The 72,089-nt window shown below is 46.5% G+C and overlaps 2 protein-coding genes across 7 annotated transcripts; both read right to left on the reverse strand.

The window, feature by feature from the left end:
- Positions 1 to 1,848: 1,848 nt before the first annotated feature.
- On the reverse strand, positions 1,849 to 28,569 carry LOC310693404 (5-formyltetrahydrofolate cyclo-ligase-like). 6 transcript variants are annotated; one of them, XM_083475383.1, is made up of 5 exons: positions 28,276 to 28,569; positions 20,798 to 21,062; positions 19,963 to 20,014; positions 8,045 to 8,197; positions 3,274 to 3,391 (listed from the first exon to the last, which is right to left on the reverse strand). In XM_083475383.1, the coding sequence occupies exons 1-4, from the start codon at positions 28,426 to 28,428 to the stop codon at positions 8,086 to 8,088; spliced, it is 582 nt and encodes a 193-aa protein (XP_083331509.1). In that variant the 5' UTR covers positions 28,429 to 28,569; the 3' UTR covers positions 3,274 to 3,391; positions 8,045 to 8,085. The 6 variants fall into 6 exon arrangements, with proteins under 6 accessions (XP_083331507.1, XP_083331512.1, XP_083331509.1 ...); XM_083475384.1 differs by having other exon boundaries at positions 3,282 to 3,391; positions 8,058 to 8,194; XM_083475382.1 differs by having other exon boundaries at positions 3,282 to 3,391; positions 8,058 to 8,197.
- A 9,312-nt stretch (positions 28,570 to 37,881) lies between these two features.
- BCL2A1 (BCL2 related protein A1) lies at positions 37,882 to 41,830 on the reverse strand. The gene is given in 3 exon segments (XM_083475390.1): positions 37,882 to 38,269; positions 40,199 to 40,682; positions 40,684 to 41,830. Coding segments are annotated over 3 exon segments (627 nt in total). The 5' UTR covers positions 40,719 to 41,830; the 3' UTR covers positions 37,882 to 38,161.
- Between the last annotated feature and the right edge of the window lie 30,259 nt (positions 41,831 to 72,089).

A 72,089-nucleotide genomic window follows, 5' to 3' on the forward strand; every position in this document is an offset into this window, starting at 1 on the left:
TTATCTATGAAGTTACCAAAGGGAGGGGAGGACTCTCCACGCCTGACACTCGGCATAAGGCAGCTTTCCATGTTCCCAGGAGCCTATTCATACTCATATTTCTCCACAGAGGTCAAGGCAGCCTCTATGGGGATTGTCCCATTTTATTTTCAAAGCTGACAAAGTGTTCTGCGATGCTGCCCAGCCACCCCCATCTTGTCCCTCGGCTTCTTTTTCGCTTATCTAGGGGTGCCACCAATAGCAAAGATGCTGGAGGGTTGGACTAAACCCCATCCTACAGTCAGGAACTGAGGATCACCGCCCCATGAGATTAAGCAACCTAGTGTCGGACGCTGTAAGCAGCTGCCTCATGTGGTGAATCACTAAACAGAAGGTATCAGAACCCTTCCAGACCTGGTAAAACCCACCCACCCAGGTGTGGGAATGTTGTGGATAGTAGGAGAGGATATATTGATTAAGTATTATCCTTCCTCACTCACGCTAGCGAGTCGTATATCAGAGCTCATTCCCCTTTACACAGCAGGAAGCTAGTTTGCAGATTCATTTGAATCTCTTTAGTTAAGCATTCCAATCTGGCATGCCCAAACTGGAGTTTATTCCCTTTAAGTTCCCTTTTGTTCCCTCTTTAAAAAGAAGTAAAGACACAACAGTCTTTCCTTAAAGAGTAACAGGAAGTTTACTTACATTCAGTTCACAGTATGATCGCTAAAGGCAGGCTTTAGATCAGACTTCCTCAACCTTGGCCCTCCAGAAGTTTTGAGACTACAATTCCCATCATCCCTGACCACTGGCCCTGCTAGCTAGGGCTCATGGGAGCTGTAGGCCAAAAACATCTGGAAGGCTGAGGTTGAGGAAGCCTGCTTTAGCTTATAGTTACAGAAGATGTGGATTCATCCCATGAGGATTTATCCCAGTGTAGTCCAAGAGAAGAAATGGCATCAAAAGAGGAAGATGACTGCGTGACTGGTCCCTTTGTAGGGTCTGCCAGGGTCACGCCCACCTACCTGGTCACATGCTCCAGACCAGGTGTAACAGGAAGTTCAACTGGGTGGAGTAACATCCCCCTGTCTGTGTCCACTCTAGGAAAACAAGGAATGTTGTATTTGACTGCTCTAATGGGTTACATCCCACTCCAAATTGGCCATTTGAGCATTCTGGGTAGAAAAAAGCTGAGCCTTCAGTTGTCTCTTGCTCTTCTGTCCCGACTCCATGTTTGTTCTCTGATTCTGCCTTCTAGCTATAGTCCTCTAATCCTGATTGCACTTTCTTCCTGAGGACCCGTCAGTCTCGAGTTGCAGTTCTTAGTTCCTGCCGTGTTCAGGAACGTTGCACAACACCCAGCCCTGACAACTCCATTGAAACAGGAAAGAGAATGTCCTAAAACCCAAATGTCCTGCACTATAGAACTCCTGGAGGTGCTTCAGTCAGTCACAACCCACTTCATCCTGACTCAGTCAGAGCAGCATTCTGCCATTCATTGCCATAGCATCTGTGTGCTAATCATATTATGGGGCATGTTCCCAAAAGGCGGATTATGAATCCTATAAACAAACAAACAAATAAATCCTGAGTTACTTCGTAACATTTTCTACTAGCATTTTTTAAATGGTTGCTCGTCAGACTTCTGAAACAATAAGAATGTAAACAGGAAAGAACAAGAACAAAAATTAATCTCCCTTACAAATGGCTTAAGCAGTCCCACTGACACGTTCCCCCAAACTTCTAATCACTTTGTGGAACACTTCTTTCCGAGTTAAAATTGGAATGAAAGGTTTACAAGAAGAAGGCGCACGGCCCCCAAAATGTCTATAGGCGAGTGAGAGACAAATCTTAATTCAACGCAAAGCCTTTCGGGTGAAACAAATAATCTTTTAATCACACTGAATTGTCAGATTATGAGACAGGTGTATATCCGATAAAACACAAATGTATCATGTTCTGTTATGTGTAAAAATGTGATCCGACTTTTAGGAGACACCTGAAGGCAGCGTTGTTTAGGAAAGTTTTTAATGTTCAAAGTTTTATTCTGTTTTTAATGTTCTGTTGAAAACCGCCCAGAGCGGCTGGGGAAACCCAGTCAGATGGGAGGAGTAGAAATACTAAATTATTGTTGTTGTTGTTGTCGTCATCACCATCACCATCACCATCTATATTGCACATTCTGTGGACTCCACTGGCTTTGCATGGAGAAAGAGCTCTTCCACTCAGATCCTGTCCATTGTAGGTAACTGGCTGGCCACTGTAAAGCCACTTCCGAGTTCGAGGGGAGGTGGGGTTGCGGGCTTCACGCCCTCCCCATGTGCGCGGGGGCTGGCTCCCAGCCTTCGCACCATTGAGGGAATTCTTGGCCGCATCATCTCCCTAGCCAGCTAATCGGCTGGCCTGGGGGAGGCGTGGTTTGTGCTATTTAGCACTGACGCGGCCAAGGATCTCCCTCTTTTGCCGCCGTAGCTCCTCTGGTTTCCCACCCACCCGCCCTTTAGGTTTCATAAGACCTTGCTATGGACTTCGGTTGGTCGCCGTCAAGGGGCCTGGTAGGAATTTTTCCACTTGGCAAATTGGCACCAGCCACTTGGTTTTTTCACCTACCTCGTAGCAAATCGTCACAGCTTCCTGGGATTGGTGGTTAGGCATTGGTAGGGGTATTGTTATGTAGAGGAAGGGGGGGAGGAAGCCCCATCACCTCCCCCAGATTGCGAAGGGTAGTCCAATAAAGGATTCCGGGGGGTGTGGCCCTGTCCGAAGCCTATGGGGGTGAGGGCCTAAGGCACACCCCCAAGCCGTGACCCTGGGGGAGTTCCTAGTTGATGTGCATCAGCAGGACTCCCCCTACTGGCAGTTAACCCTTCCCGGTCTTCAAGCAAACAGGCTGAAGCCGGATAGTCGGTAGGTCCAATGCTTAAGCCAATACCGCTCATCATCTGTAACCAATAAAGTTGTGGCCATTTTTAGCACATTAACCTAAATACTTGTGTCATGTGTCGTTATTTCCACCGGGGGGAGGCGGGAACTCGCTACGCAAGACCAGGATGCTAGACTAGATGAGCCTTTCACTCGATCTGTAATCTGGAGCAAGCCTTTCAGACATGTTACTGCAGCCAGCGGTGAATGTGCAGTTGTGGACCAGCTCTACAGCTCTTTAGGAATTCATAAAAACTGGTTCCAGGTCAGTTGTCTTCAAACAGGATTTCATCAACTTTCACATCATTTTCAGAGGCAGGGACCACGTCACATACTTGTTCTTTAAAAGCCAAGGCGATTGTGTAAGGTTTTCCTTTGGGATGCTGTCTGCACCTGTTCAGGTATGTATCATAGTACCCCTTTCCTCTTCCCAGTCTGTTGCCGGTTTGGTCAAAACCAAGTCCTGGCACGAGGATGAGATCCAGACCCCCTGTTGAAAAGAGAACATAGAAACACATATTTTGAGTGAAACAGTACTGACTTCACCAACTCATTTCCTTTTTATTTATTCAGGAAGGGTGGCATATATTGACGTGTTCACAGACCTCAAGATTTGCCTTATAGCTATGTTGTTTTAAATTCTCATCTGTTTCTGAGTCACTCTGTGGGCTCTCTGCTTCGATATGCAGTTCCGCTCCTGAGCCACGCTGTGTAAAATAAAAGCTCTGTGGTTCCCCATTCACTAGAATGGGGAAATCTAAAAGCAGCTATGACTTAAAAGTGGGGGAAATGAAAAGTTTGAGAGAAACCGAAATTGTACCACCCCCTCCCATGTACAGAAACCAACTTGAGTGGCAGTAGAAATTTACTCCCAATACTGGCGATGGATGGGACAATGTCCTCAAGTGCAGCTGAAGGCAGCAAGCTAGCTCTGCTCTCATGCTAGGGACTGATGGATTCTTCTGATCTGTGTCAATTACCCGTATTTTTTGCTCTATAAGACGCACCAGACCACAAGACGCACCTAGTTTTTGGAGGAGGAAAACAAGAAAAAAAATATTCTGAATCTCAGAAGCCAGAACAGCAAGAGGGATCGCTGCGCAGTGAAAGCAGCAATCCCTCTTGCTGTTCTGGCTTCTGGGATGGCTGCGCAGCCTGCATTCGCTCCATAAGACGCACACACATTCCCTCTTACTTTTTAGGAGGGAAAAAGTGAGTCTTATAGAGCAAAAAATATGGTATGTATGAGTTCACTCACAGGTCTATTCCATACAGATTTTTTTTGTTGTGGATTTTTTTTAATGCATAAAAATTGCACCAATTATCATTATTATTACAGTCATACCTTGGTTTTTGAACAGCTTAGTTCACGAACAACTTGGAACTCGAACGGCGCAAACCCGGAAGTAGGTGTTCCGGTTTGTGGACTTTGCCTCGGAAGCCGAACATCCGGCACAGCTTCTGATTGGCTGCAGGACACTCCTGCAGCCAATTGGAAGCCATGCCTTGGTTACTGAACCTTATGGAAGTTGAACGGACTTCCAGAATGCGTTGTGTTCGAAAACCAAGGTACAACTGTATTATTATTATTATTATTATTATTATTATTATTATTATTATTACTGGAATTTATATACCGCCCTATACCCAGAGGTCTCAGGGCGGTTCACAGAAGAAAATCAAAATATATAATCAAAATAAAAACAACAACCCAATAAAAATACCCTCGAACAAAACACCACCACATTTTAAAAAGGCATAGGATGTCAATCGAATCAATCAAAGGCCTGGTTTAAAAGGATCATTGTAGGCATTTTGTACGCATTCTTTCTCTAAATAACCCTTTTTAAAGTAAACTACACCATGAAATTCAGAGAGCAGAACAGGAGCACGGAAAGCTCACTTGTACAGAGTCAGACCATTGGAAGAAGAAGAAGAGTTTGGATTTGATATCCCGCCTTTCACTCCCTTTAAGGAGTCTCAAAGCGGCTAACATTCTCCTTTCCCTTCCTCCCCCACAACAAACACTCTGTGAGGTGAGTGGGGCTGAGAGACTTCAGAGAAGTGTGACTAGCCCAAGGTCACCCAGCAGCTGCATGTGGAGGAGCGGGGATGCGAACCCGGTTCACCAGATTACGAGTCTATTGCTCTTAACCACTGCACCACACTGGGGTACCTTTATGTTAACTACTGGTAGATGGGCCAGTGGTCTGATGTGGTATATAAAGTCTGCTCCTATGATGCCAGCTGTGCTGACATCATTTAAAAACAACAAAGTGTGAGTACACAAACACACACACAGTGCTATCATTCTCAATCATGCAGATTCATTTCAATCATTAACAACACTTACGCTTGGCTAGGATTTCTTTAACTGGTTTGAAATCCTAGATATATGCACCATAATTTACATTTCAATCACATAAAGGTTACAAGTGATTGGTAAACAATATGGATGTAGAAACAACTAAGCAATCTCTTAAGGATAATTTCCACATTCCTGGTACTTCTCTTTAATTCCACTTTTCTCTCTTGATATTAGTGAGTGCTGCTGGCCAGGGCACTTTTATGATTGTTTCTTCCACAGTTTGGTTTTAATTCATCCAAGCAGGCTCACATCCCTGACTCTTTCTTTTTTAAAAATTACAAACTAGGATTGCTTCGCTGCGGGCGCCTTCCCCCTCCTGCTCAAGCTTTTCACAGGTATAATTATTTTTGCAATTGATCTATTATGCAATCAATAAGATGAAAACTCGGCTTGTGCAGTTAATAATAATCAAGATTCTACCCCGGCTTTCTTTTTAATAGAAGAAAGGAAACATCTGGTAGTTCTACAACACTGCAGCATTTTAACTATAGGCTGGTTAATTTGGACTGTAGCATAATGGATAAAAGGAAAATAGGATTCATTATAGATTGGGGCCCTGGCTGGGACACTTCTCCAACCCAGAATATATGCCTGTCCATGTCGTCATGGGCTCACAGGATAAGAGCATACTGGATGAGGACCAATACTCTTTAAATTTACCCTTGCCTTAGAAAATTGATGTCTCTTGAAAAAAAAAAAAGGAGAGACATCACCTTGCCAACAAAGGTCCGTATAGTAAAAGCTATGGTTTTCCCAGTAGTGATGTATGGAAGTGAGAGCTGGAACACAAAGAAGGCTGATCGCTGAAGAATTGATGCTTTTGAATTATGGTGCTGGAGGAGACTCTTGAGAGTCCCATGGACTGCAAGAAGATCAAACCTATCCATTCTTAAGGAAATCTGCCGAGTGCTCACAGGAAGGACAGATCGTGAAGCTGAGGCTCCAATACTTTGGCCACCTCATGAGAAGAGAAGACTCCCTGGAAAAGACCCTGATGTTGGGAAAGATGGAGGGCACAAGGAGAAGGGGACGAAAGAGGACGAGATGGTTGGACAGTGTTCTTGAAGCTACCAACATGAGTTTGAACAAACTGCGGGAGGCAGTGGAAGACAGGAGTGCCTGGCGTGCTCTGGTCCACAGAGTCACGAAGAGTCGGACACGACTAAACAACTAAACAACAACAAGAAGAAAATTGAAGAACTGATTAGGATGTCCTCCCTGTAAAACAGTCGTATCTTGGTTCTTGAACTTAATCCGTTCCAGGAGTCCATTTGACTCCAGAAACAGTTCGAAAACCAAGGAACAGCTTCTGATTGGCTGCAGGAGCTTCCTGCACTCAATCGGAAGCCACGTCAGACATTCAGCTTCCAGAAAGCGTTCAAAAACCGAAACACTTACTTCTGGGTTTTCAGAGTTGGGGAACCAAAATGTCCGAGTACCAAGGCATTCAAGAACCAAGGTACGACTGTATATTGAATGGATTGTGATTTGGGGGCTATGGATGGAGTTCTTGTTTTTACAGGTTTTTATCATGCTCTGTATCATAGAATCGTACGATTGTAGACCTGGAAGGAACCACCTTTTACCCAGTGCTTTTTTTCTTCAAAAAAGATGTTTAGGGGTACTCTCATTTTGACTCAAGAAAATCACCATTTTATAGTTTAAATCGGGAAAAGTAAATACAGTAAATGGACAAAAGCATAAAAAAATAAAATGTTTAAGGGTATGCGTACCCCTGCGTACACCCAGAGAAAAAAGCACTGCTTTTACCCAAGGCGAGACTCAAACCCACAACACTCAGATTAAGAGCCAGTGTGGTGTAGTGGTTAAGAGCGGTGGACTCGTAATCTGGGGAACCAGGTTCGCTTCCCCGCTCTTCCACATGCAGCTGCTGGGTGACCTTGGGCTAGTCACACTTCTCTGAAGTCTCTCAGCCCCACTCACCTCACAGAGTGTTTGTTGTGGGGGAGGAAGGGAAAGGAGAATGTTAGCCGCTTTGAGACTCCTTCAGGTAGTGATAAAGCGGGATATCAAATCCAAACTCTTCTTCTTAAGAGTTTCAAGCTCTACTGACTTAGCTATTCAGTAGTAGAAGAAGAGGAGGAGGAGGAGTATGGACTCGATATCCCACCTTTCACTCCCCTCAAGGAGTCTCAAAGTGGCTAACATTCTCCTTTCCCTTCCTCCCCCACAACAAACACTCTGTGAGGTGAGTGGGGCTGAGAGACTTCAGAGAAGTGTGACTAGCCCAAGGTCACCCAGCAGCTGCATGTGGAAGAGCGGGGAAGCGAACCCAGTTCACCAGATTACGAGTCCACCGCTCTTAACCACTACACCACACTGGCTCTCAGTAACACTGTGGTGTCCATCTTCCCAACGCCACCATTTGCTTGTGTGTGTCTGTCCCATCTCCCACCCCCAACACAACTGTTGCTTTCTTGGTGCAAAATAGCATTTCAGGGGCTGGAAAGAATTCTCCGCAAAGAGGGAAACAATAGCAGGGAAAATGAGGAGTGAAGTCCGGGTGTTTTCTCGGCTTGAGTTGCATGTTTGCACTCAGGAGCTGAGGTTTTGCTGGCCATCGGGCTTTCAGACGTTGATTCATGCCTCTGCCAGGGAGAAGAAGGGAACCGGCTGCCGTCCTGAACCGCTGCCAAGCTTAAAGGCAACCATTGTGCCGATCTGCTATTTTTGTTCCGATATGGAGTGGGAATCGCCAAGGGGACATTTGAAACAAATGAGCCTGCGGCGGCTGTGCAACCCTTTGGAACGAACCTCATCATCTTACTTGTTAGTTTTTGCAGAGGAGGGAAACTTCAGGAACTTTTATTCGCTGGGGGGATGGATGTAGGAGCAAAAGCACTGTATTTCATTACGAAAAGAAGAGAGCCTGTTTCTGATAGTCTGTGTACGCTCTTGCTGAACCTGCTGTGTACAAGTAGAAAAGTGGGAAGGGAGTTGCTGGCTATTCCTGTCATTTGGTTAAGAGATACCCTGGGATATTCATGGCCTGTTAGTAAGCTTTAGGCTCACTTAGTTTTCTTTGATATGCTTTAAACGAATTCTTAATTAAGCGGTATATACATCTTGTTAATTAATTCTATCCTCTTGCTGATAACGCTTCAAACATCTGACAAAGTGGGCTTTTGTCCACATATGCTCATACCACAATAAATCTTGTTTGTCTTTAAGGTGCTGTGAAACTCTTGGCTGTATGTGTGTGTTTTCGCTCATTCAGATAGGTGCCAATGATGTGATACTGATAAAACCTCATTGATGTGGGCCTGTTGTATAGCGTCCTCTTTTGGGTGAAATATTATGGTTCATAATAACTTTGCTTTGGAAACAATCCTTGACATTTGTAGGTGCTCATACGCTTCTAAATTATATTCCTGCGATGTGGAGACTAACATGCACAGCAAACGTGGAAGCTGTTTCAAAGTTGGAAGGGTAATCTGAACATATTACTGTCCTTTCTACATTTGAATGTATCTGGTATATATTAGGTAAAGGTCAAGGGACCCCTGACCATTGGGTCCAGTCATGACCGACTCTGGGGTTGCGGCGCTCGTCTCGCTTTATTGGCTGAGGGAGTACGGCTTCTGGGTCATGTGGCCAGCATGACTAAGGCGCTTCTGGCAAACCAGAGCAGCGCATGGAAATGCCGTTTATCTTCCCGCCGGAGCGGTACCTATTTATCTACTTGCACTCTGACGTGCTTTCAAACTGCTAGGTTGGCAGGAGCAGGGACTGAGCAACGGAAGCTCACCCCGTCGCGGGGATTCGAACCGCCAACCTTCTGATTGGCAAGTCCTAGGCTCTGTGGTTTAACCCACAGCGCCACCCGCGTCCCTTCAGTATATATTAAGGTTGCCTAATTAGGGACGTGGGTGGCGCTGTGGTCTAAACCACTGAGCCTCTTGGGCTTGCTGACTGGAAGGTCGGCGGTTCGAATCCCTGCGAAAGAGTGAGCTCCTGTTGCTCTGTCCCAGCACAAGTAGATAAATAGGTTCCAATATGGTAGGAAGGTAAATGGCGTTTCCATGCGCTCTGGCTTCTGTCGCAGTGTCCCACTGCACCAGAAGCGGTTCGGTCCTGCTGGCCACATGACCCAGAAACCTGTCTGTGGACAAACGCCGGCTCCCTCGACCTGAAAGCGAGATAAGCGCCACAACCCATTCTTGCCTTTGACAGGACTTAACCGTCCAGGGGTCCTTTACCTTTATTTCAGTTACAAATCCGGACAGTGGTTGAGCTTTTCGGACAAAACTGCTTTTAAAAATGCCATTTCAGAGCTTTTTTTATGGAAATACAGCAAAAACGGCACTGCCAACATAAGCTGCCATACATCCGGATTTCCCCCGGACATTTGTAAGATTTCCGCCAGGGCACTGTTGCTGACTGCAGTATTCCGTATATATGTCTGGGAAAATCCGGACGTATGGCAATGGCCTAGTATATATTTTTGAAAATTCTTTGTTGCCTATGCATTTGGACACCTGTGAAGGAATCATAACCCAATTCTGTATAATAGTTCCTGAGATCAAGTGGAAGGATTTCATCTCTTTTGGAGACAATTGGATTAACACGATGGACCGAACCTTTCAAAACTACACATTTTGGGGGGTGTTTTTTTAGAATTCCTAAGCAACGCCAGGTATGAAGCTGTTAGTATTTATCTATGTTAGTATCTATCAGGGCATATGGTCTTCTGATATTAATATATGTTTAAACTGGAGTTGATAGATTATTTTTTACTGTCAGTATGGACTGATGTGGTATCTTCCTGTTATATTTGCAACAGAAATCTACCACGAGCTTCCCCGTCTCTGCTCTTCCCTCCCCAATCTTTTTGTTTAATGTCTCCAGTCTGGAGTAAATTGTTTCCTCTCACTTAATTATTTGAGGTGTCTGACTGGGAGATGCAATTTATTTGTATATTGGTATCAGTGGCGGTTGGATGGGTGTTGGATATGTAGTTACTGCCGGGCCCTCCTCACAGCTCCTGCCAAAGCTTCTTGTGCTTATCTGAATAGAAAATGCAGAAATAATAAAATAAACGTAAATGTGTTATTTTTCAAGTAAGAATGGAGCCCAGATCTGCAATATCCTTGAAAGGTATAAATATTTCAATATGTCTGGTGCTGATCTTGTGAGTTCAAAGTGGGGGAACACTCCAGACTGCAGGGCCATGTTCCCTCATAGGTAATCTTCCAGGGGCCATATGCCAATGGCAGACAGGGGTAGAGGCAACAAATAGTTGGAGCAATGGATGTGATGCTTATTACCATCTGTACTTTTCTACATTTAAAGCACATCCTTTCTCCCAAAGAATTATGGGAACGTTAGCTTTTCCCTCCCAAAGCAAAATATAAAACACTATAGCGTGCAGAATTCTTGACTAATATGTTTTTAAAACACTCTAACCAGCCAATGCAACCCTCTGCCTGTCTACTCAGAAGTAAGATCCGCTGAATGCAATGGTTTGTGCTTGAAATGCAGCAGCAAGGTGTCAAAGGCAAACATACAGTTAGCAGGGCAAGCGAGAAGTTGCAGGAATTCGTGACTGAATAAATGTGCAAATGTAGCCTTAAATAAATAGCGTTCTGAATAAATATTGAAACAATACTTCGGAGGATGGGGAGAGGGGGGGGAAGGCCCTCTAAGAAAATAAATCCTCAGAGTTTGCAAATGAGCAGCACATTTTCTACCTAAATTTGCTTCCTGCATATAGACCAGGAATTGTCAAACACTCAAAATCAAATATACACTATTGCTCCAGCCCTGCTTTAGAGATGGCATATTAAGTTTGAAACAGCCACCCAATGGAATGGCAGAGATTGATACATTGAGGTGCCATCTTTGCCAAGAGCTTGCCCCATCTAGTATAACAAAAAGCAAGTTAAATTTCTCTGCCATACTATCTCAAAAATAAAGTGGATTTCTTCTTTTGTCTTTCTATTGCAAAGCAACAATAATGGATCGGCAAAGAAAGCCCGTTTGCTGGGGACAGATTTAGCTAATTTTATATATATTCCATGTTAAGCTGTTTTTTGTACTTTTAATTTTTCCAAACAGACTTTTAGGAAGCTGCCCTTAGACCCAATCGGTATTCTCTGTTCCAGGGCTGGAGAACATCTCCAGATGTTGGACTCCATCAGTCCCAGGTAGCATAGTCAACCATCAGGAATTGGAGTCCAGCAATGCCTGGAGAGGACCACAAGTTCTCCATCTCTGGTCATCTCTCCCTGACACTCCAAAGGCTCGGGAATACTTTCCTTCCCCATCAGCTTTTAGCAGGAGATGTCGGGGATTGAATCTGGGACCTTCTGCATGCAAAGCTCTACAACTTACCTTCAACCTTTGACATACAAAGCAGGTACTCTGGCACGCAGCTGTGACCTCCTGCATGCAAGGCAAATGCCGTACCACTCAACTATCTCCTTCTACTTGAAGTTCAGGTGCAACACCAATAAGCTACAGTTCCTCCCATAGGTGACCTCCACATAGGTGACCGTTCCAGCAGAAACACTCAAGAACTCTCCCTCTGGAGTGTATCTGTGTCAGAGACGTGGCCGAATCGAATGCCTGAGAAGAGACTGACTGTGAAAATGAAGGAATGCCATTCCACAGGGAGCCAGTGTCTGACTCTGGAGAGAGGGAATGCCGGCAAAGCAGGGGTAGGATAGTTTGGGCCCCCTTCATCTAGAGCTCCCATACTCAGATAAAGCAGCAGACTCAGAAAGCTCACAGACAGAGGGGGAGGAGGAGATAGACGACATTGAGAGGGTTGCTATGCAACCAGGAGGGAGGCAGAGTTTAGAGGGCTCTTTGTTTGAGAGAGGAAGGGGAGTCCACCCCCCTTCTCCCTGAACCAGAAGAGCTGAAAGGGTCAAAATGCAACGGAAGTACAAGAGCGGAAGGACTGGACTTTGGCGCCTTTCATGCTGCAAAAGGGGCGGAGACTCAGAGTGACAAACTCGTAGCTAAGAGCGGCAGGCACAGAGCCGCTCTCTGGATGTGAATTGTAAATAAAGGTACCATAAAACGGCCAGAGACTCGTTAATTCTTGTCGGAGCTTGCTTGCCTGCCTGAGATCATTACAATCTGTAAGCGGTCTTCCCAGAAAATGAGGGCCGTCAGCAGAATCCGCAAGTAGGTTCCAGGTAACAGAGCCCTATCCCTCTCTTCTTCTGTGTCAGAGATCTGTGTCAGCATGAAGAATTTACCTTCCCGGCCCACATTTGCCCTCCTGAGCAAAAAAGCATGGCTCTCCCTTGGATGGATATAAGTCATAAAAGTTTAAGGCAAAGGAATACTGACAATTCATCACCTAACAGAAGCAAAGCAGAGGCATAAGCTAACAACTATTCTTCCTGCAGCTTCCACTCCATTCAGGTCTGTTGGGATTTGATAGCTCTTGTTCAATTCTCTCTCTCTCCTTCCTTCCTCTATTTCTGTTCCCCCAAAGCTTCACTTGCAACAATGTCCACTTTAAGGCAAAGGATGAAGGTGTGGAGGGGGGTGGTGATACATTTTGGAATGGATTTATATTAATTCTTGTATGCACTTTTGACCAATGGACATGTTTTCATAAGCAATTTCTCCTCACAGAATGCATTTTTTGCATGCCGTTTTCACCAATATATAAAATATATGCATAATATTTTTTAAACGCTGTTTAGTTGGGACAACTGCATAGCAAATTTCAGGTAAGTGCAGATTTCAAAGGATGGCTGCGCTTCAGTTTCCACAGTGTGATTTGGCTTTAAGTGAGAACTGAGCTAAATTCCATCCCTACCTATGAGGAAAGTTGTGTATGTTTAACCTGCAGACAAGATGATTAAGAGGCAACAAGTCAGCAGGGCTAGACAATATATTGATATATCATCCAAAACCGTTTTCAAGAAGAATGGCAGACGCAATTGATGGACTATATGGAACTGGCTGAAATGACTGGCAGAATCCGAGACTTGGGAGAAGAAACAATGGAAGAGGACTGGAAAAAGTTTAAGGACTATTTACAAAAACAGTACAAATTGTTTGAATGTTAAGAAAGTGCATGATTGGGGAAAATATGGTTCCAGTAACTCGTTTGAAAGATTTAGAAAATTAAGTGATATGCAAGAAAAGGTCGAAATCTAAACTAATATTATGTTTAATTTAAGTCATAACCAACTGTTAAAAACTATTTTAAGATCAGAGGTATAACATTTGAGAGGTATAAAATAAGAACTGAAACAAGGTGATAATTTGCTGAAATTTTTATTTATAGAGAATGCAGGGTAGGGAGATGTGAGGAAGTCCAGTTAGTTATACAAAAAGTTAAGAAGTAATGGTTTTTCTTTTTTCTCTTTTCTCTTTCTTCTTTCTGCTATATTGTTTGATGGTATGTTTTTTATGTGATCTTCTATTCTATGTTTAAAAAAACTGAATAAAAAATATTTATTTTTTTTAAAAAAAACCGTTTTCAAGTCCACATCATGGTATATTGGTTTCATATTTTTTGACCTGGCAATAGATTACGAATCATGGGGTGGGTGGGTGGGTGTGCTGTGTGCTATTGTCAGGGAACTGCCATCAGTGCCGGAGGGAGAGAGCAAGCTCCAGAGGGATCCCAGAGAGCGTCCCGGGATTGGGAGAGGCAGCCCATCTTCTGGGGAAGGGAATCAGCGTAGCTCCAGTGGAGAAGGGGGGCAGATGGGGGAATCAGAGAGGTGGTCACATGACTCCTTGCCAGGGACCAGCGGGGAGAATAGGGGTCTTCCGTTGCCCACGCCCTCCTTGCACAGAAGGCTTCCGCGCAGGGAGAGTAGGAGGAGACTGGGCGTCAAAGAACTTCTTTGCTGGAAGAAGTTTAAGAAACGCCCACTGACGGATTCTGCCAGCGATTGAGACAGCCACGGGTGAGTGGCTGTCCGGACAGGAAAGGTTCACTCAGGCAACCCAGCCAGGTGTTGGGACAGGCTTACGCACGAGCAACCCCTAGAACCATTACAGCTATGCAAAATGTGAGAGAAACCGTGAAGCCAGCCAATTCCTCTTCACAGCCCCCTCCTTATTTCAGACATTGTGATGAATTGGTATATTGTGATGTTTAGCTGGAGATATATTGTGATGATGAAAACCAGATATTGTCCAGCCTTACAGGGCAGCTAGCTTCAAAATAATTGGAAGGGCAGAAAGCAGATTGGGATCTGGCGGTAGTGCGTAGCAACAGGTAAAAAAATGTAAAGGGACTCCTGGATGGTTATGTCCAGCCAAAGGCGACTATGGGGTTGCGGCACACATCTCACTTTCAGGCCAAGGGAGCCGGCATTTGTCCACAGACAGCTTTCCGGGTCATGTGGCCAGTAAGACTAAACTGCTTCTGGCGCAACTGAGCACCATGACAGAAACCAGAGCACACAGAAACGCCGTTTACCTTCCCGCCGGAGCGGTACCTATTTATCTACTTGCACTGGCGTGCTTTCGAACTGCTAGGTTGGCAGGAGCTGGGACCGAGCAACGGGAGCTCACTATGTCGCGGGGATTCGAACCGCCAACCCTCTGATCGGCAAGCCCAAGAGGCTCAGTGGTTTAGACCACAGCGCCACCCACGTCCACAAGCGGAGAGAGCGTTGTGTTCCCACCGGAATCTGGATGGCCATTGTGAGAGCAGGATACTGAACTAGGTTGAGTGTTTGGTCTGATCTGGTCTTTTATTCCAGCCAGACCCCAATATCCCCCCCACTCTCTGCTTTTTGGGGGATTTATCCCCAACCAGCCATTGCCACTGAGCATGGCTGCTTTGCAGGGTGTGGAGATCCTGGTGGCAGAATCCCAGCTGCATTAATATCTCGGATGTCTCCAATGATCTCTATGGGCAACTCACTTCCAAACCAGAGGGCATTTAAGAATAGCTTCTCAGTGTGAACCAGGAAATTTTACCTATCCAGACAAGATGGCTCACATTCTACCACGTCTCTCCATTGTCCTTTTCCAGGATGTCCCATTCCCACTCCTTTGAGTTACAGCCCACCCCTCACTATAAAGGATTTTTCTTCAAACTTCTGGGTTGTGCCAATTCTGCTGTGTGTGGGTGGTGAAGCACAACCAGTCAAAGATTTGAAATATATTCACATGGATTAAACAAAAAACAAAAAACCCCAAGCATAAAATAACCACACGTCTTATCAGTTTACAATCAGCTGCACCAGTTCCACCTAGCAGCGCTGAGAAGCTGTGAACATGTTGAATCAAAGCAGAATAATACGCCTGTCTCTGAGTATTACTTTCTGCAATTTCATCTCGCTGGCAATTTAGCAACCTGCCTGACAATAAACTCGCAAGCGAATTACCTGCAAAACATACAGACTGCCAAAGACAAAAGCTATCCTTTCCTCCTCCTTTCAGTGTGGAAGTGCTCATTCCGGGGGGGAAATGAAGATGGAAAGGTTAGACGCACATGCATGCCAGGACTTAGAATCATAAAATTGTAAGAGTTGGAAGGATCATCTAGTCTGACCCGGGCGGATCTCAAGCCCAGGGGCCAAATTTGGCCATTCTAGCTGGCCCCGGTGCTGGAGGAGACTCTTGAGAGTCCCATGGATGGCAAGAAGATCAAACCTATCCATTCTGAAGGAAATCAGCCCTGAGTGCTCACTGGAAGGACAGATCCTGAAGCTGAGGCTCCAATACTCTGGCCACCTCATGAGAAGAGAAGACTCCCTGGAAAAGACCCTGATGTTGGGAAAGATGGAGGGCACAAGGAGAAGGGGACGGCAGAGGACGAGATGGTTGGACAGTGTTCTCGAAGCTACCAGCATGAGTTTGACCAAACTGTGGGAGGCAGTGGAAGACAGGAGGGCCTGGCTTGCTCTAGTCCATGGGGTCATGAAGAGTCGGACACGACTAAATGACTGAACAACAACTGCTGGCCCTTTGGACTCTCAAACCTACACCCCGCGCACACACACTTGCAACACCCTTTCCCAGCTCTGCTTTGTACCCTCCTTGAGTGCTTTTGCCTAGTTAGAATGTGTCATTGTATAAACTAACCTTCTTATACCAGGTAAAATTAATACTTGTTGCTCTGTCCACATCCAATCAATTTTGCCAAGTGGCTCTGAATTCTGGCGTTATGAGAGGGGGAAGAAAATCCCAGCAGAACATTCACTGTCTCCAGATATCTCAAGGACCGCCTCTGAACCGATCCAGACCCTGCATCTGAGGCCCTTTTTCATGTGCCTCCTCCACAAGATGTCCGGAGGGTGGCGACAAGAGAACAGGCCTTTTCTGTGGTGGCTCCCTGTTTGTGGAATGCTCTCTCTCCAGGGAGGCCCGCCTGGCACCGTCATTACATATCTTTCGGCATCAGGTGAAAACATTCCTATTTACCCCTATTTGGCTGATTAACAGAGAATCGTTTTAAATGTGTTTGTAAGAGGTGGAGGTTATTTGTTTGTTTTTGTTTTATTGTGTATTTTGCTTTCTCATGTTGCATTTTTATGTTGTGGACTGCCCTGTGATATTCAGATGAAGGGTGGTATAAAAATAATAAAATAAAATAAATAATAAAATAAATAATAAAATAAAATAAAATAATTTTAAAAAATGTATTGTCTCCAAAGTATTCATGATTTCATTGGCCCCTGTCACAGCCCCTACCCCACAAGTATTTTTCTTACACTCACATTTAAGAGAAATGACTGCACATCATGGCACAGCTGCCTTCAGACTTCCCCGGGGACACCTGATCTGTCTCCTATATGTGACTGCAATGCCTGAGCAAGAATTTAATTACATGGAGCGAAGGGGGGGGGGGGAGTGTCACTCAATCTCACTACTAAATCTACAGAATACTGACACCTGCTGGCTAAAGGAAGCGTTTTCGGGCCTCTAGTAGCCCTCGTTGCTCAAGTTCCAGAAAGAAAGTGAGCCGTTTTGCACACAGCTAATCTGGGTCAGCCATTTCCCACAGACTCGACAGATTTTGGTTTCCTGACCCAAATTCCCCCACCCACAGTTCTCTGAAAAAACAACCCCAAAACACCTTCCACTAGATCTAGCCCCGCTGTGGTTAGATTGTCGGTTTGGGACCTGTGAGATCAGAGTTCAAATTCCCACTAAGCCATGAAGCTCTCGGGGTGACCTTGGGCCAGTCGCTGCCTCTCGGCCTGACCTACCTCCCAGGGTTGCTGTGGGGGTTAAATGAGGAGGGGGACTTATGCCTTGTGGGGGGGGGGAGTGGGAAAGTCAGCGCAACAAATTGATAAAAATAAATACTCCGAGTAAGGCTAGCTTTGGATACAACGTGCAGTTTCATTTCCAGTTAGTGTGTGCCCCACAGCTTCCTGCTAAAACCCTGTAATATTTATACCACAAATGTCCCGGAGGGGGGATTGTCTTGCTTTTGTTGCACTATAGTGCCAGAGGAGCCCAATAATGAAGTAACACTGGGGTTAGGTAGGTAAGGTAAAGGACCCCTGGATGGTTAAGCCCAGTCAGAGGCGACTATGGGGTTGCGGCGCACATTTCACTTTCAGGCCGAGGGAGCCGGCGTTTGTCCACAGACAGCTTTCCAGGTCATGCGGCCAGCAGGACTAAACTGCTTCTGGCACAATGGGACACTGTGACAGAAGCCAGAGCACACGGAAACACCGTTTACCTTCCCGCCGCAACGGTGCCTATTTATCTACTTGCGCTGGTGTACTTTTGAATTGCTAGATTGGCAGGAGCTGGGACAGAGCAACGGGAGCTCACTCCGTCGCGGGGATTCGAACTGCTGACCTTCCAGTCAGCAAGCCCAAGAGGCTCAGTGGTTTAGACCACAGCGCCACCTGCATCCCTGCATTGCAGAGCAACTAATAAAGTGGAATGATGTGCAGGCAGCCCAGTATAAATCGTCCACTTATGCACTCTTATTGCCCCAGTGACATGTTGCAAAACACACCCACAAAAACACAACAAAAAGGGCTCTGAGAAATGCGTGTATCATTTTTCACCACTTGCATACCCAATGGATCGTTGACTTTGCAAGTGATGTTTTTCTGCAGATCCCACTGTATCAGTAACTCCATTCTACACAAAGTAAGAATCAGGCCTTTAGTGTGGCGAAATTCCCTCCCGTTGAACATTTAGATAGGCACAGTCTCAGTTGTCTTTTCAGCACCGACTGAAGACCTTCCTCTTTCAACAAGGCTTTTCAGTTCGGATCTTTCCTGGTCTGGATCCGAAATGGATTTTATTTTAATTTTTGAGATGTTTTTATTATTTTATTACCTGATGTTTCCAGCCCTTGGGCTCCTATGGAAGGAAGAGAAGGCTATAAATTTAATAAGGAAATTAACTCCGTGGAACTGAGTTCCGCCTGCAAAGGACGGTACCGTTCGATTCATCTCTGCCTTGAGAATCCCTGGCAGTTTAGAAGCACTACTAGGATCAGGAACTGCTCCAGCTCCCCCTTTTTCCCCAGAGGGGCTCTTTCACCAGCATACTAATGCCTTGCTAGACCCAAATCCCTTCTCCCGATACCCACCCACCCGACACAGAAGTGCCATGGCTCATTGTCTTTGAGCAGAAGTTCATTCCAAACTTCAAATCATTTCATTAAAAAATAAATTACATTAAGAGCTAAGCCTTGATTTTCAATTTTGTCTCATGCCATGGTCTTTTTTATGACCAGTGTAAAAAAAAAAAAGGCAGGAAAAAAATACTTTTTAAATTAATCTCTCGCTTGGATATATATTGTACTGTAAATTTTAATCAACCCTCCCTGAAGGGAAGAAAATCTAATAGTCCTGGCAATCACTTTACAATCCTGTTTGGACCATTTTCTGTTTTTCCCATTATGTAGTTATATTTAACATCGCCGCTTCCAACATATGCGCTCCATCTATCTGTCATTTTGCACACATCTTATTTAAATCCTTCAATGGGGCCGTCAAGACGTTATTTACTACACGGGTGGATTTTTTCCAGGGCTTCTTAAATGCAGGTATGCACCTAATGTCCATAGAATGTCAGTCTGAGAATGATTAAAATAGCTCACTCATTATACCTTCATGCAGACGTATGCGATTAATGAATTTTTTCTGCCCACAATTGAAATTGCTCTTCCCCCTTCTCTTAGCTTATGTACCAATTCTAAAGTCCTGTAGGAGAACGAAGTATTTTCAATTTTAAAAATTGGAGGGGGGCGGAGAGGGATGTTTGAAGGACTTTTCTGTGACCCTTCCCCTCTGTAGGGAGGTGGGACCAATTCAGATGGTCCGCCCCCACCACTTAATGGATCCAAATCAGGCTTCCTCAAACTCGGCCCTCCAGATGTTTTGAGACTACAGTTCCCATCATCCCTGACTACTGGTCTTGCTAGCTAGGGATCTTGGAGTTGTAGGCCAAAAACATCTGGAGGGCAGCGTTTGAGGAAGCCTGATCCAAATGGTTTCCAGAGAGTGGTAGGGGATGTTTTATCCCATGTTGATGGCCTTTCAGCTGATTCCCTGGTGGACCACTGGATTGTGGAGTTAACCAGGGCTATCGACTGTCTGGCTCCGAAGCGCCCTATCCGATTGCATGGAGCCCGGACAGCCCCGTGGTTTTCCCCGGAGCTGAGGGCGATGAAACAATCACTGAGACGGCTAGAGCGCCGGTGGTGGAAAACTCATTCTGAATCGGACCTGACAGATGTTAGAGCTCAACATCGAACCTACCAAGTGGTGATAGCGATGGCGAAGAGGACCTTCTTCACCACCTCTATTGCATCTGCAGAAAACAGCAGCAGGAAACTCTTTCAGGGCTTTCTGGCAGTTCCCTCCCTGTGAGAAGTGAGGTTATAGGGTACCAGGCAGAGGGTCTTCTTGGTGGTGGCACCTGCCCTGTGGAACGCCCTCCCATCAGATGTCAATTATCAACAATTATCTGACTTTTAGAAGACATCTTAAGGCAGCCCTGTTTAGGGAAGTTTTTAATGTCTGATGTTTTATCTTGTTTTTAATATTCTGTTGGGAGGTGCTCAGAGTGGCTAGGGAAACCCAGCCAGAAGGGTGGGGTATAAATAAACGATGGTGATGATGATGATTTGATTCAGACCATGTTTTTAGGCAACCCTGGTCCATACATCTTGTCAATTAAAAGAGAACTGATCTGATTCACAGACTAACATGCAGATATAGTCCCAGTCTGTTTCCAGAACAATTGCTCTCTCTCTCTCTCTCTCTCTGTGTGTGTGTGTGTGTGTGTGTACTGTATTGCATGTGTGTTTTTGCAGTGCAACAGAGCACAGATGTGGAAACTGGAGTCATCCAGATGTTTTTGACTACAAGCCCCATGATCCCTGACTGTTGGCCATGCTGCCTGAGGCTGATGGGGATTGGGAGACCAACATCTGGAAGGCGACAGAGTCCCCACTCCTGGTCTAATCACTGTACCACTTTGGATATTTTCCGTCAATGACCGTCCATGCCTTGATATGTCATAACATTACTCATCTCTCCCACAAGGATGTATTCTGGCACCAAATTACAGCCCTGTGCTCGCCAAGCTCACCTGCCGCTGACAAGGCTTCTTCCCTGATGTCATTTTCAGCTGGCTGATGGATGTTCCAGGAAGTCAAGGGGAGCAAAGCAATTTCTTCGTAGGAAGCTAGCCTCACCATGTCCATGTGGCTGCTCCGGGGCTTGTAATGCGGAATGAAGCACTCTTTGCCACGCTGGAAAATGTCCTTAATGATTTCTTCTGTCTGGACCTCATCTGACATGCTTAGGAAGACTGCAATTCTCTGAGAAGCTTGGTATTTAGGATGTTCCAGCACCTGCACTGGGAAAGAGAGGAGTTTGCAGTCAGAGAGATTGGAAAGTTCACGAGAAAAAACGGTGGGAGAACCCACCTTTTCTTAACCACATAATCCAAGTTTCCAACTGTAACCAGGGTTGTTGTTCTTTTAATAGTGTATCGAACCATACAGTTGGAAAGGACCTTAGCAATATAACTTTTTCTTTTAAAAACCCCAAAATCCCAAGCGAGTTGCCGAAATCCCAAGGGAGCAGAAAAGACTATTTATGTATATGACCATGGCTGCACGGATTTTATTGGCCCACAGATGGAAAGAAGATAAAGTCCTGAAATATACTCGGAGTTGAGAGTGGATTTCATGCTCTTTATTCAGCTCCTAGTGGTGAGGAGGAATGAAAGTTCCCCCAATGTATCTGCTTTATATACATTATTTACACAATGGGCTGCACGTGATTGGCTAATTCCAGAATTCTCCTGTAGGCCAATCAGGTTGTGGATTCACTTCCATCTGGAGCTGGATTGGGTGGCTCCTGCAGACCAATCATACTGCTGCATTGTTCTAGGACCAATCAGACTGCTGCATTCTGAATCCTATTGTTCTAGGACCAATCAGACTGCTGCATTTTGGATCCTATTCAGCTCAGTACATAACAGTCCTTACCAGAGAAAAAATGGCAGATCAAGTTGATGGATTGTGTCGAAATGTCTAAAACGACCGGCAGAATCAGAAATCAAGAAGACCAAAATTTTAATAAGGAGTGGGGGGAAATTGTAACTTATCTTAAAAACCATTGTAAACTGTTAAAATCATTAGTAGGATTGGGATAACACTTGTAGTTTAATGGTGAATTTTGGACACAATGGAGAGGTAACAGATTTGGATGATCATAAAAGATGCAGGAGGAAATGATTGACAATGGGACCCACAAAGGGGAGGAGGGAAGTCCAAGAGATTAATTGGAATCTTGCTTTTATGTTGCATGTTGGATATGTGACTGTAAAATTTTAATCTGAAAACCAAATAAATAAATTTATATAAATAAGGAGGGGAGGAAGGGACCTTAGTGGTCATATAGTCAAACGCCCCACACTAGGTGGACCTTTGGTCTGATCCAGCAGCCCTCTTCTTAACAGACCTTCTAGGGAGCTAGGCAGGTGTTTGGGTTCTCTTGGGCAACCAATTTCATATGCCCCCTAAAACCTACACACACACACATGCACTCTTGAATCCCCAAATTCCCCCAAGTGTTTAGCTTCTGACAGCTTCTCCGCAGGGAGCACCACCATCTGGTAAACAGGATTAAGAAACGGGATTATTTTCAGAGGGGCTGTGGAGTCTCCTTATCTCTGCAGCGGGACTCGATGTAGCCGTAATAGTTACAAGCATGAACTCAATCTGAAAACTGAGCTGGGAGTCCCTAAAGAGATCCCTGCTCCTCCTTGAGCTTCACTTGGATGACCTGAGGCAAGACACTCTCTGTAATGTGGGCATAATGCAAGCAGCCAACATTACAAAACTGTTATTAGGATCGTGCAAATAATGTAGATGAAATCCCTTGAGCACTCAGGAAAACACCATAGGCATACTAAGTATCAGCTAGTTCAGCCATAATTTTTGCCAATCTTTACACGGTTTCTGGTGAATTTGTGTTGCTGTTAGGCTTTGGAGCCCCCTTCCCTGAAGGCTTGAAGACGCCAAACTAAAACATGTTTTATTCCAACAGGTTTATGGGTCAACTGGCTCTTAAATCATCCTCTTACAAGCAAGTTTATTTGTTGTGTTTATTGGTCTGACGGTTGTATATACTGTATGATTCTTTTAATCTGAAATCTCATTAGCTGCCTCAAGTGGCTCTCAACTTACTGCAAGCTGGAAAGGCAGGATATAAATATATATTTTAAACTGATATATGTGAACATTACACCCATTTATTTACAAGGAGCTACTCAAGGCGGTTGTCAATACTGTGTTTTATTTCATTATTAATGTCTGCATCCTTCTGTTCTTTCAAGGAACCAAAAATTGGGGGTATGCTTTTTTCCTGGCAGGTTTCCCAAACAAGTACTGGGAAAAGGCAGATCTTCTTAGGCTCAGAGATGACACAACACTGGGCATGATCAGGCCGCTTTCCAGATTATATTTAAGGTCATCCAAGTTTGGAAGCCCACCACTTAGAACTATCTCCCTACAAACAACGGGTTCTACCCAATGCTGGTCCTATTCAGAGTGTTGAAAATAATGGGCATGACCAACTTTGATCCATTAATTTCAATGGGTCTACTCTAAGTAGAACTTTGATATGACCTGCAAATCAAGATCCGGTCTTGTGAAAACGTACTCCCTTCTCACCCCACCTCTTTGGAGAGAACGTTCCTCTTCCTGGTGCCGATCAGAGTTTTGAATCACATGCATGCCAATGAAAACCATGGTTTATACAAACAACATGGCAGGATCACCATAGTTTGCAGACCCACCTCAGACCAAGGGGTCCACGGTTTGCATTAAGCATGGTTTAAACTGGTGCAACGCAATATGGAGCTGTGATTGACACAAGGAAGGTGGGGGGGGGGAGAGAAATCACTCTAGAGCCAGCCATGGTTTGGATGCAGAGCTAACCTGTTAAGTTGTGGGTGAACATATCAGACAACACAGCGATTCTTCAAACAGCTCTTGTTTATTCACAGGCCAGAACACAACTGAACTGAACTGAAGGGTTCAGCCAGCCTGCTTATATAGAGCTCCACTAGAACGCAACAGTAACCATTTTCTGTAACTATCCACTGAACATCACTTTCAATCCCTTATTTGCATATGTGGACCTGAGTGAAAACTATCTACAGTATCCCTCTGCTGGACCAGGGTGAGAACTTCAGTACACCACATAACCGAAGACATTTTGCTGCCCAAGAGGGCAGAACAAATGATGTTCCCCCCAGAATATCAAAGGTGTATCAAGGTGTTCATGTTATGCTGGCACCTGAGGCTGAATGGCCCACAAGCACCTCTCCTCATCCCTGGAAGTGAAAATACAATGCAATATTAAATATGAAATTAAATAACCAACGCAATCAGTAGAGCATGAGTCTACTCAGAGTCGTGGGTTTGACCAGATGACTCCCGTGGTCCCTTCCAACTCTACAAATCTGTGATTCTGTGAAGAATTTCACAACACCCAAAATCAGTCACATTCCCCCTACCTAATGATAGGGCTGGACCAGTTTAGAAGAGTCCAGAATTACTTCTACCCTGGGCCATTGCCAGGTTTAAACTGGCCTAGAAACTTGAGCTCCTTTCCTGATACCAAACCTTTCCCTCCCAACCAAGCTTCAACATCAGGCAATAGGTTATTTTTAAAATTTGCAAATTTCCCACTATATTTGCATTTAAATTAAATGTACTTTGATGTGCACTGGCCTCGCTCCCACTACCCCTGGGAGATTCAGAGATCTTATTTAAAGGCAGAGAAGTCACCCACAGTGGAAACTTCCACAGCCACACAGCACTGTGAACAACACAGGAAACTATACAGCAGTTTACCAAAAGCAAGAAAGAAAAAAAGGAATCTGTTTGCTGTTCTGGATCAGGAAATGGCTATTATTGCCTAATCAGAGCATGCAAACCAGCAGGACTTCAGTCACAAAAGGAAACATTCAGCAAGCAAAGGCACCCAGTGACTAATTAAACGCCAGTGGTGAGGTCAACCCAGTGCAGCTACTCTCATTTCAAATTAAGACCTCTGTCAAATGAGTAATCATTCGAATAAATAAATTTTCTCTCCATCTCCTTTTCGTTTTCTGGCATTTCAGTGGTGGGCTTCTTTCATCTCTCTCCCCCCATCTGTTACTCAAATACATCTCGTTCAGGCCCTGACTGACAGCAACTTGTTACATTTCAGGGTACTGAAAAGCCAGATGAAGATGAAAGGCGAATTCTCATCGGATGGAGCAGGGCTCCTAACTTCACTCTGGTGTACAAGAAACAGAGATGCTTTAAAAACTGGTTTTAATTTACTGGGAGAGAAGTGTTGTGGGTGAACATATCAGACGACACAGCGATTCTTCAAACAGCTCTTGTTTAATCACAGGTCAGGCCAGAACTGAATTGAAGGGTTCAGCCAGCCTGCTTATATAGAGCTCCAGTACAACGCAACTGTAACAAACTTCTGTAACTATCCAATCACTGAACGTCACTTTCAATCCCTTATTTGCATATGTGGACCTGAGTGAAAACTATCTACAGTATCCCCCTGCTGGCCCAGGGTGAGAACTTCAGTACATAACAATAAGGATTCTCACATTATTATACAAGTGGGGGGGGGGCTGCAAGGAATTACACAGGAGACAAACTATTGAGCCATCCCTTATCACAAGAGCATTCAGCAGGTTTAGTGGGTCAGTGGATATACAACTTATATGCAACTTGCAACCCACGTCCCCAACCTCCCTTCCATAATACTTCCCCCCTTCTTATTATTTATTAAATTTGTATACTGCCCTATACCCGTAAATCTCAGGACGGTTCACAACATAACATCAAGAAGCTGCTTTGATTAAACGATTGTGATTTCTAACATTTCCATGCACCAGGGCAAGTTATAACAACCAGAAATACAATTACAAAAACAGGATAATAATGTAATAATGAAACAAAAGACCTGTTCAGAGCAAAACCATGATCACAATCGTTCACTTGTATGTCGCCTTTCCATAGTGAAAACCACGCTCAAGGCAGCTTACGGACACAGAAATATTTGCGCAGGTACGAAACTGTAACCAAAGTAGTCCTAAGTGATGCGTTTTAAGCATTTAACACCTCTGTCCCACACACGGCGGACAAAGTGATGGAGATGTGATAAATTAGGGAGAAAAAAACACTTCCCCTCTGATACTAATTAAGGCACACACAGCATATTGAGAAGGGGTCAGCAAACTTTTTCAGCAGGGGGCCGGTCCACTGCCCCTCAAACGTTGTGGGGGGCTGGACTATTTTTTTTGGGGGGGGGATGAATTCCTATGCCCCACAAATAACCCAGAGATGCGTTTTAAATAAAAGGACACATTCTACTCATGTAAAAACACGCTGATTCTCAGACCATCCACAGGCCAGATTTAGAAGGCAATTGGGCCAGATCCGGCCCCCAGGCCTTAGTTTGCCTACCCATGATCTTGAACCTCGTGCAAGGAGGAGGGGGAAAGGCTCAGAAGATATGCATCCCATGGTTCGTAACCCTCAGTCCCCAGATAGTGTAAGCATCAACACTGGCATCACATGCCATCAGTGTTACAGGAAAATAAGAAGGGAACTTATACAGAAGGGAACAGTGGAACATCTAGGGAGCACGTGGCGCTGTGGTCTAAACCACGGAGCCCCTTGGGCTTGCTGATTGGAAGGTTGGCGGTTTGAATTCGCGCGACGGGGTGAGCTCCCGTTGCTCTGTCCCAGCTCCTACCAACCTAGCAGTTCGAAAGCACGCCAGTGCAAGTAGATAAATAGGTACCACTGCGACAAGAAGGTAAATGGCGTTTCTGTGCGTTCTGGTTTCCGTCAGGGCGATCCATTGTGCCAGAAGCAGTTTAGTCATGCTGGCCACATGACCCGGAAAGCTCTCTGTGGACAAATGCTGGCTCCCTCGGCCTGAAGCAAGATGAGTGCTGCACCTCATCGTTGCCTTTGATTGGACTTAGCCATCCAGGGGTCCTTTACCTTTACTTTTACCTACACTGACTCCTAGCAGCTCTCCAAGATTTCAAGCAGGGGTCTCTCCCATGTGGGAAATTTGCCCTGCCTGAAATACTCAAGGCGCTTCGAGTTAAATGGACCATTTCTCTGACTCAGTACAGGGCAGCTTCCAATATCCTTATTTGATGCCATTCTCATGCTGGGTCCAGTCTAGGTCTAACACGTTCCATTCGTAGGACATTTTCACTCATCTCAAAATATTATGTAAGCAAAAGGAGGTTTCAGTCTCTGAGAATGGGGTGAAAAGGAAACAGAAGGTGGTTATGAATGATAGAAAAAAGTCATTTTTATGTTAAATGTATTGTGAGAACTATTTAATATAGTTGTTGTTTTTCTTCCTTTTTTCCTTTTCAATTGCTAGGAGGTGATGGATATTTGTTTACTTCTATATTTCTTTTTTGTGTGTGATGTATTAAAATGAAATAAATATATATATATATAAAAGAATGATGAATGGCATGACAGAATTGATGGATACTGCACAAAAGTGAAGCATCTTACTTTGCATCGGCAGTGCTCAAAGCTTTGCTTTTTATGTATTATGTTCCGCCCTATGAATTCATGATGTGTGAATAAAGTAGAGGCTGCCTCTGAGCATACACAAAATGCATCTCTCTCAACTGCTGAATTCTACCCCATGTCACCACATGTGGGAAGGAAAAAGGTTGCCAGGCCAGAGTATGAGAGCCTCCAGAAAAGTTTCAGCCCTCAGCCCCGCTCCCTCTTTTAAAGCGTAAGGCTTGCAGTCCCTAAACCCCTTTAATTCTGCATTTATTTCCAACATTAATTTGTTTCACCATCGATGGTCACAAAGCGGCTTGCACAACATCCCCTCAAAGCAATACACAAACAAACGCAATAGGTTTTTAAACAAAAACAAAAACCAGTTCCATAAACACACGCAATCCATTTTTGGGTTGAAAGCAGCCGCAATGAACTCAACGGGACATCTCACTTCCGAGGGGGCCTGCGTATCCGCAGGGGCTCCCCACGCACACGTTTCCGGGGGATGACGCATTACCGACCTCACTTCCGAATAAAACACACTTCCCACCCTCTCCAGGGGCATATCCGCGTCCGCCCCTTTCCACGTGCGGGCCGTTCCCTTGCGTCACCTTAGGCGCCCTCATTCAACTCAAGGAGGGGTTTTTCTCTGGGCGGGAGGGAATCCCCCCCAGACGGAACTTCACACTCTCACTTTCTCTCGGTCTCTATCTTAAACACCCGCGCGGGGGGGTGGGGGGACGAGGGCGCACGCGCTGCGCTTCCCGGGCAGCCGCGCGCGCCGTTCCGTGGAGAAAGTGGCTTCCCCCGCTCCCCGCTTTGTTTTTCTAATTGCACGTGAACCAGCGTCGCGTGGGAAGAGGGCAAAAGAGCCTTGAGGGACACGGGTTGGCCGGCCTCTGGGGGAAACGCCTAGCCGGGGCCGGGGGGAGAAAAAAACCCACAGAAAAGACTTTTCCCCGAGACAGGCTTGCTGGCCCTCACCCACCTTGCCGCGCACGAGGCGCGACTGGCGCAGCTTCTCGGCGGCGCTCAGGGCTCCCAGGCGGCGCTTCAGCTCCGCTCGCAGCGCTCCCTTGGCGGCGTGCAGGGCGGCCATGTCGCCGGCGGAGGCGGCTGCGCCCTCCCCTCGGCTCTCCATAGGCAGCGCAGCCTCCGCCGCCTCCCCGAGGAGGCGCCTCGACGACACCGGCTCAGTTCAGGAAAAGGAGTGCAGGGAGCGCGCAGAATTGGGCTCCGCGGGGGCTGTCGGTTGCGCTTAAATGGCCTCAGCGCGGAGGGAAAGGCGAACAAGCTGGACTCCCTCGCTGGGAGAGGCGCTCACCTTTGTCCTGGCAAAATACCGGCTGGGGGAAGATTTTCCCTTTCATCTGGTGCCAAAGTGACTTCAAAGCAATCTATTGCAGCCTAACCGGGTGACCTCTCTGGAATTTGTCACACACGCACGCACAAATCCACATAAATGTGTGCATCCCCCCCCCCCAAAAAAAACCCCAGTCCTTTCTGCTAGGGATAATTCAAACTGAAATTTCCAGGTGTCAAAAAAGGTTATTTATGTATGCCACTACTCCGGCCCATGTTTTCAGCGAGGTCCCAACTAAAGAATAGCAACTGAAGCTGACGGAATATGTGCAGCTTGCAGATCTGACATACAGAATTAGAATAAGAAGAAAAGACTGGAAAATGTTTATTGAATATATGGGGGGGATTGTGTACACTTGAAAATGCTGGCAGCATTAAGATAAATTAAACAGTGTAAATAAGTTTTGATGGATGTAATAATGGAATTCTGAATGGTTCAGTTTATGTAAAATATGCAGGGTTTTAAGATATGCAAAATGAACCGTGGAAAGGGAAGAAGGGAAGTCGCTGATATTTTAAGGATGTTTAAATGCATATTCTAAAATGTAAAACAGAAAATGTTTTATATATATATATATATATATATATATATATATATATATACACACACACACACACACACACACACACACACACATATTGGAAATCTGTCTGTCCTTGGCTACCTGGAACTTAAATACATGACCATTCACACACCCTTTCAAACATGCATTTGGAGAGGATCCCTAAATTGGTGCAGAGAGAAGACCTGAAATACAGGACAAAACTCTTACCAATTCAGAACATAGCATTATTCATTGAAATATGGGACCCTCCTGTACTATATACAGGACAGGTGGCAACCCTAAACATGATTCTGCCCACTCAGGACAATCTTACTGATTTCATTTTCCAATTTTAGAGTTGCTTTTCATTATAAATCTAAAGCGCTTCTTTTCCATGACACCCCTCAGTACAACTGCCGAGGGAACTGGATGCTGGGGTGTGCAGGACAGACTAAAGAAAGGGTGTTACTTTTCCCATGGAGCGTAAACAATGAAGTTTGCTCCTACAAGAGGCAGCGGGGACTGCCACCTTTAGACAAATTCATCATGGAGGGTGGGGTTGTCTGGCTAGTAACCATGACACAGCCTTCTACCTCCATTGTGGAAAGTGGTGTGCTTCTCAATAATAGCCATTTCTGGGAAGTGCAGGGAAAGATGCAGTTACTGCTTGTGGGCTTCCCATGAGAGGCGTCGTGCTGAGAGCAGGATGCTGAACTCAATAGGCCATTGGCCTGATCCAGCCCTGCTCTCTTTATGTTCCTCAGGTGATGCCAGCAAATCTCTGAACCTGAAGTAGGGCCAGCTCCACGAAGGCTTCTATCAGATGAGCCTGTGAGGACAGTGGGCCCGAACCCACCCCAATCCAAAGTTGTGGTACTGCTGTCCTAGACTCAGGATTCATCTGTAGATGACCTATAAGGCAGCGGTAGGCAACCTAAGGCCTGTGGGCTGGATCGCCTTCTCAATCCGGCCCACAGACGGTCCAGGAATCATCGTGTTTTTACATGAGTAGAATGTGTGTCCTTTAATGTAAAATGCACCTCTGGGTTATTTGTGGGGCCTGCCTGGTGTTTTTACATGAGTAGAATGTGTCCTTTTATTTAAAATGCACCTCTGGGTTATTTGTGGGGCATAGGAATTCGTTCATTTTTTCTTCTTCAAAATATAGTCCGGCCCACCACATGGCTGAAAAAGGTTGCTGCCCCTGCTATAAGGGCTTTATTTTAGCTTGCTAGAGCATTGCATGAGCCTAGGGTCCAGCCTGAATTTCATCCCACCTTGCCTTGTGTCAAGCCTGAACCTTGTCTTGTCTTCTCACCGTTGTCGGGTCCTGCCCTGCCTCACCACACTGCAAAGTGGAGCAGTTCAGATCTAGAGTTGCCCAGCAGAAGTCTGATGCGTCATTGTTGAGGATGCCCCGGATTCATGTTAGCAAAAATTGCGACAGTATGTGTGTGTGACATCACAGGCATGTGACGCTGCCCCCCCAAAAAAAATCTTGGATCCAAGCCGGCATCTCTGCCTTTTACTCAGATTTATCTGTCTGCAGTGCACGTACGACAAAGCTACAGAGCAATAACAGTTAGGCAAAAGTGGAGTGGTGTGAGATAACAGCTTGGGGAAAGGAACTGGCAGCCACGAAGGAGCCCTGCGCAAAATGAACTCTTGTGACAGTTTCCTGTGACAGCACAGCTTCGATGGGGAAATGAACATCCTTCACTGAAAAATTTCCACATTTTGGCAAGGTGAAGTGGTGGTGCTGCTGACACGGGCGGTATTTATGTCCTGTTCTAAACATGGATTTTGCTGGCGCAGAAAACTTCAGGATAGAAATGTGTCTCCTACAGTTCTGTCTCCCAGACAGCAGGGACTTGCTGAAGCATAATGGCATTCATTCAGTTTCGGCCCCTGAGATAAATGCAGCTTTCTCGTGAGAATGACATTTGCTCCAGAGAAAGAAAACCTCTTGGATTTGCACCCTAACTCTCTTTCTGGCAACAAGGCTGTTCCATATTTTAATGCACTACAGGCAGCCATGACACCTGATTCCTTTCTAAAGCAGATTGTAGGGTCAGTGGGAACTGTGTTACAACCCAGTGTGAACTGGATTGCAAACTTTAAAACAACAGTCTTGCTGTGTATGCTAAGGTGATCAGGCCTTAGGCACACAGCCCTTGTACTTTCTTTGCAAAGGAATGAATTATTATTATTATTATTATTATTATTATTATTATTATTATTATTTATACCCCACACAGCTGGCTGGGTTCCCTCAGCCACTCTGGACAGCTCCCAACAGAATATTAAAAACATGATAAAACATCAGACATTAAAAACTTCCCTAAACAGGGCTGCCTTCAGATGTCTTCTAAAAGTCAGATAGTTGTTTATTTCCTTGACATCTGGTGGAAGGGTGTTCCACAGGGTGGGCGCTACTACCAAGAAGGCCCTCTGCCTGGTTCCCTGTAACTTCACCTCTTGCAGGGAGGGAACTGCCAGAAGGCCCTCGGAGCTGGACCTCAGTGTCCAGGCTGAATGATGGGGGTGGAGACGCTCCTTCAGGGATACTGGGCCAAGGTCGTTTAGGGCTTTAAAGGACAGCGCCAACACTTTGAATTGTGCTCGGAAATGTACAAGGATTTAACGATAAACAACCATACCAAAAATGAAAGTTCCAAAGCTTGCATTCCTAACCAAAAATTTTACACATCTAGGGCATCCTTTACCTTATGGAGAGTAACCCCGAACAAAGGAAAATAGAAATTTGAGTGAAGGAATTATCCTACCTAGGCAAACATATCTCCAATACAGACACAAGGTATCTGAGCTAAGGATCCTTGTAACAAGCAAAATTAGGGATGGGGGGGGCAGGAGTGAGACATGCAAGAAGGAGGTGCCTACAAATACATTCTGTCTTGGGGTTTTCCTGTACAGTGGACCTCAGGTTAAGTACTTAATTGGTTCCAGAAGTCTGTACTTAACCTGAAGCGTTCTTAACCTGAAGCGGACTATCCCATTGAAAGTAATGGAAAGTGGATTGATCCGTTCCAGACGATGGAAAAACACCCCCTAAAACAGCAATTTAACACGAATTCTACTGTTTCACGAGACCATTGATCCATAAAATGAAGGCAATAATCAATGTACTGTACTATAAAATAAATAAGACAGTATTTTAGATGAAAAAAATTAAAATTTATTTCCAAACTCACTGTTTGGAGGGGGCTCAGGGTCCTCTTCCACAATCACAATCGGCTTGGCTCCCGGCATTTGCGGAGGCCTCAGAGAGCTCCTGCGGCTGGAGCCCAGTCGCAGAGACTCTGCAGGCCCCATGGACGTCGGGGCTTGGCTCCCAGGATTCATGGAGCCCTGCAGGCACCGCAGATGTCAGGGCTTGGTTCCCGGCATTCGCAGAGGCCTCAGAGAGCTCCGTAGGCCCCACTGATGTCCAGGTTTGCCTCCAGGCAGCGGCGAGGCCTCAGAGAGCTTGGACAACTTACTTCCGGGTTACAATTGTTCGTAAAAAAAAAAACAACGTAAGTTGAAGCGTCCTTAACCCGAGGTACCACTTTATATCCTTGACATTGAGACAGAACTGCCTTTATGTACACTTGGGATATGAACTCCAATCCCACACAATCCAGAACACCATAAAGTTACACAAGCAGCAAACCATTGCCAAAATACAGGTTTATCTCAATATTGGCCCTCTGCACATGCATGGGAGCATCTGTTACATAGGTCCAAGGAAGTAGCGAAGTCCCAGCAGATGTGACTGGCTTGAACTTCACATCCACTGCCCCGGCCTTCCTTGTTTGCTTCAGGCTCTATAAGCAAGAAACATTCGCACACTTAACTGAAAGTAATGTTGCCTGCTGAACAGCTGCCCAGATATTTCTTAGCTGTATGAATTTATGCATATTGGCAGCACTGTTATCTCTCAGCACACGCTGCTCTGCAAAACTAGCAACTTACATTTTTAGTCTGAACTGGATTAAGAGCACAACTTTACTTAACTTTAAAAATAAAAGGGCACTGTAGAATGAAGGGTCTATGTTTTCTATGTAATAAAATAATTAGTATATCATAAGCATAGATGTCTCTTAACATAAGCGTTGACTGACTGGGTTGACAAATGCAAAAGTTTCTCCTTTATTGTTGTTGTTTAGTCGTTTAGTCGTGTCCGACTCTTCGTGACCCCCTGGACCAGAGCACGCCAGGCACTCCTGTCTTCCACTGCCTCCCGCAGTTTGGTCAAACTCATGCTGGTAGCTTCGAGAACACTATCCAACCATCTCGTCCTCTGTCGTCCCCTTCTCCTTGTGCCCTCCATCTTTCCCAGCATCAGGGTCTTTTCCAGGGAGTCTTCTCTTCTCATGAGGTGGCCAAAGTATTGGAGCCTCAGCTTCAGGATCTGTCCTTCCAGTGAGCACTCAGGGCTGATTTCCTTAAGAATGGATAGGTTTGATCTTCTTGAAGTCCATGGGACTCTCAAGAGTCTCCTCCAGCACCATACAATGGTACCTTAGATTAAGTACTTAATTCATTCCGGAGGTCCGTACTTAACCTGAAACTGTTCTTAACCTGAAGCACCACTTTAGCTAATGGGGCCTCCCACCGCCACCTCGTGATTTTTGTTCTCATCCTGAAGCAAAGTTCTTAACCCGAGGTACTATTTCTGGGTTAGCGGAGTCTGTAACCTGAAGCGTATGTAACCCGAGGTACCACTGTAATTCAAAAGCATCAATTCTTCAGCGATCAGCCTTCTTTATGGTCCAGCTCTCACTTCCTCTCATTTATTAGGGTAGTGAATTTTCTAGAATCCTGTTTAAATAATTCAAGTTGCAATGTAATTGCGGCACTGGGGTGGAGCTTTGCAGCAGAAGTCTAGGGTCCAGCTCATCAGAAAGAGCTGCACCAAAAAAAAAAAATGCAGTCCTTGACGGGGAAAAACCTGGCTCACCCCGATAAAAGGATTATGACCATTGGGAGCATTCTCTGAGGGAATTATGGTTTGAGTTTTCGTGAATAAGGCTTTGAAGGTGCCATACTTTTAAGGCACATTTCTCCACACCGACCCAAAGGTTCTTGGGAACTGTGGTTTACCCCTCACAGAGCACCCTTCTTAAACGGCAGTTCCCATGATTTTTTTTTCAGTTGGGGGGAATGTGTGATTTAAATGTAGAGTATTTAGTGTTTACACAGCCTCAGTTACAAAATGGTGGAAGAGGAATGCGCTACAGCAGAACTATGTTTCGTGGTAAGGGATTAAGGTATTTGGAAAGCAAAAACAGAGCAGTTGAAATGTTTTTTAAAATGTAAACCTTCTTGAAGACCTGTGGATATAAATAATAAGTTGTGCAGGCCTAGTTTGAACAACACATCAGTTTGGTAAAAGATAACACCATTCCTTTGATTTTAATCCAGGAGAACCTTGCTTGTGGTCTCAATGGATCATTTTACTGATTAGCTAGACTTTATTTATTTAAGCCCAGGTCTTATAGATGAAAGTTAAAGTTTATATATGCTTTAGCTGTATATTTCTTGTTTAAAGGCTGGAAACAAAGTCTTGTGTTCTATTTTGAATCCACAGGGTCTTAAAATGTTAATTACACATTAAGCTGCCCACAGTTATTTGTTTCTTAAAGTTGAAGGAGTTTCCCCCATGCAGATTGAAGGCTTGTACCCCAGTATACTTGATCATACAAATTTCCAAAAATGTGATAGGATTGTAACTTGAAAAGAGATTGTGCCTTATGAACATACAAACATATAGTCCTGACTCAAGTTGTTCAAGTATTTTCCTGTTGAAGACCTAGCCAAGTAAATACATACTATAATGGTGGTCTAAAAAATTGGTGGGGGAGGAATTTGCATTTTGTTTGCATTTTAATTAGAAACTACCTAAGTCACACGTTTTGACCCAATACACAAAACAAGACACAACTGTCCTTCAAAATCCACGTTTCTCTGAATCTTGTGGCGCAGTTCTGCAAGCAGAAAATGTGTACAAAAATAGTATGTTCGGTGGGGGGGGGGGTACTCTGAAATGCTGGGATTTTTTTAATGAGGATCCCACTCCTCAAAGTTGTAAACTGCTGGAGAAATGTGGCTGGAAAAAATGAGAAATAGAGATATCAACAAGTATTCTGTCTTAGAAAATTTCCAGTGTGAAACAACTGCCTCTCTTTTAAAACAATATTTGGCAATTCAAAATGGAGGGAAATGCAATAGCAAGGATTGGAGTTGCTTAATCTCAACCTAAGGCTGAGTTATGTTGTTGTCTAGTCTGTTGGTTAAAGGTCAAGCTGAAAAGTACAGAATTTAGATTGGCAGAACTGGATGAACTTGGCTTCCAAACGCTTCCTCCTGTTGCAACTCCTCCAGTTTAATATTTTACTTAGCACCAGTTGTCCTGGAGTCCGCTTGCAAAACACAGAAGTGGAACAGCAACTGTCTCGAGGAGGTTATGCTATGTCACAATGCTTCTCACCCAGGGCCAGATTTCAGTTTGATGAGGCCCTCAGCTACTGGCAGTAATGGGGCCCTTTATATGTTCAGCTGTTCTTTGTCAACAACAAATTGTCACTGTTCTTTGTGTTGAATATACAGTGGTACCTTGGGTTACATACGCTTCAGGTTACATACGCTTCAGGTTACAGACTCCGCTAACCCAGAAATAGTACCTCGGGTTAAGAACTTTGCTTCAGGATGAGAACAGAAATCGTGCTCCGGCGGCGCAGCAGCAGCAGGAGGCCCCATTAGCTAAAGTGGTGCTTCAGGTTAAGAACAGTTTCAGGTTAAGAACGGACCTCCAGAATGAATTAAGTACTTAACCCAAGGTACCACTGCATGCTATATGGTAATTTATGGACCTAATAGGTATCTAAAGACATTTGCTCAGAACAAAATATGTATTCTATCAAAGTAATTGTTGAACTGAAATACAATTAAGAAGTACCGTAGTTTTCCGTGTTTTCCCCTGTTTTTAGGGGCACTGTCAGATGGCAATGGTGGTTGCTCGTGAGTAACCAGTCAGGACTCCGACCTGCATTTTACAGGTTTTATTTTGGTGCAAAATTATTTACAGTGCAGAGCCACAAGTTCATGTCTGCCTCAGTCACTAGCAGAATCCGGGAGTGGTTGTTTCCCGAACCTCCCCCAACATAATAGCTTAGTCACCCCCGCCCTTTTCCTTCCTTCTTTGCGTTTTACACCTCTGCGCAGGGTGGGCGATGGAAGGGCCGTGCTTCCCTCCTGGTCCTTTCCCTCCAGGAGTGGTGCTGAGGCTCCGAGCAGCATCCTCTGGTCCTTTTCCCTCTTCCCCACTGGAGGTGTGGCTTTCCTCACCACAAGAAGAGGAACTGCTTTGCAAGATTTTTGGAGGTTCCCTGTAACCCAACTGCCCCTCTGCTTCCCTATTATTGTTGTTATGTTATTGTTATTCAATACAAAACATTGCAGGCATATATTGTTTCACCTTAACTAATGGCAAGGCTAGGGGGAGCCAGACTCTCCCCATAGAAGAAGCATGTGAGTAGGGGAGGGTTAGCCCTCTGTTACAAGGTCAGAACAGAGGCTGCCCCCCACTGCCTGGGTTAACAGCCATAGAAAAAGAGTCCCTGTGGGTTGGCCCTGCAAACTACAGTTCCCATCGGCCCCAGCAAGCATAGCCAGTGGCCTGAGATGATGGGAGTTTTAGTTTGGCAGCATCTGAAGGGCCAGAAGATATTTCCCTATCTGCCTTGTTGGGACCTACAAAGTTCCAAGTTTTCAGCCACTTAAAACTTTCAGCCACTGAAGTTCATGGTTTCAGCCATTCTGTTTTATGTGTTTCCCCACCCTTTAGCAAGCCAGTTTTCTGCAACCACCTGAGCACGCTCAGCCCTCAGCGAATTGTTTTCGGGACTCCCCTCACTAAGGGTTTTCCCCCTTATAGATTTTCATACTTCTAGGCACATTGTGCTTCTGCAAACTTCTGTTCCCCTAAGCCTGCTGATATCTTCCCCTTGTGCGTAGGTGTGCCAGTGGAATAAGCATCTTAAACATCTGGGGGTTGTGGTCAACTAACGTGTACTCAGAGTACACGTTATTGCAATGGATGGCCATGACTGACTGAGGTTCACGAATCTCAGTGGGTCTAACTCTGAGTAGAAGTAAGTTGCATGTTTACCTTTGGAACGTTGGGAGTGAAGTAACAAGGCTTGTTATAAGTAGGGTTGCCATGTTTCCTAAAGAGAAAATCCGGACACAAAAGCTTGCAGATTCTCAAAGACAAAATGAAGTTTTGGAGTTATTTTTAAGGAAATTCATCAAAATCTACTGGTGATTTCCTCCCAGCCACTGGTTCAGACTGCTGTATTCTGGCTATGTCCAGAAAATTCCAGACGTATGGCAGCCCTGCCTGGACCACTGGGAGGCAGTTGGCAGAAAGACATCATATTTTCCCCTCGCTGATCCCTTCCTGAGTAACTAACTGCCTGTAGATCTTCCCTCAAGCTTTACTTCCTTCCTACTGCTTTTTCAGTATTAAGTGTTGGACTCTCCTTTTGTAAGTTGGTTCTCAGAATGGCCTTGTTTGCCAGGAGTAAGAAACCTTTCTTTATTCTTCAACCAGCAGTCTTAATGGACTATTTATTTCTGCTCTCCTCCGATACATACACACACACACACATGGAGAGAGACCATTTCAACTTGATTATTTGAGAAGATTTAATGTAATCTGAAGGAAGCTGTCCGTGCATCATGCGATAACAGTTCTGATTTACTGTGAATTGTATCAGATGCAATGTTTCCAACACAGGCATACAAAAACATAAATAAATAACAGATAAATAAGTTTGGAAACTGGAAGGACGAAGTGCTCCCTTTGGTTCAGTAAGGCAGTCTTGGTTTTCTAATAGCAGGAATCCTTCCCGGAAGGCATGGCGATATAAATATCTGGTGGTCACCAAGGAACCAAGTTTGTCAGTAATATTGACTGAAGAACGAGAAAGCGGAGATGAGTTTTGTCTTGATGTAGTGCAAGGCCAGCCAGGGACTCTTCTCTTCACCCAACTTTGCAAGGAAGCTGTCCTGCAGTAGGGGAGAAGAATAACATTCTCGTTAGGGGTCAATTTCTTATGACAAAGTGCTGTTTGCTTCCCCTTACCAAGAGGGCAAATCGGTTTGAAGGAAGGTGCTCAGATTATCTTTCTTTTTAAGCCAAGAATATTGCAGTACAGTGCTATCTTGGGTTAAGTACTTAATTCGTTCCGGAGGTCTGTTCTTAACCTGAAACTGTTCTTAACCTGAAGCACCACTTTAGCTAATGGGGCCTCCCACTCCTGCTGCACTACTGGACCACAATTTCTGTTCTCATCCTGAAGCAAAGTTCTTAACCTGAGGTACTATTTCTGGGTTAACGGAGTCTGTAACCTGAAGCATCTGTAACCTGAGGTACCACTGTACCCACTGTTGAATAGTGGAAAAGATTGATGAAGGCCACAGCTCTGTTGGATTCACAGCTCTTTATTGCAGCAGTTAGAACTGCTCCTGGAATCAGACTGACTGCAACCTAGCTGGCTGCTTTATATAATACTAAGTAACTTGAAACAGTAACAACTCACAACTAGCTAACCAATCAACGACAGTTTTCAATCCTTCATTTACATACTGGTGGCCCTGAGTGAGAACTGCACAAGGGGTCCTGCACTAGTAGACAGGCATGTTTTAACATTGCAGGGCAGAGGAATCCAATACGATAGTTGTGCTAACTCACTGTGTAACAGAATGCACAATCAATTCTGCAAGAAAGTTACCAGTGACCTGCTTATAGACTCTCCTGGAAAGGGACCTTCTGCTGGTGCAAATCATTTCACCAGTGGGAAAAATATACTGCTGAGTGAGTTTGCCTTCGGCAGGACAAGAACAGCCCTCCCCTTTTGTTTTGCGACGGGGTGAGCTCCCGTTGCTCGATCCCTGCTCCTCCCAACCTAGCAGTTCAAAAGCACATCAAAGTGCAAGTAGATAAATAGGTACCACTCCGGCGGGAAGGTAAACGGCATTTCCATGTGCTGCTCTGGTTCACCAAAAGCGGCTTAGTCATGCTGGCCACATGACCCGGAAGCTGTACGCTGGCTCCCTTGGCCAATAAAGTGAGATGAGCGCCACAACCCCAGAGTCAGCCATGACTGGACCTAATGGTCAGGGGTCCCTTTACCTTTACCTAATTGTATATATTGGGTGAAAAATTGCTTTCTTTTATCTGCCCTGCTTATCTACATTGCTTGTCTCTTCAATTTAAAATTCAAGCAACAACCGAATGATGCACAATCACGCACGCACACACTGAACCCAGAAGTAGCTCCCAAACTTCATAATGGTGTCATGAAAAGGAGTGGAGCAGGGCGAAATGGAGCGGGCTTATGCACACTCGGCTGACACACGTGGGGGTCCAGAGCATAACCGCCACGCAAAACAAGGATTGCCTGTATTATAGGAAAACAACAAGCACTGTAACAAAACACCATTTACAGTGCCAGCACCTGGCTATTGTTGTGCCACCTCAGAAAGCAATACAGTCGTACCTTGGTTATCGAACACCCTGGAAATCGAACGTTTTGGCTCCTGAACGCTGCAAACCTGGAAGTGAGTGTTCAGGTTTGCAAACGTTCCTTGGAACCAGAACATCCGACGGGGCTTCCGTGGCTTCTGATTGGCTGCAGGAGCTTCTGCTGATTTTAACCCTCAGTGTCTGAGGGGGGAGGAGATGGTCTTTCAGGTATTTGGGTCCCAGTGCCAGATTAGCAAACTGAGTAGGCACCTTTTAGAATCCCCATGACAACAGAGGAACAGTAATATTTGATACTGAAAGAAAATGACAAACTAGCTTTCTTAGTGAGGGAGTGGGTGAGATTTTGACTGCCTAAGGGCCTCCGTGGGGTTTAATCCAGTACTATAGGGACCCAAGTCATTTAAGGTTTTAAACAATGCCCAACTGAGGAAACTGAGCAGCAAACTTACCCAGCCTCCATTTTCGCTGATCCACGTAGCTTTGGTGTTTATAAATTCAGTGACACAGTGGCAAACCGGTTCCACGTTTTCTCTTGTCAAAGGAACTCCGTGCTGTCGCAACTTCTTTGCGATAATTCCTGCGAAGACGAATATTGTCAAAATCCGTCCCCAGTTGGTGTTCCCGTCGGCAAATTCCTGTGCCATCACCTGGCTGAAAATGTGACTGGCCTCCTCGACAGAACTGATCTTGATGGAGCGCCAAAGTGGCTTTATCTTCTCTTCCACTTCTTCCTGAAGCGAAGGTGCTACTCTTGCCAAGACTTGGGCAACTCGACTCGGGGCAGCGTCCACTTCAGCATCCTGACAAACGTGTTTCAAGTAGTCTTGGACCAAAGTGTAAACAGGCTGCAACTGGTTGTTTTCCATTGAGAAACGAGCACAGAGGGCAAAATGCAAGCTTTGACCTCGACAGTGCAGCTTCAAATGATTTTCAGTTCAGAGCTGAACTTAGTAACTTCAGCCTTTTCATGCAGTGGTTTCCTCAATGGGGGTGGGGTGGAATTTTTCGCCACACTTTCAAGAAAGTCCATTTGCATGCAGCTTGTGGCTAGGAAATGGAAGTTTCCAGCGTGGGGAAAAAAACAGGTTTCTAGCTTAGACTTCCCCTAAAATGATTTGTGAGTTCTCTAAATGCAGATAGAGGAACCGTTAAAAGCTATAACACAGCGGAACCTCGGTTGTTGAATGTAATCCGTTTCGGAAGACTGTTTGACTTTTGAAACGTTCAACAACCGAGGCGCAATGGGCGGTCAGCAAAATCCGTTGAAAAAATGGAGAAACATTCCTCAGAAGCCATTCGACGCCCGTTTGGAAATGGAAGCATTCACTTTCGGGTTGTCGGTGTTCGGAAGCCGAAATGTTCGACTTCCAAAGAGTTCGACAACCGAGGTTCCACTGTATATTAAAAACCCAAGTAATCAGCAGCTGCAACCTGGCATATTAATGTTGCTAGATCAAGTAGGTTTACACAGGATCAGATCTGTGTACAAGACAATCAGTGTGTGTGTGTGTGTCTAGACACAGATAAGCATTGCTGCAAGCTGATGTACCAGCACAAGGGTTCATAGAAATGTTAGCATCCTGATTTTGGCATGGCATCAGTTCCAAGACCTAACGCCAACCTCAATAATAGTACTTTGGAGTCAAGAACCAGAGCAGTGTAGTGATTGGATCAGAGTTTTGGATTAGGGCTGGAAATTCTCTGTTTGGTCATTTCAGATGACCTGGCTATCTTCCAGTCTAACCCACCTTGCAGGGATGCTGTGAAGATGCTGTCAGTGAGGGTAAGGACCCCTGTGCATTGCCTTAAGTTCCTTGGAGGAAAACACTGGATATTTGGGGAATGGTCATAGGTCAGGGGTAGAGCATCTGCTTTGCAAACAGAAAGTCCAAGGTTCAGCCCCTGACTTCTCCAGGAGAGGCTGGGAGATGCCCCAGTCTGAACCCTAGAGAGCCTACTGAGATAGATGGACCAATAGGCTGGTGTGGAACAAGGCAGTTTCCCATGTTCTTATGAATGTAGCTGATTAAATAAAGGTGTTGGGGAAAGCAAGCTATGTCATGTTCCGTTAACAGATGAGTAGGACCTCGCTGACTTCTATTATAAGAATTTAAAGCTCTCAAATATAGAATAAATATTCATAAGGTAAAGGTAAAGGGACCCCTGACCATTAGATCCAGTCGTGTCCGACTCTGGGGTTGCGGTGCTCATCTTGCTTTACTGGCTGAGGGAGCCGGCGTACAGCTTCCGGGTCATGTGGCCAGCATGACTAAACCGCTTCTGGCGAACCAGAGCAGCGCACGGAAACACCGTTTACCTTCCCGCCGGAGTGGTACCTATTTATCTACTTGCACTTTGACGTGCTTTCGAACTGCTAGGTTGGCAGGAGCAGCGACCGAGCAACGGGAGCTCACCCCATCGCAGGGCTTTGAACCACTGACCTTTTGATCGGCAAGTGCTAGGCTCTGTGGTTTAACCCACAGCACCACCTACGTCATAAATGCACACATAACAAAATGCATCTCTGGGTTATTTGTGGGGCATAGGAATTCGTTCTTTTTTTCTCTCTTCAAAATATAGTCCAGCCCACCACATGGTCTGAGGGATGGTGGACCAGCCCATGGCTGAAAAAGGTTGTTGACCCCTGGCATAGACCCTCATTTTTAAAGGGAACAGGGAGATAAGGCTTCTCCAAAAATGTTAGAATGCCACAAGTATGTGTCCTGACCAGGCCTGCGTCCCTTACAGAGATTTTCATAGGAAACAGATGTTTCCCTTCAAACAGGATAGGTGGACCTCTAAGATGAGCAACTCATCCCTTGAGCACAAGACTGCTGCCGAAAATGCTTTTAAATGTCTTTAAACCTGCCCAAAGTGCTTTGAAACAGTTTTAAAATACACATGGAGCCATACTTTAAGACCACCACTCCAGCCTGATTCCTCAAAACAGACCCTACCTAACAAAGAGAACATCTGACACCAAGGTTATAAGATATCTCTTATGTTGATGCTGCTAAAGTGAAATATACCTCTTCGTCTACATAATGAAGTGATTTGTTGCGACTGGGGAAGCTCCATCATGTCAGTGTGCTATAATGAATTTATTGCATTGGCTCAGACTTCACTAGATAAGTCTATCATGTGCCGAGCTGGGAAAGCATTGAGATAACACATAGTCGGAATTTCCCGTTGTTCCCTTTTCAAATAAATCATTCCATAAACAGCCAATAGTGCTGATTACGCCTCGCCTCGCTGGGTTCCTCTTGCTGAGATGATCTAATTTGTGCAACTTTGCAAATTGATGAACTCGGCTCCTGTTCCCAACACATCAGAAAAATAATTTATGTGAACGGCAAGGTGTTTGCTTCTGTCTCACAAAGGCATCAGCTGCGTGGGTGGGGATCGGGACGGTTTGACACCAAAGTGTCTGCTTTGCAGAGTCTTGCATTACAGGACCCAGGGTCAGGGCTGACCCATTGGCAGCAGTCCCAAGGGAAATGGAAGCTGGGAACCAGGCATAGGCGCCGACTCCATGGGGCTTGAGGGGGCCCGAGCCCCCTCAAAAATTCGTTTGGGGGGGCTCAGCCCCCCCAATAATCTCGGGCGGCGGTGGGCGCGTCCGCGGCTTTTATAGGGCGCCCGGCGCGCACCAGCTCGATAACGGGCACCGGCGCGGCGGGGGGCGCCGGGCCGGGGGAGGGGGGCGGCCGGCCTGTCTCCTTGGCAACCCCATTGAGCAGCGCCGGCTCCCCCAGGAGGGCCATTCCCCCGCGCCGCCGATCGCCAACACCGCCGACGCTGTGGCTGCCCGAGCCCGAGCCTGAGCCTGAGCCCGACCCGGAGCCCGAGCCTGAGCCCGAGCCCGAGCCCGAGCCCGAGCCCGACCCGGAGCCCGAGCCTGAGCCCGACCCGGAGCCCGAGCCCGACCCGGAGCCCGAGCCCGAGCCTGAGCCCGACCCGGAGCCCGAGCCCGAGCCTGAGCCCGACCCGGAGCCCGACCCGGAGCCCGAGCCCGAGCCCGAGCCCGTCAGTCAGTCAGGAAGGAAGGAGAAATGGGGAGGGAGACGAGGGAGGAAAATTGCGCGCAGGGTGAAGAAAGGAGAAGGGCGAACGAGACGAGCTTCCAACCCAAAAAAGGGCTGGAAGACTGGGAGGATGCAGGATCGGGAAAGAAAGCGACGCCTTCCCCGCCCGCAACGTCGCCCGCTTGTCATTGGCAGCGCAGCGGGCGCCCAGAGGGGCTGGGCACCGGCGCAGGGCCGCTCCGCAGCCGCGGAGGACAGCTGCGCGGCTAGCAAGGTGCGCCGCGTAGAGCGCGGCCCTTGTGTGGCCCGGTGGCCAGGCAAGCTCGGGCGGGGACCCCCATGCGAATCTAAGACGGGAGAAGAGGGCAGAGCAAAGGGGGTCCCTTCCCCAACCTCCGGCTCTGAGACTTCCCTGCGCCCCAGAAAAGCGAAAGGATTTTCTCTTCTTCTTTTTTTATAAATATTTTATTAAGTTTTCAAATACAAAGTTAGAAACATACACTGAAGAAAAAAGTAAAAGAACAAGAAAAAGAAAAAAAGAAAAAGAAGAAAAGAAAACCAACCATTCAACACATTTTTTATATAACTAACTGGACTTCCTCGCATCTCCCTTACCCTGCATTCTTTATAATAAAGATATCAGCAAATTATTACCTTGTTTCGTACCTTATTTTGTACTTTTCAAATACTATACCTCTAAATTTAACATACTTTTCATCAGTTACTTATATCTTAAATTAAACATAGTATTACCTTAGATTTTGACCTTTTCTTACTTAAAATATAATTTCCTGTTTCCCAAATCTAATTGCTGAAGCTATAGTTTCCGAATCGTGTAAATTTTTAACATTCATACAACTTATATTGTTTTTGTAAATAGTCCTTAATTTTTTTCCAGTCCTCTTCCGTTGTTTCTTCTCCCAAATCTCGGATTCTGCCAGTCATTTCAGCCAGTTCCATGTAGTCCATCAATTGCGTCTGCCACTCTTCCAGTGTGGGCAAATCTTGTGTCTTCCAATATTTTGCGATAAGTATTCTTGCTGCTGTAGTTGCATACATAAAGAAAGTTCTATCCTTCTTTAACACTTTCTGGCCAACAATGCCCAAGAGGAAGGCCTCTGGTTTCTTGGGAAAGGTATACTTAAATACCTTTTTTAACTCATTATAGATCATTTCCCAGAAGGCCTTCACTTTTGGACAAGTCCACCAGAGGTGAAAGAATGTCCCTTCAGCCTCCTTACATTTCCAACATTTATTATCAGACAGGTGATATATTTTTGCAAGCTTGACTGGGGTCATGTACCACCTATAAATCATTTTCATAATATTTTCCTTCAAGGCATTACATGCCGTGAATTTCATTCCGGTGGTCCATAACCTTTCCCAGTCCTCAAACATGATGTTATACCCAATATCCTGAGCCCATTTTATCATGGCTGATTTGACTGTCTCATCCTGAGTGATTTTCTCTTCAACCTGCCCTCCATCCTCTTGCAGAAAACTCTTTGCCTGCCCTGCCCGTATCTCGTTTTTGCTTTTTAATTCCACACACGCACCCTTCGGACTTCGTGGCAATCGGGCGCGCGGGTGCGTTTCCTAAGAGAGTGAGGACCCCCGCCTCCTCCCCACCTGCTCCCTCGCCAGCCAGCCAGCCGCGCGCCCTAGCCGGAGAGCCCCGGCCGTCCCCGTCGCGCAATCGGCTGGATCTCCCTTCAGCAGGCCGTGCTCACAACTCGGCCCAGGGACCCCCAGCAGCGGATCTCCGGCTCAGCTGAAGAATCCAGCAACAAGCCCCCTCCTCCCCAATCGCTCCGCCGAAATACGCTCCAAAACCCCCCAGATAGGCCGCTGGCCGCCAAGTCTAGTGGCGCCCTGAGCGAGGGTCTCTCCCCAACACCGCCACCTCGAACTGCGTTCTCCCGGCTACCCGAGCGAACCAGCGGCAGGACCCCGGTATGGGCCCCCCCAATATTTTTTATAAGTCGGCGCCCCTGGAACCAGGAGCCCTAAGAGGGGCTAGTCGGTGGTGGCAAAGGGCAGAAGGGCAAGCCAGTGTCACGATCTGGTTCACGGGCGATCGAAGTTGAAATATACTCAGTCAAGAGTGGATTTCATGCTCTTTATTCAGCTCATAGTGGTGAGGAGGAATGAAAGTTCCCCCAAAGTATCTGCTTTATATACATTATTTACACAATGGGCTGCACGTGATTGGCTAATTCCAGAATTCTCCTGTAGGCCAATCAGGTTGTGGATTCACTTCCATCTGGAGCTGGATTGGGTGGCTCCTGCGGACCAATCATACTTCTGCATTGTTCTAGGACCAATCAGACTGCTGCATTCTGAATCCTATTGTTCTAGGACCAATCAGACTGCTGCATTTTGGATCCTATTCAACTCAGTACATAACAGAAGTCCTGGCTGGGGACATCGGGACTGGGGGCAAGATGGGAGCAGGAACGGGGGTCCAGAAGCCAGGAGTCAAGAAGCCAAGAGTCTGAAGGTCAGAGAGCTGGGAGTCAATAAGCCAGAGGTCCGAGGGTCAGGAAGCAAGGAATCAAGAAGCCGAGGTTCAAGGATCAGGAAGCAAGAAGCCAAACACAGCAAGACAGACAGCGTGTTGCTGTGGCAAAGAGCCGAAGGGAAATGCTGACCTTATATCCCTTCCTGGCTCTTGCCACCAGGTGCTGTGAGTTACCAATCGGCCTCACCTGTAAGGCCACGCCTTGCCTCTTCAGAACAAACTTAGGAAGGCCCCAGTCCTGCAAAGTCCTATTGGTCACAGGGCCTGGCTCCTGCACACACACACCTGACAGCAGGACAAGGCAGCTACTGCTGCAGCTGAGCAGTAGAGCATCAGCTTTGCATGCAGAAAGTCTCAGGCTCAGTCCTCAGCATCTCCTGGAAATCGGCTGCCAGTCAGTGCAAGCAATTCTGAGTTCACTGGATTCTGTAAAAGGCAGCTTCTTATGAACCAGGAAAATCAAGGTAGAACTCGGACAAATTTTACTCAAGGTAGACCCAATGAAATTAATGGACCTAAGTTAGGCCACATCTGCACAACACCTTTATGTAATTCACACATGTAATTCAAAGCCAAAGCAATAGGTAAAGGTAAAGGTACCCCTGACCATTAGGTCCAGTCGTGGACGACTCTGGGGTTGTGCACTCATCTCGCTCTATAGGCTGAGGGAGCCGGCGTACAGTTTCCGGGTCATGTGGCCAGCATGGCTAAGCCGCTTCTGGTGAACCAGAGCAGCGCACGGAAATGCCGTTTACATAGCTATCAACTTTCAGATTTGAAAATAAGGGATCAGCAGCCTCGAAAATAAGGGATCAGCACGGTTTACCTTCCCGCCGGAGCGGTACCTATTTATCTACTTGCACTTTGACATGCTTTCGAACTGCTAGGTTGGCAGGAGCTGAGACAGAGCAACGGGAGCTCACCCCATCGTGGGGATTCGAACTGCTGACCTTCTGATCGGCAAGCCCAAGAGGCTCAGTGGTTTAGACCACAGCGCCATCCACTGAAATTAATTAATTAATTAATGGACCTAAGTTATGGCCCACATCTGCACAACACCTTTATGTAATTCACATGTGTAATTCAAAGCCAAAGCAATACTTAACCGTAAAATGACATTTTACTGGTTACATTTTATCCTGCCTCTTATCTCAGTTATCTGGTGTTGTTGTGGTTGTTGTTTTTTTAAAAAAAATTCCAAATTACACAACACACACTAATTTATATATACAGTGGTACCTCGTGTTATAGACGCTTCAGGTTACAGACTCCGCTAACCCAGAAATAGTACCTCAAGAACTTTGCTTCAGGATGAGAACAGAAATCGTATGGAGGAAGCAGGAGGCGCCATTAACTAAAGTGGTACATCAGCTTTAAGAACAGTTTCAGGTTAAGAACGGACCTCCAGAATGAATTACCGTAAGTTGTGTGTGTGTGTGAGAGAGAGAGAGATTGGTTATTGGTTATTGGTTTGCTTTGTTCTTGTGTTTTTATTTTGTGCTCTTATGCTGTGAACAGCCCTGAGATCTTCAGATGAATAATAATATAATATTGTGTGTCAAAAACAAATCCAGTATGTATAACTCAGAAGAACGTAACAGTAATAAAACATAGATTTATTGCAACACACGACAGGATCTGATTTCCTTGCATTTTTTCACGCCGTCCTTCTATGCCTTAAAAATAATATCTATTGTCAGATTATTGGGGGGGGGAATGAAAACAAAATCTCATTTTGCGAGGGGGAGGCCCTGCTCTTCTGCTGCCCTGAGCACATACTTAGCCTGCCTGATCCAGCAATGATCAGGCAATTTATTTACCACCAATTGTGTGATACCACCAATTTATTTATTTATTGGTGCTACAGAGCAGGAATGCTTCTCCAGATGGAAATAATGTGATCATGTTTGGGAAGTGCTACAGAATGATTCATAAACCTAAATGGTGGCTGGATGGTTCAGTCTAAATTTGCCACTTGTGAACTATTATGGTTTCGATGGCATGTTGCTTGCATGTAAAAAAATGTTCCTGTCTGGAAGGGCCCAGAATCTCATGGATAGGATATGTGACTTTTAAAGAGGGTGTTCACATTGCAAATTCTGTGTTGGCTTACTCTGTGTAGCACTGCCACCTGGCAGCAACTCACAAGTTAGCAGGTCAAATACCAGCCCTCAAAAGCAGAAGAAAATGCATTTTAAAAAAATAAAAATCTGTTATAAGCTATGTTTAGCGACAGATTGGGAGAATCAGGAACAGAGTTGTGCAGACCACAATCTCACACTGTCGTATGATTTAGAATGATAGACTGCTAGAGCAGGAGAGGGTGTTGTATGCCATCTGAACCAGTTTCTTGGCTAGCCCCCTCTCTGGACTCAGCTACATTAGTAAAGAAACAGCTATTTGAATGCGCTATAATCATGCAACACCAGATGGCGCCAGGGTGCAGGGAAATTTTATACACAATTTTCCATAGGGATTTCTTTCTTTTGTTATAACGATCTAATTTCTGACTTATTTATAGCATCCCCCCCCCCCCCATGTCTAGATCCACCTTCTCTTTTCCTTTTCCCAACAGACAAAGAATTATTGGTTCCAACAAGCATTGGGCTGCTGTGGCAGGGTCTTCTGAGGGTGGGTGTTGCATGTTTTGTGTTTGTGCTTTTATATGGTTTCAAACAGTGCTGCTTTTCTAGAAAAAAGGGTGCCAGAAATCACCATGAACGCCTCTTATAATGGCAATGGTGCCCACCTGAGAGGTGCCAGAACTGAGTTCCAGCTGAAAGAAAAGCTCCGGTATGCTATTTTTAATGGGGTTACTAATTTAAATTGTTGTCTGATACGGACCGGGAAAGGGGGGGGGTACCTCCTTCCCCCTTCTCCTTTGAACAACCGAGGCGATGACCTCGAGGGTGCCCACAATACACCCACCCTCAGCCCCCTCACCGTTACACAAGCACCACACGTCTCCCGTCACCCCCTTTTCCTTCTTTCTTTCTGGAGCGAAATAAGCTCAAATATATGAACATATCCTCCTATCTCTTCCTATGGCTATTCGCGCTCCATTCTTAGAACGGGTAGACCTGGCGTTCCAGCTTCTCCGCTAATTCCTATGGCTGCGCCTTAGCCAATCACAGCCATGCATTTATCCTGCACGAGCTAGCTCACGGAGCCCTTGCACGCCTCGTTGAGCCTACTGACAAGCTGCTGACGGCCCCCCACGGTGAGAACAATGGATCCGAAACCAAGGGCCTCATAAAGCTGTCAAAATGTATCCATTCTTGCTACAATGTATCCATTTTGTTTCCACTTTCAATCACCGATACGGAATAGGTCAGACAGCATAGGAAACCTTAGGAAACCTTTAGAAATTGATATAAAATCAACCGTAACTCCGATTTCTTTCCTTTTGGTGTCATTCAACTCGGCTCCCTATGGACTCCATGATGCTGCCCCTACCTCCATGATCCCCTGAGCGACAGGTCACGTACTCAGGAAGACCTTAATCCTGTCAGATCGTTCTGCCATACCCTTCCTCCGGGCGATGCCAGGTGGCAGACGATGCATATCTCCGCCATTGTCTTCCCATCACCTGTACTCAGGAAACGCTTATCTGTGTTTATCTGTGCATATCTCTTACTCTGCATATTTCCCCCTCCCTTCCTGAAATGTTAATCCATGTAATCCCACCTTCCTGTAATGTATTCATGATGTAACCTGGAAAACCCAGCCTTCTTTTAATGTATTCATGACGTTTTGTTGCACTGTATTCTGGGACTTGGAGGGAACTTTTAAAAGTTTATGTCGCCCCATGCTCGGGGTTCAATCCCACTTTGAACCTGTTGCGCAATAAACTTGGATCTTCGCATTTTGCTCCTGCGTCCGGCTGAGCTTCCTTTTCTTCCGCTAGAATCCACGGACTTGGTCCGATTGGCTGGGTGGCAGGGTAAATACGCACCCAGATTTTCCGTAACAGCTTGGCGCCCAACGTGGGGCTGAGCGGTTCTCCCGGGTTGCTGACCGGGGGCCCCGAATTCTTCAGCCGGCTGCGGGCCAATTTGCCCGAGAAGACCCTTTTGGACCTCCGACCATCTCCCGGGCGGTAATCAACAGCCCCAGGAGTTCAGCCGGGGAGCAAAAGGGATCCAGCCGGCTTATTCATCGATCCCGGGATCGGATCGACGTAGAAGACGCGTGAGTATAGGAAAATCCAGTGCACTGGTGGGAAGGGGTGGAAGTCTCCTGGCAACTGAATTCTCTGCCCTCCTCTCTATCGTACCTTCTTGCCTTTCTCTTGGTCCAGTCAGTAAGAGAGATCGTGGACCGCTGCTCGACCCGAAAGGGGGGTTCTGAGCTCTATCTCTTTATCTAAACTCTCCAGCCAGCCGCACCAATTGGGAGCCCGAAGGGTAAGACGGAGAGATCCGACTTGAAAGATAGCCGACTCTCCGCAAACGGGTATCCCAGTTGAAAGCAAGGGGTTGGAGCTCTCTTTCCGATCTTCCCGAGCGTCCTTTCTAGGGGGCAGGAAGTGGTCTTGCTTTCTATCCCAATCCCAGCCGCACCGGTCGGGCTACGTGCCACGTGTATCGTAAGCCCGCTTCCGAAAGCAAGGGGGATTTTCGACCCGAAATTCTGTCCAGGGATCACCCGATCTGGCACCGCACGGCGCGGGCGTTCAGTAGGGCCCCTTTTCCTGAGAAGTTTGACGATAGGTAGGAGGTTGCCAGGAGGGAATAGCCCATGAGGAATTGGGCGGGATCGGCAGAGTGGAAAAGGGACCCCAGGTAAATGGTTAAGGAAAACGGAAGGAAGGAATACCGGATAGCTAGAGCTCTTTAAAACCTCCCTAGGAAGTTGCCAAGCGACTAAAGACCTTTCCTTTTACAAGTCCTTTGTCGGACAGCCCTAGACCCACAAATCCTTATCGACCCTCTCCTCTCTCCTCTTTCCTATCTAGACACGCGTGAAATATACTATGGGTACCCAGGCTTCCAAACATGAGCGGACTCACTCTGGGAGGAAGGCTTCCCGGAAGCCATCCCGTTCCCAGAGGGATCCCGACTCTCCTCTCCAATTCGTCATCGCGTGTTGGAAGTCGATTCCTGGCCACAAATTGTTATCTAAAGAAAAATTAGAAGACCTCTGCTCCGAAACCTGGCCCGCCAGTACTGCCTCCGCCAAACCCGAACTGCGGTGGCCACCGGGGGGTTCGTTTAATGAAGAACGCTTGAACCACCTAAGGAAAGCCCTGATAGAAGAAAAACCCCGCCAGTTAGAATACCTGGCCACCTTTGAGGCAGTAAGGAGGATGCTTCAAGCCCCAAAGGGAACGACCTCCTACCAACTGCCTATATTAAATCCCGGGCGACAGCCAATGCCCCACCCTTACGAGGATGACGATATACGACAGACCCTGGTCCCCTTCTACTATCCAGGACCACCGCCGCGAGCCCCAACATCCAGTGACAGCAGCTCTAGTAGTGGGGAGGAAACGGGGGAGGATGAGACACAAGACACTGACAATAGGAGGGTCACACGACTACAAGCGAGAAAGGACAAGGGGGGCGCCAAACAAGTTAAAAACCCCGGACAAGCTAGGACTAAAATCCCCTCTTCTACTCTCCACAACACCATTGAGAACTCTACCCAAGTTGGGAATAAGCCCACTCCCACGGAACCTCATGGCTCCGCAACGGGGACCCTGGGCTGCGATAAAGAGACTCCGGGGACTTCTGACCAAGTAAGCTCCACCGTGACTTCTACTGCAGTCCAGATGCCCTTAAGGGCCCTGCCCATCCCTCCTCTCGAACCTGATGGGCCCCCACGGATGGTTTACACGCATCAACCCTTCTATACCTCAGACCTGGTAACCTGGTCAAATCAGATGCCCTCATTAAGGGACGACCCGGACAAATGCCACCGCCAGGTCAGCGCTATCTTCTCCACACACAATCCCACCTGGCCAGATGTACACGTCCTTCTGAATGCCCTCTTCAATGAGGCGGAGAAAGCGGACATCCTAACCAAAGCCGGGGAAGCCATAGAACTACCCGACTACCAAAGGGGACGGCCTCAGGGATTACAAGCGCTCACAGCACAATGTCTTAGAGTAGAACCAGAATGGGACTATAACACCACCGAGGGTATTTGGTGCTTAAACCTATTTAAGAAGGCCATTTTGGACGGTGTAAAGGCCGCCGGACGACGCACCGTTAATTGGACCAAAGTCCAGTCGGTCATGCAGGGACCAAACGAACACCCGTCCGATTACTACACTAGATTGGTCTCTGCCATTAAAACATGGGGGGGAATAGACCCCGAAAACCCACAGCATGAAGTAATCGTTAAAGGGTTCTTCAAAGATCAGGCATGCCCAGATATCAGAAAAGCTCTGAATCTCCAAATTGGATACGATGGAAAGAGCGTAAGTGAAATCTTGTCCATCGCAAAATCTGTCTACAACTCTCGGGATGAAAGAAAGAAGAAGGAAACAAAACCCGAAGTTGAACAAATACTAGCCTTAAGCATGGACACTGCCTATGGTCCTAATCGAGGCAAGGGACTCCCTCGAGGAAAAGGGATCCGTGGAGGAGGAACCCCAAATCCCTACAGGCAATGGGGACCGGGGACGGGAGGATGCTACTACTGCCAAGAAGAGGGCCACATAAAAAGATTCTGCCCCTACCTAAATGCGACACCCTACGGGGGACCAGAGCCTAAGTCTTTCCCTGTTCGGAATACCCACCCCCCTTTCTCCCCGCAAGCCAACGTAACTCCAGGCTACAGCAACCACAACCCAGCGGCTTATACCCCACAGACGGCCCCAAACCCGATACCTCAAACCCGACCACAACCGGGACCCCGGACCCAAATGCCGGCCATAGACCAGCCCACCCACCCTTGGGCGAATGCTACTGCTCCCCCCTTGCACCCTCCAAACCAACCACCTCCCGATGATCGGGACACTTATTGACAATTAGAAGGGGATCCCAGTCAGACCCACACCATCTGCCCTGTCCTTACATTGTCACCTGAGGACCCGGTCTGTACTATCGAAATAGACGGCCACCCCTATCAATGCCTACTGGACACAGGGGCTACCTATTCCACCCTAACCGACAGTCACCTGGAACCAGGGACAGTGACCAGGAAAGTGATGGGACTGGATGGGATACCCCGCACTTGCCCACTCTCGCGACCGGCCAAGGTCACCCTCGGACCATTACTAGCGGAACACACTTTCCTTTTAACAAGCAGCCCTGTCAATCTCCTCGGCAGAGACCTCCTCTGCAAACTTAACGCAACTATAAAATGCTCCCCGGATGGCATTTACCTACATATGCCAGGGAACTCTATCCCCATGTTCCAAGGTATCGTTCAAGAATCTAAAGCGGACCGACAGTTTCCCGAGCTCCCTCTAGACCTAGAACAGGAATTGCCCCCCTCCCTATGGGGCACTGAATCAACTTCAGTCGGGCTCTTACTCTCCGCTACTCCGGTCAAGATCACTTACCGAAGTGACCTACCCTTCCCGTGCACCAAGCAATACCCTCTGCCCAAAGAAGCCATAGACGGTCTAACACCCATGATTGAGGACTTCCTCGAAAAGGGGATCCTAGTCTCATGCGCTTCACCCTGTAATACCCCAGTTCTCCCGGTCAAGAAGCCCGCTAAGGAGGGGACACCTGTACGGTACCGTTTTGTGCAGGACTTGAGATTAGTGAACCAATTCGTGATACCCCGACACCCGGTAGTTGGCAACCCGAACTCCCTCCTAAACGCCATTCCAGCAGGGACGACCTGGTACTCCGCTGCGGATCTGTGCTCTGCCTTCTTCAGTATACCCCTGGATCCGGCTAGCCAGTTCCTTTTTGCATTTACCTGGGGGCCTGGCCAACTAACGTGGACCAGACTGCCCCAAGGCTACGTAGAGTCACCCGCAATTTTTTCGGCCGTATTACATCAGGACTTAGAGGACATCCACCTACCGGCTAGCTCCACCTTACTTCTTTACGTGGATGATATTTTATTATGTTCTACCAGCGAGGAGGCGTGTAAGATAGATACCAAACACCTCCTATCAGAACTAGCGAGGAAAGGACATAAGGTATCTCCAAAGAAACTCCAGTATTGTAAACAAGAAGTTAAGTATCTGGGACACATCTTGGGAGTAGGGACCAGAAGTCTAGCCACTGACAGGATTGAGGCAGTCACTAAAATCCCTCTCCCAAAAACAAAGCGGCAGCTGCGCGGCTTCCTTGGCATGGCCGGCTTCTGCCGGGCATGGATCGCTGGTTACAGCGAAATAACGAAGCCCTTAACTGTCATGACGCGTCAGGACCACCCAGACACCTTGGTCTGGGAGGAAGAAGCTTACAGCTCTTTTGAGCGACTAAAACGGGAACTCAGATCCGCTCCTGCCCTAGGACTACCCGACTACCGAATCCCTTTCAACCTGTTCATCCACGAGCAAATGGGGGTAGCCTCTGGTGTCCTAACCCAACCCTTCCGCGATCAGGAGAGGCCAGTAGCATATTATAGTCTACAACTTGACAACACTGCAAAGGGGGCTGTCAGTTGCCTCAGAGCCATCGCAGCCGCTGCCGTCCTCCTCGAGAAAGCCCAAGAGACGGTTCTGGGCCACGAAATCACCCTTCACGTTCCCCACTCAGTCTCAACCCTCCTAACCTTAAAGGGATGTCACCATTTCTCAAACTCCCGCCTCAACCGGTATGAAGCCCTCCTGCTAACCCCAACCAATGTCACCATTAAACGTGTCAACTCGCTAAACCCCGCTACCCTACTACCCCTTCCCGATGATGGCACCCCGCATCATGACTGCACCACTATAGTCCGGCAAGCCGAAAAGCCCCGCGAAGACTTAGATCATCTTCCCCTGGAGAACCCGGACTTAGTACTATATACTGACGGTAGCTCTAAAGTAATTGATGGGGTTAGAAAGACTGGGTATGCGGTGGTCTCCGACTTCGAAGAACTAGTGTCGAACCCAATCAACTCCCAGTACAGTGCCCAAGCTGCCGAGTTAATTGCGCTGCTGCGTGCCTGCGAGATTGGTGAAGGGAAGCGAATAACCATTTATACGGATAGCAAATACTGTTTCGGCCTTGTGCACACAACTGGCCAAATTTGGCTCCAGAGAGGCTTTCTAACCGCGGCCGGGTCTCAAATCTCGCACGCCGCCCTAGTTGAGCGACTTCTCACAGCGATCCACCTACCTGCCGCTATAGCCGTTGTCCACTGCAAAGCCCATACCAAGGGCAGGGACTCAGTTTCTAAAGGAAACAGACGTGCCGACAAAGCCGCACAGATGGCTGCCTTACGCATCCCTAACAATGAATCCGAGTTTCAAGCCCTCCAACTACCAGCAGACTTAGATCTCACAGAAATTTACAAATCTGCCCCAGGGGATGAAAAGGCTACGTGGGAATCGCTAGGGGCCACCGAACAACAGGGTGTCTGGGTCCTCCCCGATGGAAGAACCGTCCTTCCAAAGGCCTGGACTCCAAAAGTAGTGAGGTTTCTTCATCAGCGGACACATTGGGGAAAAGGGAGATTAATGGAGCATGTAATTAGATCTTGGTACGCACCCGGGATAGCGGCCGCTGCAGCAGCAGCATCAAAGAATTGCATTACCTGCCATCGCTTCAATCCCAAGCGAGAGCCCAGGAGACCACCAGGAGCCAGACCATGGGCCTTTGTCCCTTTTGAGAACTTGCAGCTTGATTTCATTGATCTGCCCCAATGCCAAGGCTTTAAACACGCTTTGATTATAGTTGACCAATTCTCCTCGTGGGTGGAGGGATTCCCTTGCAGAAAAGCCACCGCATCCGTAGTTGCCAGGGCCCTCCTACAGGATATCATTCCCCGCTATGGCATACCCCGCCGCCTAGACAGCGATAGGGGAACCCACTTTACTGCAGAAGTGGTGCAATTAGTGGCCAAGGCACTCCAAATTAAATGGGATCTCCACACTCCATACCACCCACAATCCTCTGGCCAAGTGGAGCGTATGAACCAGGAGATAAAAATACAGTTGGGCAAACTTTGCGAGCTCACTGGCCTAAAATGGGTGAATGCACTCCCACTGGTCCTTCATAACATCCGCAGCGCCCCAACCGGACGTTTGAAACTTTCTCCATTCGAACTCTTATTCGGGAGACCTCCTCCCGTCTACAACACTTTATTCCCACTATCAGAACTGGAGCTGGGGGAAGCAGAACTTACTAATTATGTTATTCAGCTTCAGACACAACTACAGCGCCTCCACCACTACGCGGCCATCGAGGGACAGAACCTGCCCATCGACGTCCACGCTCACTCCTTCCACCCTGGTGACTGGATCCTCGTCAAAGTCTACCAGAAGGAACCACTCCAACCCGCGTGGGAAGGTCCCTACCAAGTACTCTTGACATCGCCAACCGCCGTGAAAATAGGTGAGAAGAATTCTTGGTTACATCACACTAGGTGCAAGTCCTCACCCCCTCCACCGGAGACTGAAGAAAGCAACGGCGAGGACTTCACCTTTTCGACTCCACCTGCTCCACCGGCCTCATATATTGACGACGACGACCAACAGACCGGACTGGATCGGGGCCAAGTTCGGGCCCAACAGACCGGACCAGCAGATCGGGGCCAAGTTCGGGCCCAACAGACCGGACCAGCAGATCGGGGCCAAGGTCGGGCCCAACAGACCGGACCAGCAGATCGGGGCCAAGGTCGGGCTCAACAGACCGGACCAGCAGATCGGGGCCAAGGTCGGGCTCAACAGACCGGACCAGACACCGCGACACCCAACTGGACGTCTGAAATCATCCCAGATACCAACACCATCAAGCTACGTTTCAGACGCGCTGACAGCCACGTTTGACAGCTCCGTTTGACAGCTCCATTGACAGCTTGCTTCGTTCATCTGACAGCTCCGTTTGACAGCTCCATTGACAGCTTGCTTCGTTGATAGCTTCGCCTTTTGACAGCTCATCTGACAGCTCCATTTGACAGCTCCATTCAACAGCTTCCTTTGATAACTTCACTCTACAGCCTCGCCCTACCTAACACCTTTGTTCGTTAGACCATCTGCGCCCTCCCTACACGCATCCGAACCATGGGTCTGCTTGGCACCGCCCTTCTCCTCGCTGCCCTATCCTCGGTCGCGTCCATCTCATCAGACCACTGCACGGGCTTGCAAACGAACTACCACTTCTTGGACTATCATGAGGTCGAGACGGGAAGGTCAAACCCTGATCGAATGGGGGACTTTGATTTCTGCCTTCCTGAGTCCCGAACCCTGCTGCGCCATTCCCTAGTTCCCCAACTCGCCGAAAACGAATATTGGGAACTTTTCATCCGGAACAAGGATTTACACCGCATCGGCTCTGCGGCTCTCACTCTTGACCACTCCTCTTACCGGCTGACCTGCAGAAATGGGACTTATCTTCTTTACGAGAGTGGAGAGGTCTCACAAACCCCAAATTGGACCGAAGTCGAGACAGGAGGGGCTACTCACGCTTATACGCAATCAAGCCACCCCTCTGGAAACTTGATTTTCGGGTTCCAATGCCTCCGCTCCACCCCAGAAACCCGAAAGCCCCAACTCCAAGGACTCTGCCTGCGACGGTTCTGCTGTTTATGGGACTTAGGGGTCACTCATGAGTGGAAAGGGGCTGAATATCTCGAAGGGTGGCACCACCCTATACACCCCTCACTCTCCCCCTCCTGGGACCACGTCGGACCCCTGCGATGCGGCGGTATCGCCAGGGACAGGCGACTACTGAACACCACCGACCCCCTCCATCCGGTTGGTACGGCACCCCGACAATTCGGCACTGACTCGGCACTCCCGGGAGAAGATCTCCTATCATCTTGGGAGCAGAACTCCTACATTAAGCTTCTCAGCCAGGTGGCGAAGGAGTCACCCTACCCGGACTGCTGGATTTGCGCTCACGCACCCAGCCATCTCCAACAGAGCCTCCCACTGGTCCCTGTACCAGTGACCCTAGAACAGTTCCGTTCCGGAAATGTTACCTCCTGGAACTTGACCGCACTCAACTTAACACATCAATACCTCTACCTCACCGGCCCCACAAAGGGACCCCTTTGCCGCAGCTTCTCAGGGGAAGGAACCTTCATCGGATCCAGTACATGCATCAACACTCTAGAAATCCTACCAACTGGACTGGTCACCGTCTCCAACACTAGGGACTCCCGGACTTTTCCTAACCTTACTGTTGCCTGGGCCGCTGCGGTCGGACACCCCTTGGACTGGAAGCCACAACCCACAGACACCATGCTGCTGCAAACTTTTGCCTCAGGCCGAATGGAATCTTACCTCAGCGGCCTATTCTGGGTGTGTGGACACCGCGCTTACACATGGGTGAGCCCACACATGTCCGGATCCTGCTTCATTGGCTACATCGTTCCCGGAATTAGAATAGTACCACACCTACCCCCTGGAAGACAACGAAACAAAAGGGAGCAAAAGGAGCTGTCAGATCTGTCAGATGTCGCTGCAAATGGAGAGACCGTAGGCCGGTCGCTTTTCCCCGCCTACGGTGCCGGTTCAAATCATGTGGATATTCTCCGACTCACCGACATCCTCCTTAAGTTCATGCAGGAGGCGACTCAGATCACAGACTCTCTCATGTCGGAACTATCCGAGGTAAGACAATTGAGCCTACAGACGAGAATCGCGACAGACTTCCTCTTGTCCAGTCAAGGAGGCACCTGCGCATTAATAGGCACAGAGTGCTGCACATATGTGACTGACCAGACTTTGAATATAACTGGACATTTAAATAACATTCATGAGCTAGCAGGGAAGCTCCACGACATCCAGCATGAGGGACTATCCGACGTGGACTTATGGGGATGGTTGCCCAAGCTGGGTTGGCTCAGGCAGTTATTGAAAGTCGTGGTGTTCATCATTTTAACTGTTTTCCTTTGTGTCTCCATCCTCTGTTGTACTATGCATTGTATTACCCCTTGCTGCTCTTTCCTCCGTCATTCTGCCTCTCCTAGCTCCTTCCCTCTTCGAGCCTATTCCCACTCCCGACATGCTCCCACTTTCCCGGACTACGTACAGATGAGGCATTTGGGAGAAGGGGAATATGAGATCACCGAAATTTGATGCTCCAATGGTGCGGAGAAAGGATTTGCAAGTTCTTACAGAACTTTAATGCAAATCTATCTCCGAATGGGGGACTGATACGGACCGGGAAAGGGGGGGGGTACCTCCTTCCCCCTTCTCCTTTGAACAACCGAGGCGATGACCTCGAGGGTGCCCACAATACACCCACCCTCAGCCCCCTCACCGTTACACAAGCACCACACGTCTCCCGTCACCCCCTTTTCCTTCTTTCTTTCTGGAGCGAAATAAGCTCAAATATATGAACATATCCTCCTATCTCTTCCTATGGCTATTCGCGCTCCATTCTTAGAACGGGTAGACCTGGCGTTCCAGCTTCTCCGCTAATTCCTATGGCTGCGCCTTAGCCAATCACAGCCATGCATTTATCCTGCACGAGCTAGCTCACGGAGCCCTTGCACGCCTCGTTGAGCCTACTGACAAGCTGCTGACGGCCCCCCACGGTGAGAACAATGGATCCGAAACCAAGGGCCTCATAAAGCTGTCAAAATGTATCCATTCTTGCTACAATGTATCCATTTTGTTTCCACTTTCAATCACCGATACGGAATAGGTCAGACAGCATAGGAAACCTTAGGAAACCTTTAGAAATTGATATAAAATCAACCGTAACTCCGATTTCTTTCCTTTTGGTGTCATTCAACTCGGCTCCCTATGGACTCCATGATGCTGCCCCTACCTCCATGATCCCCTGAGCGACAGGTCACGTACTCAGGAAGACCTTAATCCTGTCAGATCGTTCTGCCATACCCTTCCTCCGGGCGATGCCAGGTGGCAGACGATGCATATCTCCGCCATTGTCTTCCCATCACCTGTACTCAGGAAACGCTTATCTGTGTTTATCTGTGCATATCTCTTACTCTGCATATTTCCCCCTCCCTTCCTGAAATGTTAATCCATGTAATCCCACCTTCCTGTAATGTATTCATGATGTAACCTGGAAAACCCAGCCTTCTTTTAATGTATTCATGACGTTTTGTTGCACTGTATTCTGGGACTTGGAGGGAACTTTTAAAAGTTTATGTCGCCCCATGCTCGGGGTTCAATCCCACTTTGAACCTGTTGCGCAATAAACTTGGATCTTCGCATTTTGCTCCTGCGTCCGGCTGAGCTTCCTTTTCTTCCGCTAGAATCCACGGACTTGGTCCGATTGGCTGGGTGGCAGGGTAAATACGCACCCAGATTTTCCGTAACATTGTCCAATGTGTATATTTACTTGCATCTGTTTCCAGTTAAGCTGTGAACTGCCTTGGGTACTGGGAGAAAGGCAGGACATTAGTTAGATTAATAAATCCATTCTTTCCATGTCCCTTGTTCTACCGTTTGAGTTTTCCCTTTGTTTTTCCTTTTGTGTGGGAGAAGGCAGTCTGTCCCCTTCCCAAAACCTGGTAAGTGGTAGATGAGGAGGAAGAGGGAATGGCTAGGGCAGGCGTTCCTGGAGAACAAATAATAATAATCAGTGCTTTTTTACTGGGGGGACACAGGGGGGCGCAAACCCCTAAACATTTTGTGAATCTTTGTACTCTTGTCCATTTACTGTATTCATTTTCCCGATTTGAACTGCGATTGGAGGGAGGTAGCAAGGCAGACACATTGCCAGATTAAACCTTGTGGAGGCCCCTAGGCAGTCAAAATCTTGGGGCAGGGGGCTTGCATTGAACTAAGAAAGCTTGATTGTAATTTTCTTTCAAGATCCAATCAATATTATTTTGATCTGTTGTCACCGGGCCCCTAAAAGCCCATAGGCCAGTGCCTGCTCTATTTATATAGTAATCCAGCACTGGGCAGACAGATGGATCAATGGAGGAGAAGGGGAGGCGGTGCAGAGCAGACTGTTATGTACTGAAGTTCTCACCCTGGGCCAGCAGGGGTATACTGTTGATAGTTTTCACTCAGGTCCACATATGCAAATAAGGGATTGAAAGTGACGTTCAGGGATTGGATAGTTACAGAAAGTGGTTACTGTTGCGTTGTAGTAGAGCTCTGTATAAGCAGGCTGGCGGAACCCTTCAGTTCTGTTCTCTTCTGGCCTGTGAATAAACAAGAGCTGTTTGAAGAATCGCTGTGTCGTCTGATATGTCCACCCACAACTTAACACAGACCCAACTCCGAGGGCTGCAGAAGAAGTCACTGGTGGACTTCTTTTTGAGTTTCTGGTCCATGGTCTCTCCTTGGTTTCAGAGGCGAAGATACATCTCCTTGCCAATCGCTCAACGGAGCCAAGGTACTCCTCTGCAGGTATCAAATGCCCTGCAGTAGAATTGCACACACCAGCCATGGACATCAGCGGCCATTAACTTCAACGGCCATTAAGTTTAGGAAGCTTCTGATTCAATCTGGTGGAATTGCTTCAGCATAGATTGCTCCTCTCCCTCCGTCCTCTTAATAGTGCCTTTAATCTATGCAGGAGGATTCTATTAAGTTAAACATTTGTATGTCTGGAATCGAGCTACATATCTCCTGGCAATGTTAATGGGTGTCCCACCGCTAAATCCCTGTGCGTCGAGTGCTAAATGCTTTTGCCTAATGATCCTGCTTGAGTCTAAAAACAAACGCTTGCGAACATTTGCAAGTTAAAGCTGATTCCGTTCTTGGGTCTCCCTCATTTAATTATCCGGCAAGCTACACAGGGGGCATTTTCCAATATTAACTTCTAAACCACACACACACATTCTTTCTCTCTCTGTGTTTGTGTGTGTAGCTTATGAGTAAGGAAAAGCAGAGAACATAGGGCGTATATTATATTTCTGGGATACACTGAAATGTAATGGGGCATGCAGCCTGAACCTGTGCATGATTACCCAGAAGTGGAACTGAAAATTCAATTGGGCTTATTCCCCCAATCGCCCCCCAAAAAGGTGCGTAAGAGAATGACAATCTTCATGTGCCCAACTTGGGCTGGATTGTGGTCAGGGCCAGATTTAGGTTCGATGAAGCCCTAAGCTACTGAAAAAGAGGGACGTGGGTGGCGCTGTGGGTTAAACCACAGAGCCTTGGACTGGCCGATTAGAAGGTCGGCGGTTAAAATCCCTGCAACGGGGTGAGCTCCCACTGCTCGGTCCCTGCTCCTGCCAACCTAGCAGTTCGAAAGCACGTCAAAGTGCAAGTAGATAAATAGGTACCGCTCTGGTGGGAAGATAAACGGCGTTTCCGTGCGCTGCTCTGGTTCGCCAGAAGCGGCTTAGGCATGCTGGCCACATGACCCGGAAGCTGTACGCCGGCTCCCTCGGCCAATAAAGCAAGATGAGCGCCGCAACCCCAGAGTCGGCCACGACTGGACCTAATGGTCAGGGGTCCCTTTACCTTTACTTTTACCTTTTAAGCTACTGAAGGTAATGGGGCCCTTTATATGTCCAGCTGTCCTTTGTCAACAACAAATTGTCACTTTTTTGTGTTAAATATATGCTATATGGTAATTTATGGACTTAATAGGTATCTAAAGCCATTTGCACCTAACAAAATAGGAGCCTACACAACACAAAACACTGTTGCTGTATGTAGGATTTATTGTTGTTGTTTTTTATCTTATACAGTGGTACCTCCGGTTATGAACGGGATCCGTTCCAGAGGCCCAGCCGAATCGCGAAATCTTCATAACTGGAGGCGGCCTTTTGCGCATGTGCATGGCACGATTGAGTGCTTCTGCGCATGCGTACACTGCAAAACCCGGAAGTATACACTTCTGGGTTTGCCACGTTTGCAACCCGAAAATTACGTATCCCAAGGGTCCACTGTGTTTTGGAAATGTACATCCAGGTGTTTTTTTTTCCTTTAATTTTTTTGGGGGCCCCCAAGAAAGTTGGTCCCTAAGCTATAGTTTGTTTAGCTCATACGTAAACTCGGCACTGATTGTGGTAGACTAGGAGCAGCCAACGTGGTGGTCACCTCTAGATGTTCTTGGACTATAACTGCCAACCGTCTCAGCCAGCATGACCAATCATCAGGGATGGCCGGAGTTCTGTTAGCATTTATATTGTATTTGTTAGGAAATGTATTTTACAGAGAATAAATTGTACTGGGGAGAAGAAAACCAATGTAATGTAACGTAACAGCGGCAAAATCTTGTGACCACATTTAAGGTCACAGGAATGCTGACCCTACATGGCTTCTTCCTGGCTCTGTTGCTGAAGGTGAATATTGAGGGGGGGAGAAAAGTTTTTTTAATTCATTTTTAAAAATAAATTTTATTTTTGCTTTTTCTATCTTACATAAACAAATGAAATTAAAAACATAAGCCAGTGTGGTGTAGTGGTTAAGAGCGGTAGTCTCGTAATCTGGGGAACCGGGTTCGTGTCTCCGTTCCTCCACATGCAGCTGCTGGGTGACCTTGGGCCAGTCACACTTCTCTGAAGTCTCTCAGCCCCACTCACCTCACAGAGTGTTTGTTGTGGGGGAGGAAGGGAAAGGAGAATGTTAGCCGCTTTGAGACTCCTTAAAAGGGAGTGAAAGGCGGGATATCAAATCCAAACTCTTCTTCTCTTCTTCATATAATCCCTTCTGACCCCCCCCCCTTTGTGGATCTTTGAAGGACCCAAGTTCAAATCTTCACCCACCCATGGAGCTCACTGGATGACCCTAGGCCAGTTGTCCCCCCTCAGCACATTCTATTTTGCAGGGTTGTGGCAAGGCTCCAATGGAATTTCTCGACTGTACCATAGCAGCTCATGTGATTTATTTCATTTTCATCTTCTACACTAATGGGAAATTCATTCTGCGAGTACCAAAACTAGCACAGCGAAAGTACCACCACCCACACAGAAGAGGATGTCAGCACACTTGAGGAAAACCCCGAGATTTGCAGAAGTACAAAAAAAGTTGTGAGGTGAGGTGTTTTTCTTTTCTTTTTTAATGAAAGGAGCTATGGTGGCTGACGTAGTGCCCTCTGGAGATTTTCCTGGGTCCTAGCGGTCCATTTAAGTTTCACATGTGTTCTATTGGCGCAGAAATGGAAACTAGAAGAACTACCGACAAAAGAAAAATGGCAGACAAAATTAATGGACTATGCAGAATTAGATAAGATGACAGGAAGGATCCAAAACTGTGGCTTCTCAGAGGACTGGAGTAAATATTTGAACTATTTGAAAAGCAATTGTAATAAACAGATTATGCTAGTAGGATTGCAAGAAGTTTTGTAAGGAGGACTATGAGAAATATTGCAGAGAAGATTATGAAGAGAGTTATTAGTCAAGGACAATTAAAAGTAATAGAGAAATAAAGAAATGTAGATTAAGTTATAAAGATTGAAAAATCTTCAGATGTGGTTGACGGAAGTCTAAAACATTGTATAAGACAAGAAAATATGTTATATGATTGTTGGGAATGATATGTTAAATATACATATGTGTATATATATATGTGTGTGTGTGTGTGTGTATAAAACATATGTTCATTCATAAAAAGCCTTGTTTGCGTTCATTGATAAGTCCCATCCCTTGTGTCCCATTTTGGTCCATGTCAATTTCACTGTGTTCATTCATAAGTCCCATCCTTTCTGCCTCGTTTTTGCTTGTGTAAGTTTTGCTTGTGTTCCTTGGCATTACTCTGGAATTAAAAAGAAACCTGTATGAAAATTTCATATCTGAATGCACATTTTTGAATGCATTTTCTCACGAAGTTCACATTTCCGAATGTGCATTATTTTAAAGTGCGTATTTTTAAACGTATCTTATCTTTATAAGACATGGGTTCTGTTCTGCTTTCATAGTTGACGTAGGCTTATTGAAATCAACAGACTTTTTTTTAAAAAAAAACTTTATTGAAAGTTCAAAAAATACATAATTATATGTGCACTAAACATGGTGAGGTGAAAATAAAAAAGAGAAAAAGAAAAAGAGAAACAGAACCTGTGTGGAAAGGAAAATAAAGGGGGGAGAGGGGAAACACAAAACTGTATACGTACCGTATTTTACAAAGTTGTTATTGTACTTCACCAGATCTTAAACTATTACAGTATTTGTAAGAATGGATTCCAAATATCATTGAATTTGTCCATGGCAAGTCTGCATTTATATGCAAGTTGTTCATATGTTGCAAGTTTGTATAAAGTCTTCAATCCGATCGTAGAAGGGAGCCGCATTTTTATTTTTCCAATTCATCAGTATCAGTCATTTCGCTGTGGTAACAGCACAGAGAATCCACTCATATTGTCCTTTAGTAAGGTTCCATGTGCTGGGTATATAATTCAAGAGGATATTTTGCTCTGTAAATGTAAGGTTGTTCCTTATAGTTCTGTTGATGGTTTCAGCTACCTTCTGCCAAAAATCTTTCAAGATTGAAATCCACAGATTTAAGTTAACTTGGTCTATGGAATTAAATGAGTCTACCCTGATTATGACTAAGCTGAATACAACCCCATCTTTTTATACACATTTCAGAAAGTTTTTTGAGAACACAAAATCCAGAAGCATACAAAATTTATGGTTAGCTGGGTTCAGCACCTTGGCTACAAAGGTGAAGAGGTCAGAATTTGCAAAGATCCTTAGTGGCCCATTTGATAGGGGAAAGGATTCTTACATACCCTACAACACTTCTCCGATGAAAATAGGGATGTCTCATTCTATTATTATTATTATTATTATTATTATTATTATTATTATGGCCTGCCCATCTAACTGGGTTGCCCCAGCAACTCTGGGCAGCTTCCAATATATAAAACAAAATAAAAAATAAACATTTTAAAAACTTCCCCTTTTGTCTTCTAAAAGCCGTATAGTTACTCATTTCTTTGGCTCAGGGGGTTGCATAACTCAATACCCTCCAACATTTTCCCGATGACAATAGGGACATTCCAGGGTCAAATCCTGGGAAATCCTTAGGAAAAGTGGGACATTCCAGGGTCAAATCAGAAACAGGGACAGCTTCTGTAAATCTGTGACTGTCCCTGGAAAATAGGGACAGTTGGAGGCCTGTTCTTAAGTCTTAGTCCTACTTAATGCCTCACTTCCCTGAAGCTCTCATAGTGTAAGAAACAAAGTACAGAAGCACAGCAGTGAATGAAACATTAACTAATGCTGAGACTTTCTCTGGCTTTTGTTTCCTTAATAGTTACATCTCGCTACAGCGTTTACCTAATTATCTTGACAGTGAGCTAGTACCTCTGAGGCTCTTGGAATAAAAATCTAACACAATCACCTAAAATATCGCAGTGGCAAGAGACTCGAAAAGACTCTCTCAGATTATTGTTATTTTTAAACCCTTGATTGAATTCCAAGTGTGCTACTCAGGCATAAAGCCCTGGTCCAGCAGAACGAGCCTCTTACGATATCTCTGTATATTAGGTTAGCTTTGTCGGGGGGGGGGGGTGGAAAGAGAGATGGGGATTTGGGCATTCCAAAAAGAAAGATATCAGAACTGATTCGCCCTGGTACTGGATAGAAAAAATGCACACCCTTCGTAGGTGCCAACTCTATGGAGCCCTGGTTCTTTCGGGGAGCCCCAATAAAATATTTTTGTTGTTGTTTAGTCATTTAGTCGTGTCCGACTCTTCGTGACCCCATGGACCAGAGCATGCCAGGCACTCCTGTCTTCCACTGCCTCCTGCAGTTTGGTCAAACTCATGCTGGTAGCTTCGAGAACACTATCCAACCATCTCGCCCTCTGTCGTCCCCTTCTCCTTGCACCCTCCACCTTTCCCAACATCAGGGTCTTTTCCAGGGAGTCTTCTCTTCTCATGAGGTGGCCAAAGTACTGGAGCCTCAGTGTCACGATCTGTCCTTCCAGTGAGCACTCAGGGCTGATTTCCTTCAGAATGGATCAGTTTGATCTTCTTGCAGTCCACGGGACTCTCAAGAGTCTCCTCCAGCGCCATAATTCAAAAGCATCAATTCTTCGGCGATCAGCCTTCTTTATGGTACAGCTCTCACTTCCATACATCACTACTGGGAAAACCATTGCTTTAACTATACGGATCTTTGTTGGCAAGGTGATGTCTCTGCTTTTTAAGATGCTGTCTAGGTTTGTCATTGCTTTTCTCCCAAGAAGCAGGCGTCTTTTAATTTCGTGACTGCTGTCGCCATCTGCAGTGACCCCTTCATGGATCACTGCCTTGCCGTGGCGAAGGGGCTTGAATAACTCAGAGAAGCTATGAGCTATGCCGTGCAGGGCCACCCAAGATGGACAGGTCATAGTGGAGAGTTCTGACCAAACGTGATCCACCTGGAGCAGGAACCAGCAAGCCACTCCAGTATCTCTGCCAAGAAAACTCCATGGACAAAGACAACAGGTATATAAAATAAATATTTAGGGGGGCAATATTTTCTGCACGTTGGTGCCTTCTGCCCTCCTTCCCTTGGGCAACCACCTCCCCCTCAGCTGGGCACTCTGGTTTTGGCACCCTTCCCAAGTGTGTCTGGGCCAGGGCAGCTGGGGAGAGGGCTGGCAGGAGGGGCGAATGGGGGGGGCGCAAGAGGCAGGCAAGCAGGCAGAAACTGACTGTGGGTTGGTGGGGGCAAGAGGTGAGCAGCGAAGGGGGGGGAGGCCTGCACCCAGTTGTATGCAGTGGGGGGGGTGCTTCACAGAAGTGCGGGGATGGGGGGAGAAGTGGGGGTGGGGTACTTGACTTCCAAAAGGTTCGCAAACCAAGGCACAGATTCTGATTGGCCCCAGAATAGAATACATAAACTTTATTCGCATTAGCCAACGGCCATAGCAACATAAAACAAGCAATATATACAAATAAAAAGACAGCAATGGGTAAAAGGGCAATCAAATGACCAAGATTACCGTTCAGATAGTGGCCCTTAATCTCATTGCACCCTCGATAAACCTAGCAACCTTTGCTGTTGTCTGATCATTTTGATCTGATAAAAGAAAGAACAATGTGGTCTCAGATGGGCGGCCTGGGATGGTAAATAAGAGTGGGGTAATGATCTCATTCCTCAGATCTTTATAATGGGGACAGGACAGGAGAACATAAGCCACTGTTTCCAGGCTGCCATCTCCACAGGGGCAGAGTCGTTTCTCAGTTGGAAGAAACTGAGTACGGCAGAGGGCATCACATCCAATCTGGCCAGTGTGAAGGCACCTCTGTATTTGGGGATAGTTAATTTATACAAATATGGTGCCAGGGAAATTGGCCCCGGAAACAATGCCAACAGCCAAAGTGGACGTTCGGCTTCCATAAAACGTTTGCAAACCAGAACACTTACTTCTTGGTTTGCGGCGTTCGAGAGCCGAGCTGTTCGGGAACCAAGGCGCCACTGTTCACGTTGGTGCCTGGGACGCCCTTTAAGGAACCTATGAAATAGCATTTTAAATGCACAGGATTCACAAAACAGTGGGAAATGGCTATGACTTGTTCAGAACTGCCAACCAGGTAATATTTAAGCCATTGTTGCACTTTTCCAGATGCATTTATTGGCCCTGTAAGTCCCAATGGCTGAATCAGGATAGGGAACTGTACGTGTTCAGAGGTGCTCCTATCTGGATTGGGATGAATATCTTGTAGCTGGTGGTGGGAATACTACTGAAGGCCACATTCATTGCTGTGTGAAATGTGCTTTGCACCAGTTTCACCACAGTTTGCCACTCAAAATAAATATTTTACACACTTTGGGTCGCCCCAGGACCTGTTGACGTCCCAGTCACCTTCGGGACTTTCTTTGGGTCACTCGTTGCCTACGAGTCACCCCAAAACTCCAAAATCAGCAGCCAGTTCGCTGCTGTACCGGCTTCCTTCTCCCCTCATGGCAAACCGGAAGTCCTGGAAGTTTTAAGCATCTCTTAAATATTCACTTGCCTTGCTCAGGCCTATGTTTAGGATTACAGTGGCACCTCGGATTAAGAACATAATTCGTTCTGGAGGTCCATTCTTAACCTGAAACTGTTCGTAACCTGAGGTACCACTTTAGCTAATGGGGCCTCCCGCTGCCGCCACCACCACACGATTTCTGTTCTCATCCTGAGGCAAAGTTCTTTACCTGAGGTACTATTTCTGGGTTAACGGAGTCTGTAACCTGAAGCATATGTAACCCGAGGTACCACTGTAGGAGTCTTTATCCTCTTTCGTTGCTGGCTGTGCAGCTGTGAATGGTGGACTTTTTGTGATGAATTTACTGATTTCTATTGGGAGGTTTTTATTCTATTTTGATATTTAACGCTTTCAGATTGTTGTAGGCCACTTAGAGATTTTGCCCAAGATGCTAAGGGGGATATAAATCACCTAAGTAATAAGAACAACAAGAAAAACAATAATAACCCTGTTCTGCCTAAAGGAGCTCCATTTTCAGTGTATTTTGTTTGAACGGCGGGTGTGCCGACGCATCTTGATGAGAGCTGTCGGAAGCCTTATAATGCTCTGCTTCCCAATTTATAAGCTTAACAATCTGTGTCTGTGTAGTTTGAAATCAATATTAATAGAGAGGCATAAACACAGTAGGGTCGTTTCTGCTATTAGGAGCCCATGTCCAATTAATTAGTTCTTAGCATGCTTGAGTATCCACTTCAGCCAATATTGTGTGCTGTGTCTCCCCCACCACAACCCCTCACCACTCTCTTGAACTTGGATAAAGCATGGTCTCGTTTGGCATTTAAGTTGCTCCTCTTATTTATTTACTTCCCCGGGAAGATTAATAAGCCAGAAGCTACTAAAATGGTGTACAACAAGGTAAAAGGAGAGAAAATATAAATAAACAATAAAAGCATGTTGATGATTATACGGCTAATATTCCAGCAATTGACTGGGGCTGTGTCTGCACAGCAGTTCGGGGTGAATTTTCCCTCACTTACCGTATTTTTCGCCCTATAGGACACACCGTCCCATAAGGCGCACCTAGCTTTTTGGGGGGGAAGTAAAGGGGGGGAAATTATTTCCCCCCCAGGCGCAGGGCTGGGGCGGGGGAAGCCCGAGCTTCATCCGACCCCAGCCCCCAGAACAGGCAACTCTCCGCAAAGCTCGAAGCCTGGGCGCACTGAGCTCAGTGCGCCCAGGCTTCAGCATGCAGGCAACTCTCCGCAAGCCATGGGAGAGCTGCGCGAAGCCTGGAGAGCGAGAGGGGTCGGTGCGCACCTACCCCTCTCGCTCTTCAGGCTTAAGTGAAAGCCTGCATTCGCCCCATAGGACGCACACACATTTCCCCTTCATTTTTGGAGGGAGAAAAGTGTGTCCTATAGGGCGAAAAATACGGTACTTTGGGTTTCCCCAGCCCACAGATAATATGGTAATGGAGGGCAGGATCCATGTTATCAAACTGTGGACATAATGAAGTGCATTGTGTGTGGTCAGGTGCATTTGCACATGTATGGTGGTGTTTTTCTGGGTGTCGTCCCTCACCAAACACCCTAGTTCTGTTGACAAGGCCCTCCTTGGTTAGCTGCCGGTACAGGAAGGCAGGACAACTTACCACAACTCAGTTCCGGCATCTCTCAGGTGGGAACAATTGCCATTATTCGAGAACGGCCTTGGCCCAGTATACCTGAAGAAGCGTCTCCACCCCCATCGTCCAGCCCGGACACTGAGGTCCAGCTCCAAGCGCCTTCTGGCAGTTCCCTCCCTGCAAGAAGTGAGGTTACAGGGAACCAGGCAGAGGGCCTTCTTGGTGGTGGCGCCCGCCCAGCGGAACGCCCTCCCATAAGATGTCTAGGAAATAAACAACTACCTAACTTTTAGAAGACATCTGAAGGCAGCCCTGTCAGGAGAAGTTTTTAATGTTTGATGTTTTATTGTGTTTTTAATATTCTGTTGGGAGCTGCCCAGAGTGGCTGGGTATAAATAAATTATTATTATTATTATTATTATTATTATTATTATTATTATTATTATTTGTATCTCTTTAGCTCGGGGCTGCATATAAATAAAATAATAATAATAATAATAATAATAATAATAATAATAATAATAGTATTTTTCAACCAGCTGAATTGTGCACGTCTGGAATATCAGAAAACTTGTATTTCAATTAAATAATAAAAAACCGACTGTGTGCACAGGTAAACAAATGCCCACAATGGACTTCAGGTTTCCGGAACCCAATGAGGGTTGGATATTCAGTTCTTATTTAACTAGGGGCTGTGCCTCTGCTCACTTCATTCAACAACCCTACCTACTGACTACCCTTCCCAGAGCTACCACTCTCCACTCTCCTTAGACCTCACTAAATCTTCTCTCATTGGTCCAGGATTCCCATCTGGCTCTTCCTCTCTCTTTGCTGCTGCTGTGATGTCCCAGCACTTCTAAGTGTCCAATTTGTCATGATGCTGCAGTTTGCAGCACCACCTTTTGGCAGCCATGTGAACTGCATTGTAACAACATCCTTGGGAATATATGTATTGAGAGAGATATAAAGCAAGATTTCTGCTTTGCAAGCCCAGAACGGGAGATTGTTGTTTGAGACAAGCTAACACACAACTACATGGGGAAATGAAAGTAATCCAAGAACACACTAAGGAGTGGAGTCTTAGCCCCAACCCATAATAACTGTTCTCTTCTTCTTTAGCAATCACTCGTAGCTGAGTAAGATTTGTCTTCCATAAACATGGTTTAAGTGACTGTGGAGGCCAATTCTGGATCCACAGATCCTTCCACAGTGGGGACATAGGTTTCCGGGCAGGAGTTGATCATGGTGAGGGTTTGCCAAGCATGCCTTCCGCTTAGTGCCTTTCTCCCTTGCGTCTTGAGTTTGAGCGTCTTCAAAGCC

Source organism: Podarcis liolepis (assembly GCF_965112155.1).
Source record: "Podarcis liolepis genome assembly, chromosome: 14".
NCBI classification, from domain to species: domain Eukaryota; kingdom Metazoa; phylum Chordata; class Lepidosauria; order Squamata; family Lacertidae; genus Podarcis; species Podarcis liolepis.

Excerpts from the sequence above, each read along its gene's own strand:
- LOC310693404 (XM_083475381.1), bottom strand. The coding sequence starts at position 28,428 with ATGGAGAGCCGAGGGGAGGGCGCAGCCGCCTCCGCCGGCGACATGGCC. Across the intron at positions 21,063-28,275 it reads CGCGCCTCGTGCGCGGCAAG|GTGCTGGAACATCCTAAATA; the intron begins GTGGGTGAGGGC and ends TTCCCAGTGCAG. Across the intron at positions 3,392-20,797 it reads AGAAGCCTTGTCAGCGGCAG|GGGGTCTGGATCTCATCCTC; the intron begins GTGAGCTTGGCG and ends TCTTTTCAACAG.